At 35.6% G+C, this 58,825-nt stretch overlaps 2 protein-coding genes across 2 annotated transcripts; both read right to left on the bottom strand.

Moving 5' to 3' along the window:
* Positions 1-8,297: 8,297 nt before the first annotated feature.
* Positions 8,298-9,735, bottom strand: LOC141483719 (uncharacterized). Its single transcript, XM_074178526.1, has 3 exons — positions 9,530-9,735; positions 8,893-9,080; positions 8,298-8,513 (listed from the first exon to the last, which is right to left on the bottom strand). Exons 1-3 carry the CDS (start codon positions 9,601-9,603, stop codon positions 8,371-8,373), a joined length of 405 nt encoding a protein of 134 aa, XP_074034627.1. The 5' UTR covers positions 9,604-9,735; the 3' UTR covers positions 8,298-8,370.
* A 7,806-nt stretch (positions 9,736-17,541) lies between these two features.
* On the bottom strand, positions 17,542-26,729 carry LOC141483727 (uncharacterized). Its single transcript, XM_074178531.1, has 4 exons — positions 26,590-26,729; positions 25,025-25,269; positions 22,218-23,225; positions 17,542-21,139 (listed from the first exon to the last, which is right to left on the bottom strand). The coding sequence occupies exons 1-3, from the start codon at positions 26,692-26,694 to the stop codon at positions 23,189-23,191; spliced, it is 387 nt and encodes a 128-aa protein (XP_074034632.1). The 5' UTR covers positions 26,695-26,729; the 3' UTR covers positions 17,542-21,139; positions 22,218-23,188.
* Positions 26,730-58,825: the final 32,096 nt, after the last annotated feature.

Here is a 58,825-nt window from a genome sequence, read left to right as displayed (position 1 = left end):
TCCGATAAAATTTCTTTGTTGCCTAGTTTCTACTGAGTATCTCATTAAAAGTAATCCCATATTCAAGACAAAAATCATGATTAGAATAAACAACAATTTCAAATTTATTTTCAATGCTAAACAAGAACATGTGACACTTTGGTCAAACGCTTTTTTATTGCACTAGTTTTTGAAATGTACCTTGAAAGAATGAAATAAACAAATGCAACTAAAAAAAATTTTATCATTAAATTATTTGCTGACAATATTGAGGAGTGTAAAATGTTCTCAAGATTTTCAGAAAGCTCAAGTTATTTTATTTTTTTATTGTTTGTATAATAAGGGTATTTTGTTTTAATTATTTTGATATTTCTACTTTCATATTCATTCACATTCATTTGGATAATAGGTCATAAACCAATTTATTGAAATCCCTGGTACTGTTTTCAAAGTAAATTAACATATCAAGTACCTGAGTTGACGAATTCAGTAGAATTTTACCTAATTCCATATTTGAAATTTCCTCACATTGTTTCAATTTCTCTAAATGTACCTGTAAAAAAATATTAACAAAGAAAGTATCTAAGTTAATCAGGTCAATAGAACAGAAATCGGATTAAAAACGGAAATGCCCAGAATTTGTTCCATTTTCAAAATGAAAATGATTAAAGTTATAATATTTCGGATCAATTTAGTTTTAACATCCAACTTTGAATATGAATATTAGCATTTGCTAAGCATGTTTTCAGAAGTACCTAAGTTCCCAAACATTGTTTCAATCTCTGTAAATGTACCTGCAGAAAAATATTAACAAAGAAAGTATCTAAGTTAATCAGGTCAATAGAACATAAATCGGATTAAAAACCGAAGTGCCCGGAATTTGTTTAGTTTTCGAAATTGAAAATGATTAAAATTATAATAAATATTTTGGATCAATTTAGTCTCAACATCCACCTTTAAACATGAATATGAAATTTGGCATTTGCTAAGCGTGTTTTCAGAAGTATGAAAAAGTTCTACAATTGAGTTCTTCCACCAGGAATAATATTGTGGAGTATTGCATGAAGTACAGAAAAGAATCAAATGTTGGTATTATATATACCAGTTTCCATTTGTATCAAGAAAGTAATCAGTTTTATATTCCGCTATTTGTAATAATTACAATTTTTCTTTCATTGGTAGTTTGAAATTTTGAAATATAAGTTGATAAAATTCAAAATAACTCGTTAGGCAGATCTCCGTCACGCTGAAACCCACTTTGAAAAAATCAACATTTTTTTAGTCCACTTTACATACGAACGTTTTTTGTAGTCTTATCGGTTACTGAGAAAGCATTATTAATATTATTGTAATCAATCAATATAAAAATCCCGACTCGAATATGGTCTCCCATGCTCGATCTTCTGCTTCTGTCATTCGAGCCTAGTTCACCTCATTTCCTTCTTTACCAAACTCGTTCGGACACCACCAGTGGCTTTGACTGGGTGAATCTTCGCATTGTATATTGTTAATGGTATATATACGTTCGATTTTCACTTGCTATCGTCTAACCCGTGTTCGGAATCACACGTTAAAAAGCAAGACCTCGTTAGTCCTCAGCTCGCACAAGTTTCGACTCCTGAGGGTTATCGTTCGTAGGGGTGCGGTAGGTAGTTCATGAAAAAAATATATTTTTAATCACGATTTTCGAAGAAATCGTCCATCCTCGGATCTAGACCTACTCCTAGAGCGACTTCTACTACCTGAAATGCTTTCGCTTTGACTATGGTGCGATGTAATCGCACTCGAACCCCTTGAAGTTTTTTGCCACCTAATTCGTGAACTGCGTTTTTGGTATCTCTGGTGTCGTCAAAATCCACGAAGGTTAATTTTTTTTATGAGAATTTCGTTTATTATGCCATATCACTTGAAAAGGCTTTCCAGGTACAATTTCATCGTATCACGGGAAATACCACCAACATACAGTCTGGATCCTCCAGTTATTTCCATAGAAGACTTCTGAACTTGATGACACGACTAGTTAACTTTTTCAGAGGTCCTATCCATCTACTGAATTACGTACTTTTTTGTTCCCATTTTCTAATATACATCTAAGTATTAGAATTTGGCGACAACAAGTTGGGGGTTGAGTGTCTGTTCTTTCAAGTGGTTTCAGTCGAATATTTCAAATACTATCTATCGCACACTCCCCTAGTACTACGATGATAGCCAAACTTTGATATTCCGATAGGACAATCTACAATATAATGTAATAACTCTTCATCCCACACAAAACTGTAACATCACTATATTGTATAAAACAAAGTCGCTTTCCGTTGTCTGTCCCAATGTATGCTTAGATCTTCAAATCTACGAAACGGATTTCAACGCTGATTTTCCCAATAGATAGTTATTTAAGAGGAAGGTTTGTATGTATATTATGTTTGGGTTTCAAATATAAACTTTTTAAAAACAACTTTATTTTGTTTCACAATAATCTAATATATAAAAATGGATGTTTGTTGGTTGGTTGGTTGGTTGATAAGTGATAAACTTGTACATCGCTCAACCGATCGTGATGAAAGTTGACATGTATACGTAATTTTTCATAGAGAAGGTTTCTAGCCTATCAATTTTTCTGTAACTCACCACTAGATGGCGCTGTAGAACAATTTTTTGAAATCACTGTTCTATAACGCTGCACACGCCTAAATTCGTTGATTTTGATTCTGTCAAAACATTGGAACATCAGCGATACAGCAACATAGTACTAGTTATATACAAAGAAGATAATAACTTTAACTGGGACAAATGTTAAGCCAAATGAACACTGGGGCTTGCTTGATTGCTTTGCTTGATAACATTTATTCATTATTAGGGGTTAGTAATTTACAATGTTTTGAATATTTGTTGGGACCCTGCTATAGGCTTATGCCTCTTCAAGGTTTACAATTTTATCCCATCAGTGTTCCTAAGTATAAACTTAATTATCAAATGAATTATAAATTATGGTTTATGAATAATAAGTATAAATAGTAGATTCGGTTGTCCTGGTTCTTGGCTGCGATCGGTGTTCATGGGAGTGTGGATTGTGTTGAGTCTGAAGTGTTGTTGGTTTCATTTGAGTTCTCAGGGCGTTCCAGGCTATGATTTTCCGCTATCTGATGACTAATGGATATTCTGTATCTGCTCAGTAGGGTCTTCCATTAACTCCAGGAGTCTGGCTGGGGGGAGCGGTAGCTTTTTCCGTGGTATCCTTTTGGCGCCTCCTCGGGGCCTCCATGTTGTGGTAAGGGTGTTGATGACCGCGGTGTTTTGGCTTCTCATAGTTCTCGTAGAGTATCTGCCTTGGAGTTCATGAAATCTCAAATTGATCGGGGTGATATCTATTTGGTTGTATAAATTGTGTCAGGAATATCTGAAGGGGAGGTTATGGATGTTTCTTAGGATTTTTCTCTCGGTTCTTACTATTCGATGGACTTGTCTTTGGGAGAGGGTGCTGTAGACCGTGGCTTTGTGGTCCACGATCGGTCTTATGAAGGTTTTGTATGTGTGTAAGAGAGTCTTACTGCTGCATCTACCGAGCTTGCCTCTCAGGGTTTTGACGAGATTTATTTTGATTCGCCACTTGTTGCACCATTGTTCAAAGTGGCCAATCATTGTTTGGGGTTTTGTTTGTAGGATGCAGGTACTGGTTGCTGATGCGTATAGGATTGTGTCGTCCGCATATTGTAGAATTTTTTGGGAGGTGGGAGTGTCGTGCACATAAATTAAGAATAAGGTGGGTGCAAGGATAGATCCTTGGGGGACTCCCGCTTTGGGAGTGAATGGTAGGGATAGGGTTTCGCCGACTTTTACGCGGATTTGTCGGTTGGTGATATAGGAAGCGAAAAGTCTGATGAAGTGGGGTGGTAGTTGGATTCGAATTAGTTTCCATATCAGGCCCGCGTGCCAGACCTAGTTGTATATAATTTCGATCTAAGGCCTACATATTCAGTCATCGGAACTGCGTTATTCTCATCTTTCATCATCCCGAAAACCTTTTTATTTACCAAAGGAACATTAAACTGATTGTTGGAAGGGTAATCCGAAGTATCAAAGAATTTATGAAAATCTTGACGTATCATTTCATGAGGATCATCTTTATCGATGTAGAGAATTACACAATTATCTCCGAATCGATGGCGCATATAGCCATAGTGGAAATCGTATATGGTAGTCTTTTCCAAGTCTAAGATAGCTTGTCCTACTTGTATCGGTTTATTTAGATAAACTTGCAGTTTCCTCAGTTCGACTGCCACCAAATTCTCATTGAAGATCTGAAGAATTTTTGAATTCTGGCTTGGAAATATAGGCCTCAGCTCCGTAGCGACCAGGCCATTAGGTGAGAAGTTTAATGTTGACTCTTTTTCTAATATTGGTATCGCACCACTTGGACCCATCATATGGCAAATACTGAGACATCGCCCACCCATACTGGTTGTTTACGTCAAAATACATGAGGTATATGTCAGGATTTGAAGAGTCATGATTGTTCAAATACTTATTGTTCGCATGAGCTTTTCTCTTAGAACAAACTTGGCTAAGTCCACTTCGAATCCCTCGTTCAACAAATAGAAACATATCAGGATCGGTCAATAGTTCCAATTCAACTTTGGTATATTTGAGCATCACATCCCACGTAAGGCCTGCTAGCGTATAGTAATGGGCAGGGTCCAGATTATGAGTCCTGAGGCAGCTTGCACGAAATTGTTCTGTTTTCATATATAAATCCACATATTGACCCAAAGTCTGACAATTGAAACTCTTCCACACATCCTGGGCTTGTTGATATCGTCTGCGGTGCAGGGCTTATCTTCTAATTTGTTGTAGAAGGCATCAATAGGGGAAAAGCAAGCTTCATCAAATCTATCGAAAGAATCAATATGATCATAGGGCATGACCCCTTCTTAGTAAGTAATTTAAAAATATGTCTGTTTTAAAATCTGTTTTTCCGTTAATCAGCTGTCGCCCCCCAACGAACAACAACTCTCAGAAGTTGAGAAACTTTTGCGAGCTAAGGACTAACGAGGTCTTACCTTTTAACGTGTGATTCCTAACACGGTTCAACCAAGTCTTTGGGTAACTCGGAGAACTGAACCTTAACATTAGGAAACTCCGTCAAGTATGATGCTAACATATCCAAAGATGAATTCATAAAGCGGAAAGAATCGATGAATCGAAACTGCAGTGAAGTATCATCCACATGTTCATGTTTCGTGAAGGAGATGTACTTTTCTTTCGTGATGGGGAGCAGGTCAATCGTACCCCTCAGTCTAGATGCAATATCTGTGATGACGAAATGTGCATCATAGCCACTCAAATTGTGGAAGACTACGGTAACTGCATAGCTATCTTTGTATCTTTGTGGTTCGCTGATGAGATGGGTCAACTAGCTGAAGATGTGTCTACAGTGTTTTGCTGTCCATATGACATCCATGTAACTGTAAAGCAAGAAGTTGAATTCTACACACTGCCACATCTGCGAAGAACCCTTCACTCCTGAAGACAAGATAGTACGCGATCATAATCATTTCATTCCATGTGATAACTATCGTGGCTCCGCGCACGAAGGGTGTAATAAAAACTACAAATAGATATTCTGAAGAAAATATAAATATATGGAATCATACAATCCCGAAAAACATTCACAATATCTTCTATAATCAGACGTTAATAATTTATATGGGTGGGGAAATGGCAGAATTTTGACCTTACGACGGTTTTCAGTGGGTTGAAAAATTTGATAGATATATAACTAAAATTTCTACAATGTCTGGGAAGGCTACATATTGGAAGTTGATTTGGAGTATCCAACGAGATTACATGATTTACATAAAGATTTTCCGTTTTGTCCAGAGCAGCAAGCACCACCAAATTCCAAACAACGGAAATTAATGGGCTCCTTGCAATATCGCAACTTGAAACAAGCATTGAAAAACGGTTTGATTCTAACCAAAAATCATCGGGTTGTGAAATTCAAACAATCTGCGTGTCTGCGTCCCTACATTGTAGGATTTTGTTATTTCAGGCAAGACATTCAATCATCTGTAAGTGCAATTCAGACTGAAATATTTGAAAGTCTTTCTTTTAACGTCCTGATGGTGTACGTATTTTAGTGACTCATTTCATGGTTTTTCACCAACGTTTGAAAGTTATTGTTATAAAGTTCTGCCCCTTGATCGGTTTGTGAATTTTTTATGCAACTTTTCGTTTGCCCCGAAATATCTGCAAACGTTTTCGATTTCAGCGGTCGAGTCCACAGAAATTTAGAAAAAAAGTGTATGACAGAATGAGTTTGAAATTGAGGAAATGAGATAACGTATTGTATCTTATAGATTCAGAGTTTAATCTTATGGATGTTTTTTTACCACTCAATTATCTAGGCCGTGACACAATAACGGTAAGTAAATTTTCACTTCCAAATTGAACAGTAATTATTATCTTAATATTCTTTGGGAAAGTACGTAACGTACTCTTGCCATTGACGGATTATTATTCATTCTCTTAGGAGAAAAAATTCCTGTTCCAACAAATGAAGAAGCACATTGATGTTTGTGAAATAGCAACTCTCACTTGGGAATCATTACTAACTCATCTGTTACACTTTTATTCAGCACTGACCAAATAATAATCCCAGGACGAGACTGCCTGTTGACTGACAATAACAAGTTTATAAAAGTAGAAAGAACATGTCTAGCATCGCGACCTCTTCAGTGCTTCTGGACATTTTAAAGTCTTGATTCAGTATCTAATATGAGTCCCAGATTATTTTATTGATTCACTACTGTTGATGCCTTGTAATATCTATTTCATCATGTACTGTATTATCATCAAATATCATTACATTTAATTCACTGTTCTCCTAAAAATGAGACCCCCGTGGGTTGAGCTACCTATCAAGCGTCCCCAGGTGGCGGATAGGGGAACGGCCAGGCGACTGAAGGCCCGATCCGGGAAGTCAATGTGGCCTTACGGACGGCGTCGCCGGACTCCTGGTCAGTGGCAGAAATAAGTAGGGTGAAGGGAACTAAAACTCCCCAAAAGCCTTTGCAAAACATGCCAGCGTGGACCGGACTACCCAAGCTAAGGTGTAAGGAATCGTGCCGACAGCTGAATGGCCGCAGGGTGATATGCGGTTACGAACGATCCCTTTGGGGATCTGCCAGAGGTGACCAACTCTTCCCTTGCCACTCGTGGGAACACACATGAATGAAACAATTACAAAAAACTGAAACAACAAAAACCAAAAAATGTTTATATTTCGGCGTCTTAAATTGGAGCAAAATGTAGAATATTCCAGTTCGAAATACTGAAAAATAGATAGTATGAACTAATACAATTTCTAGAATAACTTTTCTGAGTTATCTATCAAATCTAATTGTGAATCAGTCACACCAAAATCTTAAATCCAATGCGTCAATCAAATTAAAACAAAATCATTAATCCAAATCGTAACCAAAATCGTAATCCAAAATCGTTAGCAAACTTCCAAAATCAAATATCAGTAAAGACGCAAGCGACAACTACTGGGCAAAACAGAGCAATTTACCTTTGACCTACAACCATATTCGATTTAACAGGGGTGAACTGTAAAATTATTCATTCTCACATGACAGAATTTGTCAAAACATATCAACCAGAGACAACCAACGAGACGAGTAACTTAATGATAAAATTTTGATCGGTGAAAACTGCACTGGCGAACTGTAAAGAAAGCCATTTGTAGAGGGCGTGCAGTATAGAACTAACAATCCCAGACTTTAGTTCTATGACACGCAGTCAAGTTGCATAGCTTCGGCATTATTCGTATCTTCTTCGGAAAGTTGAAAGTGTGGCGGGAAAATTCAAATATTATGCCAGGTATTCTAGACCCCCGTTTAAACTTCAGTTAGTTGTTACTTGTTAGCAAAACTCAACAATTCCACAATTAACAGGAATTGAGTGAGAACTCAGTTCTAGTATCAATAATAGAATAACATTGATTGGATATAAGTATTTTAACTTATATCCATTCGATGTTATTCTATTTGCAATATTAGAATAGAGTCCCAACTCAATTTCAGATAATTGAGATTTGTTGTGTTTCGCAGACAAGCTACTGATTTATGTTTCCCATTATAATGAAATATCTTTAGTTATGTGTAGAATTATATCCGTTACTAAGAAATTGAGTATAAATGTTGCTGCTATTTGATACATTTATCTTGATTTTTAGGACTATAATTAATGTTTATTATTTGAATAAAACATACTTTTTTGGTTGAACATAATAAATAATATATAAAAAAGACAACAAATTAGAAGACAACAAAATATTTTATTTACAAAAAATTAATTCATGTTAATATAATAATGTAAATACATGTTCTTTCATTTTATTGTTTTCACAGGAAGCTTTTCTTTTTTAAATGGAATGCCACATATTTCTTTGCTTGGACCAGGAATAGGTTCAGTAATCACAATATTCTTATTTACTGGTGACAATGGTAAAGTAATTTTATAATCCAAAATATCTGTAAAAAAAATAAAACTGTTACAATAATAAAATAATGTGAATTTTACACAGTCATTAACAACATAGTATATGATTTGACTTGTTGAAAAAGTAAGTTTACAAAGATTTTTTCAAACATATTTATAAAGTAGATGAATTACAATACCACGAAAAAAAACAAATTCAAAATATACAGTGAGAGAATTAAAAGATTGATCTTCAACTGTTACATTTTCCTGTATTGCATATTATACTTCACTATATTGATAGTATGTCAAAAAAGATAAGTTTATATAAGAGATAAAAAATAAGATTTTTTTTACCTTTGAAAGTTATTTAAAATATAGGATTATAATTATAAATATAATAAAATATACAGCCTATTTAATACTACTTACTTATCCTTTTCTCCTCATTTATTTTGACATTTTGTTCTTCTCCCATAAATTTAATTGGAAGAGCATTGGATTTTAACTTCCATGACTTCTCTATATAGTCAGCTTTGTTGAAATGAGTGCTACAGATTCTCAAATGTCTCATATTTCCTGGATACTGAATTCCCAGACTATCCTGCCATAACTTACACCTAAAAAATTTGAATTATAGTTACAAACAGAAGAAGTAAAGGCAACTTTTTCAATATCCCACCCTCATGTACTACAGTTTAGGCATATGAGTTATCAGAACACAATTTAATCTTTTAAATAAGCATTAAACGATTACAAGAACTCCAATTGTTGAGATGGAGTCAAACCAATATTTTCATTATCTTTGAGCTATATACCTTGCAAAAGTGTTACATTACATCAGATTTTACACTGATATGGCTTATGACAGTTTGCTTTTGATTGGAGTTTTTCTATGTTATCTACTATAATATATCTGCTATAAAACGTATCAGGCAGTGTTGTATGACAAAACAAGATACAATAATGCGAAAATACATTTCGTCAACTAGTTTTTTTTGCAATGCTCTGGACATGTAGTATATTTCATAACAGACACAAACATATGAAACACATTTTATGTACTTACTTCTCAGCATTCCTTGGAAAGCAATGCATCTTGGGCACCTCATTTTCATCACAACCACACACTAAAGAATACATTGTTTTTAAATATCTCTACTTACACCAGATTGAAAAGACAACAACAATATCACAGCAAATGTAATAAACCACAGCAAACAGGGTCGTTTCGTTTTTGATCTATAGGTTAGGTTAGGTTAGGTAGGTAAATAAAATCACGAACATACACTGTTGCCGTCTTTCATATCGAATTTTATGGAGGTGTTCACAATAATAATTTCCTATTTTCATTTCCTTTATTTTCAAAATTTTTATATATCGTATAATTCAAAGCGCTATACTTCAACTATGTTTACGAGTTAAGTTTTTACTTTCTACGCAATAACTATAAATATTTATTTTTTTAAACAGTTGAATGATGGCATTGGCATTTGTAGAGATAAATAGTGAACTTCGTCAACGTTGCTACACTCCATGTCGCGATAGTAGTGCCATCACCCTGTGGCTTTTAATTATTGAAGGGAAATAGTTTAATTACAAATCTAATGAACAAGAGAAAGAAGAAATATATATTTAAAGAGAGCTACTCTCCTTAAGAGATAACGTGCCAGAAAAGGATCGATGAATAGTTGACCTGATTGAAGCGATCGCTTCACAACAGAACCATTTTTCCTATTAACTTAACAGTCTCGTTGGTTGTCTCTGTATCAACTAATCGGGAAATTAGGCCTCCTCAACAAATGAATATTTTTTTGTTACCTATCCAGGGACCATCACCACAATACAATTTGATGTTGTTTCAGTAAAAGTGTATTTGGAAGGAAGGACGTCTATCAACTGCTCATAATTATTTTCATAAACTACACTTCACGATTTGATCTCCACAAACTTTATTTGAGAAATATATCACGACATGTTTCGCTAACACAGTAGCTTCTTCAACAGTGATCCAAATCACAAATCACAGTGATTCAAATCACTGTTGAAGAAACTACTGTGTTAGCGAAACATATCGTGATTTGAAAGAGTTATATTTTTAGGAGTGATTAATTTTTTGGGAAAGAAAGTTTTTGGCTTTCTACTACTCCATCTGATACAAAAAAATGGATGAGAGAATCTTCCAAAGAAAGGAAGGATTATTCATTTTGAAAATAAGTAACTCTATACATGGATGTGTAGATCATGCAAAGAAGTAACTTTCAGACACAAACTGAAAGAAAGTCCTCCTGAAACAGCTACTTTCATATAAACATTGAATTACACGAAAGAAAAAATTCTTTCGAAACAAATACTTCTATATGAACACTGAATTATACAGAAGATACTTTTCTCTATTCAGTTTGTATATCAAACATTCGTGGAGGAATAAGAATCAGATATCATTCACATGAGTTCTACTTTGAATGAATGGTAATTAATTGTACTCACATGGAACACTGTTACCCTAACTGGTATACACGTGTTTCGCCTTAAGACACTTGCCCTAAGGCTCTTCAGTACCAAATTGGATAACATTATAGAAAATACACACACTTCATTCATGAATTACGATTTTGAATGTCACGGAATAAGCTTGATCTGCTTATGTCATCGATGACATCGTAATGACATTCATTCACCTATTTGATTTAATCCCAGCCATGAGGAATCTTATTTGATTTGAAAGAGTTATATTTTTAGGAGTGATTAATTTTTTGGGAAAGAAAGTTTTTGGCTTTCTACTACTCCATCTGATACAAAAAAATGGATGAGAGAATCTTCCAAAGAAAGGAAGGATTATTCAATTTGAAAATAAGTAACTCTATACATGGATGTGTAGATCATGCAAAGAAGTAACTTTCAGACACAAACTGAAAGAAAGTCCTCCTGAAACAGCTACTTTCATATAAACATTGAATTACACGAAAGAAAAAATTCTTTCGAAACAAATACTTCTATATGAACACTGAATTATACAGAAGATACTTTTCTCTATTCAGTTTGTATATCAAACATTCGTGGAGGAATAAGAATCAGATATCATTCACATGAGTTCTACTTTGAATGAATGGTAATTAATTGTACTCACATGGAACACTGTCACCCTAACTGGTATACACGTGTTTCGCCTTAAGACACTTGCCCTAAGGCTCTTCAGTACCAAATTGGATAACATTATAGAAAATACACACACTTCATTCATGAATTACGATTTTGAATGTTACGGAATAAGCTTGATCTGCTTATGATATATTGTTTTAAATGAAGTTTGTGGAAATCAAATCGTGAGGTGTGGTTTATGAAATTACTAGAAATTTTTCGATGTCAGAATTTTGAAATGGAAACTAATATACGGAGTACTAGTGTTCGATATTCAAAATAATTTTAGTCATTTACGACATATACGATCCAATTTGATAGGTAATATGGAAATCCAGTATAAATCATAACCATGGAATTGAAACAAATAATTTTATCCTAGGATTTTTTGCGGGTTTTTGTTAGTTTTTAAAAAATATAAATTTAATACAATAAATTGGTAATTGTATTGATTCCAATGGGTCATCATGAGGGTTTTCTGGTCAAACTTCGATGCTATGGCTTGACGGATCATTTTTGTGTATGCCTCTTTAGCTTCCTGAAAGAACGGTTCCTGCAAGTAGTCGTTGATGGATATCTCTCGAATACTTTTACCATCAACGCTGGTGTTCCCCAGAGATCCATATTGTTTTCAATCCTCTTTTCATTGTATATCAACGACTTTGGACAAAACGAGGAATCCAATATGTTGCTTTTCCGACGACAGCACAGTTGTCTCATCATTCCATTTCAATTCCAAGACATCAGCTGCTGATGCAAATCTTCATCGGTAGCAGGAGGTTGCATATCTCACTGAAGATCTAGAAGTGATTTCTTATTGGGGTGAAAGTAACCAGGTTTACAAAAACCCAGGCTTCCGTTTTCTCCAAATAGATAAATGTCTCCGAACCGGATATGAAAATATCAGGACAGACAATTCCGCTTTCTGCTTCTATAAGTTCGTTGAGGGTTGAAATGGACACCAATATGTTTAGGCACAATCATGTCGCTAGAATTGTAAAGAGTGCTTCTCAAAAGCTTGAAACACTGTTCCAAACCAGAAAACTGTACACACCTCAGCAACTTTTGATGCTTCATAAACAGGTTCTTCTTCTTGAAAAAAATGAGGGCGAGACCACTCTCTTATTAATCAATATGTATGGTATTTTTTTCATGATATTGGTGTTGTTTCCTATATGTCCTTTCAGTCTATTAACTATTATAAATCTCCATGTACATTCTATACATATCTATACTGCATCTGATGTTTATATTTTTTATGTTGAAGATCAGATCATATTGAGTTTCAATTTCTGTTTATGTACAATTAAAGTGAACACTTGTATAAATAGTCGATGCATTAACATTGTTCAATTGAATTACTTCAAGAATCATCTCTGAGATTAGTGGAATTGAAAATCATCATGTTATAGTTCATTAATCATTTTAATGATATGAAAGGAAAACTCAACAATTCATTTATCTTAGTTATTTCTGACAGTGAGTGATTCAAATACTATATGTAATAACAAAGATTATTATTGAGTTTTGTAGAATCGTTAATTAAGAAAATGGCAAAAGAATAAGTTTGAAACAAACAAAATTCCACTTCAATATTACATATATTTTGAGAAATATCTTTGTCTAATTCCATAGTTGAGAATATGCTCACACATTTACTTTGAATCCACTTTGGCTCATCTATTATTTTTCGTGAAAAACGAAAAATATGTAATTTTTTTCATTACATGAAACAGCTGACTTTGGTCTCAATCCGCAGGGAACTTGGGACATTTGATTGGCATCGCGAATTTTTTCCCTTAAACACTGAGGACAGTGTTTCTAAAATGTACTCTATCATAGATTGAATCATAACGAAACATGTACCGAAATATGCTAAACATAAATCGGAATTCCCCCATTGGTTTAATGCGCATACCATAAAGAGTGTCAGGGAAAAGAAAAGATGTCATAAAAATTGGAACTGTACCGTAATAATTTTGACTACTTAACACTTAAACTATATAAACCAAATAGAATGCAGAATAACTTTCGATCCCAATCAAATCTGGCAGTTTGTAAAGACGAAAAATGGCGGTCACACTACAATCAATGCTATAAAGAATCCAGACAAAATACTTCTAACAGACGGACAGAAGATATGTGACATTTTTTTAGAGTTTTTCGCTTCTTCATTTAACCCGACTATAGGTATGAATCAACTAGATACTAATAGATAAACTGATAGCTTTACATTCATTCCTTATCACATCCTTCAAAATACCATTCTGAGAAAGATACTGGATCTTCCTCAGAAATCACCTGGCGTGGACCGTATACCCACTTGCTTTTTAAAACAATGCGCTCAAGAAATGTCCTATACATTATTTATTTTATTCAATAAGTCTATCAAAGAAGTCTCTTTTCCAAAAATATGGAAAACTGCACTTGTAGTTCCCATCTTCAAAAGTGGTAATGATTTATTGTAAGAAAACTATCTCCCTATATCGAAACTCTGCTTCATTTCGAAACTTTTCGAATCAATCATTTGTGACTTATATATACTCATATATACTTATATATACCTAATATCAGCTATTTGGCGTCTATCCGTCAAAGATATCAGATTGAGTTATATTTTAATTTGTAATGGATCTTTGGGATTATTAAAGAATTTTATATTGATATAGGTGACAAATTTACTTTGTATAGATTCATGTCTTTCAACATCTGAGATATAGGGGGGTTTCCAAATAACTGAGCTGGTCATTTACATAAGCCATGTAAAGTGTACGAACAGAGTTAGTATTACGGAAGTCGTGATAAGTCCTGATCAGAAATCCAAAAGCTTTGTTGGCTTTTTTTGCAATATAGTTAATATGCGAGTCAAATAATAGCTTAGAGTCATATAATACTCCTAAGTCCTTGACTTCAGATGTTTTCTTTAGTTGCTGTTCGTTTATGTGATATTGGTGCTGGTAAATATTTTTGTTACTTGTAAATGTAATAGAGTGGCATTTTTTGAGACTAGGGAATAATTTTTCTCGCAGAATTTCACTACATTATTGATGTCGTTCTAAATGAGGAGTGAATCTTATAAATGTTGAAAAGGAGAGGCCCCAGATGGGAGCCTTGAGGGACTCCGGAAGTAATATTAATGAATCTAGAACTGAATTTTCGCAGAGTTACTGCCTGAGACCTATTTGTAATATACGACTGAAACCATCTTAGCAGATCACCGTGTATATCGATTTCCGCCATCTTGTCAAGTAAAGTCGCATGAGCTATTTCGTCGAATGCCTTGCTGAAATCGGTATAGATGGCATCAACCTGGTAGCCTTTATACATGCTCTTTAAGAGATATTCAGTATAAATAAATGAATTGGTTTCAATCGAGCGATGTTTTACATGAACCATGCTGTTCATTATTGATTGAGGATCCAACATCAAAGTATATATAAGTCACAAATCATTGATTCGAAAAGTTTCGAATCAATACAATAACTTATTACCACTTTTGAAGATGGGAACTACAAGTGCAGTTTTCCATATTTTTGGAAAAGAGACTTCTTTGATAGACTTATTGAATAAAATAAATAATGTATAAGACATTTCTTGAGCGCATTGTTTTAAAAAGCAAGTAGGTATATGGTCCACGCCAGGTGATTTCTGAGGAAGATCCAGTATCTTTCTCAGAATGGTATTTTGAAGGATGTGATAAGGAATGAATGTAAAGTTTATCTATTAGTATCTAGTTGATTCATACCTATAGTCGGGTTAAAGGAAGAAGCGAAAAATTCTGAAAAAACGTCACATATCTTATGTCCGTCTGTTAGAAGTATTTTGTCTGAATTCTTTATAGCATTGATTGTAGTGTGACCGCCCTTTTTAGACTTTAAAAACTGCTAGATTTGTTTGTGATCGAAAGTTATTCTGATTTCTATTTGGTTTATATAGTTTAAATGTTAAGTAGTCAAAATTATTACGGTACAGTTCCATTTTTTATGACATCTTTTCTTTTCCCTGACACTCTTTATGGTATGCGCACTAAAACAATGGGGAATTCAGATTTATCTATAGCATATTTCGGTACATATTTCGTTATGATTATATCTATGATAGAGTATATTTTAGAAACACTATCCTCAGTGTTTAAGGGAAAACATTCGCGATCCCAATCAAATGCCCCAAGTTCCCTGCGGATTGAGTCAAAGTCAGCTGTTTCATGTAATGAAGAAAATTAACAGATTTTTCGTTTTTTAAGAAAAAGAATAGATGAGCCAAAGTGGATTCAAAGTAAATGTGTGAACATATTCTCAACTATGGAATTAGACAAAGGTATTTCTAAAAATATATGTAATATTGACGTGAAATTTTGTTTGTTTCAAACTTATCCTTTTGCCATTTTCTGAATTAACAATTCTACAAAATTCAGAAATAATTTTTCTTATTACATATATCATTCGAATCATCCATTGTCAGAAATAACTAAGATAAATGAATGAATTGTTGAGTTTTCCTTTCATATCATTAAAATGATTAATGAACTATAACATGATGATTTTCAATTCCACTAACCTCAGAGATGATTCTTGAAGTAATTCAATTCAATTAATGCATCGACTATTTATACAAGTGTTCACTTTAATTCTACATAAACAGAAATTGAAACTCAATATGATCTGATCTATCTGATCTTCAATATAAAAAATATAAAAATCAGATGTTGTATAATTATTTGTTCACGGAATATTATTTCACCGTGTTGAAATGAAAAAAATAATAATTATATTTATCATATTTATCATACTAGATATAAAAACAAAATATGTTCAAAGAATTTCATTATTATTAAACAATGTGAATGAAGTTCCTGCTGACGTTCATATTTTTTAATCACATTTCTATCTTAAATCTCATTCTGGTAGAAGTAGGAATTAATTTCTTCAGTTGATGGACATTCAATTAAAGTTATGAGAAATTTTTTTGGGTTCAGGGGACCTTCAGCAGGGTGAAATAACATATGAAACTAGAACTTACTTCCGAAATTCAAACATTTACAGTGTACTTTTACGAAACTGGAGCCCTATAATGAAATTTTCATGCAGTGAAATTCACACATCATTGAAATTTCAATATGATAAATCCATAAAAACTCTCGTAATTTTACGACATGTATTACGAATTTAATGAGTATTTTCACATAAATTATCATGTAATGAAATTTACATCAAGTGTGCATTATATAGAATCGAACGTTAAAGTGTTAAAAGGTAAGAAACAGATTTAAACAGATTTTTCAAACTGACAATATAACGTTGGGAACTAATTGTCAACGTTTTTTTTTATGTAATTTTACATTTTTCTTTCTACTGTGTAGTTTTAAAAGTTGTTCTTACATCAAACACAATTCCGGTCAAATTATAATTTGATTATAAAAACATTTTTTTGAAATATCTCTTCAACAACAGAAACTCTTACATCAGTTTTTCAGGGGATGAGTGGTAGATCAGCTTTTTTACACTATTTTTTTATATGGTTGGTATGAGTCTTGATTTGCTCATAGTATACCTATTCTCTTTTCATAAATATTACTTTACGATTTGATCTTCACAAACTTTATTTTCAATAAAAATATCACAGGTTTCGCTATCACAGTATTGAATAACATACTACTGTAATAGCGAAACATGTCGTGATATTTATGAAAATTGAGTGCGAGACGATCAAATTGTCAGGTGAAGTTTATGAAATTACCATGGAGCTTCATCAAGTAACGGCTGAATCAACCAAGAAAAATATCTATTCCCATTTTTCAAAATAAATTTTCTGGCGGAATCTGCATATGGATAACAATTTATGTAAATTTCTTCAAAAATAGGAAACTTACATACGCCACCTTTTTTTTCACTGGATCCCCAGGATATTGGATAATATTTCAAGAAAAGCCAAAAGCAATAGTGATCTAAATGTTTTAATGAAAATAATTGTTATAGCCTTATTTATTATTCTAAAATGTTTATTGAAAACTTTACATACGAGTACACATACTGATTTGTTTCCATATTTTCCCAGTTTCTGTGAAAATGTATATCACTGAAACTCGCCTATGAAAAAAATATTTTATTCGACAATTGAAACATATTATACTAACAGACTTTCAGTAAAAAACAGACTGAAATTATATACTCAAAAACAATAAATTTTCAGTAGATTACAGGTACCAAAATGAATACTTTAAATAAATTAAATGAATTATGAAAATAAATTGAAACAACAGAAGAATAAATGAACAAACGAGTGAATTCCCAAATAAATAATCTTGACAACTTCTCAGAACCAATGGAAAAACGTCAATAAAGTTAATATTTTGGCAGTAAATAGAGCAATATTTACTTAAAAATGTATTCATAGTTGTCAAAAATTAATAAATTTTACAGATATCAAACGCTCTATTTTCAACAACCCAACATTAGATTATTTCTTGGTCATGAATGAATGAGGTTACATTCTGAAGAAAATATTCTTGAATATACATTACATTATTTACTGTTGAAATATAGATTATGGCAAAATGACCTAGGCCTGGTGGCAATGATCTTGGATTATCTTTGACTATAAGATATATTAAAAGGTACACTCCAAAAGATGTGATAACATTGCCACGTATATAGAGAAAAAGAGCAAATACAGTCGATATGAAGTTTACATTTACGTTGATAGTTAGAAAACTCTTCCTCCTCAGCAGGTTTCAAGCCTTACTCACATTTCTGCAGATACCTCCCTAACAAATTGGAAATATCCTTCGAGAGCTCCTCCGTATGATTCAGGTCGACTAACTCGTGAAACATTTTCAATCCCCAAATAGTCAGAGCGAATCTAACGGCATTCACCCTGAGCTGCTGTAATCCAGTCTCCAGAGACCACTGATAAAGGTCGATCACATTGTGTGGCTTAATTACATACAATTTGGATTTTCAAAGTGGCAAAGTGGGCAGGACATTTGAGAATATCATTTAAAACATCGACGATTTTCATCTAGTGCTGATCCCTGTATGGAAAATAAGGATACCCTGCTTCATAAGGTGGACAAATTCTTTTGAACCGAGCTGTGGATTCCCGAGATTGATTCTGTGGTAGGTCTTGATCAAGTTCATTGTAGTTTCGATGAGATTTTCCCTCAGTCTTGCTGAGCTGCTGTAGTTCTGTCCCCAGAGACCACTGACAGAGGTCGGTTACATTGTGTGGCTTCATCACATAACAACTGGTCCATCCACAAATGGACATATCCGTCAACAGAAAGCGATCTGAAAGTTGGAGAACGTCCAATAGGTCCTCGATTCCGTGCTCTTAGAATTTTGGGCGCTCAAGCAAGTTCAGGACCCGTTTAAATTGTAGTCAAACTGTAGTCCTGTCTCCAGAGACCTCTGATAGAGGTCGGTCACATTGTGTGGCTTCTTCACATAACAACTGGTCCATCCACAAAGGCAGCTGTACATATCCGTCAACAGAAAGCGATCTGAAAGTTGGAGAACGTCCAATAGATCCTCGATTCCGTGCTCTTAGAAATTTGGGCGCTCAAGCAAGTTCAGGACCCGTTTAAATTGTAGTCAAACTGTAGTCCTGTCTCCAGAGACCTCTGATAGAGGTCGGTCACATTGTGTGGCTTCATCACATAACAACTGGTCCATCCACAAAGGCAGCTGTACATATCCGTCAACAGAAAGCGATCTGAAAGTTGGAGAACGTCCAATAGATCCTCGATTCCGTACTCTTAGAATTTTGGGCGCTCAAGAAAGTTCAGGACCCGTTTAAATTGTAGTCAAACTGTAGTCCTGTCTCCAGAGACCTCTGATAGAGGTCGGTCACATTGTGTGGCTTCATCACATAACAACTGGTCCATCCACAAAGGCAGCTGTATATATCCGTCAACAGAAAGCGATCTGAAAGTTGGAGAACGTCCAATAGATCCTCGATTCCGTGCTCTCAGAATTTTGGGCGCTCAAGCAAGTTCAGGACCCGTTTAAATTGTAGTCAAACTGTAGTCCTGTCTCCAGAGACCTCTGATAGAGGTCGGTCACATTGTGTGGCTTCATCACATAACAACTGGTCCATCCACAAAGGCAGCTGTACATATCCGTCAACAGAAAGCGATCTGAAAGTTGGAGAACGTCCAATAGATCCTCGATTCCGTGTTCTTAGAATTTTGGGCGCTCAAGCAAGTTCAGGGCCCGTTTAAATTGTAGTCAAACTGTAGTCCTGTCTCCAGAGACCTCTGATAGAGGTCGGTCACATTGTGTGGCTTCATCACATAACAACTGGTCCATCCACAAAGGCAGCTGTACATATCCGTCAACAGAAAGCGATCTGAAAGTTGGAGAACGTCCAATAGATCCTCGATTCCGTACTCTTAGAATTTTGGGCGCTCAAGAAAGTTCAGGACCCGTTTAAATTGTAGTCAAACTGTAGTCCTGTCTCCAGAGACCTCTGATAGAGGTCGGTCACATTGTGTGGCTTCATCACATAACAACTGGTCCATCCACAAAGGCAGCTGTACATATCCGTCAACAGAAAGCGATCTGAAAGTTGGAGAACGTCCAATAGATCCTCGATTCCGTACTCTTAGAATTTTGGGCGCTCAAGAAAGTTCAGGACCCGTTTAAATTGTAGTCAAACTGTAGTCCTGTCTCCAGAGACCACTGATAGAGGTCGGTCTAAGGTTAGTGCTCCATATGTATATCGATAGTTCATGAATTTGCCCAATGATATTAGCCTGAATCAAAGTGGCACGGTGGGCAGGACATTTGAGAATTTCGTTCATAACATCGACGATTTTCATTTAGTGCTGATTCCTGTAGGGAAAATAAGGATACCCTGCATCATAAGGTGGACCAATTCTTTTGAGTCGAACTGTGGATCCCCGAGATTGATACTGCGGTAGGTCTTAATCAGGTTCGTTGTAGCCTTGATGAGATTTCCCTCAGTCTTGCTGAGCTGCTGTAGTTCTGTCCCCAGAGACCACTGACAGAGGTCGGTCACATTGTGTGGCTTCATCACATAACAACTAATCCACCCACAGAGGCAGCTGCACAGATCCGTCGACAGAAAACGATCTGACTAATGGAGAACGTCCAATGAGTCCTTGATTTCGTGCCCTTCGAATTTTGGGCGCTCAAGTAAATTCAGGACCCGTTTAAATGTTTAAGAGTCAACGTCGGCAAGCTTTACATCATCCTTTACGCTTTCCCTGAAGCGTCCACTGAACAGGGTGTGAAAATAATCTGATTTTTTCATTAGAAGTCATGACTGGTATAAATCAATGAGCCGTCGTCCAGCCTGAAGGTTGCCACTCCCGGTTCTCTTGCCTCTTGAATGGTTGCTGACAACTGGTCAGTCAGCATATTTACCTTCTGTACCTTGAGTTTTGGAACAAGAGTTTTTTTTTCTGGCTAGGAAGCAAATGGATGAGACAGCTGCCTCCCTATATTCGTTATCTTGCTCTATGAGTTCCAGAATGATGAGTCCTCCACATGTGACCATCAAATGAACGTCTTCCTTTCTGGAAAATTAAAGTACAAGTTAATTTGTTTGGCTGACTCTAGTAATCGCACAACAAATCAACGTTCTATCAGAATAGAGATCAAGTAGCCCAACAATTTGTGTTAATATTCGGATATACGCCAAGATGAATGTTTGATGATTAGGGAAAAATTAATCTTTGTGGAAAAATGACAGAAAATATTGAGTTTCCCATTTGAATATTTCAAATTTCTCAATAACACAATCTTGCTGTTATATACTCGATACTTTATTATACATAGTTTTTGATACGTATACTGTACAAGCTTTCTGCCTGTGTATCACGCCACGTTTACATGAAGTGTGATATTTTTCAAGTAAAATATTACCTCTTCATCGGAATCACACCACCCCCCATAAAATTTCCAGAAACAACAAGAATGAATCTAATAACTATTTTGAAAGAATGTTCATTCATCTATTGATATTTTTAAAAAAATGTAGACGTATTTGAACATTTAAAATAAAGTTATTGATTATTACGACCAAATTTTTTGAAATCTCGTACTGTTTGACATTTCAGCAAAATTTTCTAGTTCCTTGGTAAATAACAATTTTCCCAGATTAGGACAACCCTAACTCAATTGATAAAACCAGTCATCATTTCATTTAGGCTTATGTACGAAATATTCAGAGTTTGATCTCCGCCAAGATTTTCTCTAAATAATGCCTCCATTTGCTGAACGATTATGATGGTATAGCCGTTAATACCAACAGTTACAGACCCACTGTAGTAGATTTAATTCATATTTTTCATTTACGAATCTAAGATAAGAAAATTTTTAAATTCAAAAACTTTCCATAAATTCACAGAACATCATCACGCCGTTGCAACAAAAGCAAATCCCTCTTGTTTTCAATGTCCAAAAAGTGATAAAACATTCATATTAATGATGGTTCTCATCTGAAGTGGAGCACCGCAGTATGACTGGATGTTTATAGTTATTTCTACAATTCACAATCACTTTTCGAAATTTATATTTCGAAACATATATTTTCGAAAAGTTCAAGACATAAGACACTTATTTTTCTCCGGAATGAATGGCGAAAATACTTACTTAACTATATATGGAATGAGCAAAGCCGCCTGGGTTCTCATATTTTTGTCCCCTTTCATCAAAGCGTGTTCGAAACTTCCATGGGCGGGCTCTGAATTTACCATGTAAATGAAATACTGTAGGAGTTTTTCAGCCCAATTTTCATGAAAGTAGCAGAACAGCAATTCGTACGAGGTTAGTGCTCCAATTATCGATAATTCATATTCGCCCAGTGTTATTGGCCTAGATCAAAGTCGCAAGGTGGGCAGGACAGTTGAGAATTTCGTTCAAAAGATCGACGATTTTCATCTAGTGCTGATCCCCGAATGGAAAATAAGGATACCCTGCATCATCACGAGGACCAATTCTTTTGAGCCGAGCTGTGGATTCCCGAGATTGATTCTGCAGTAGGTCTTAATCAGGTTCATTGCAGCCTTGATGAGATTCTCCCTCAGTCTTGCTGAGCTGCTGTAGTCCTGTCTCCAGAGACGACTGATAGAGGTCGGTCACATTGAGTAGCTTCATCACATAACAACTGGTTCATCCACAAAGGCAGCTGTATATATCCGTCAACAGAAAGCGACCTTAAAGTTGGAGAACGTCCAATAGGTCCTTGATTTCTTGCTCTTCGAATTTTGGGCGCTCAAGCGAGTTCAGGACCCGTTTTAATGTTTCAGGGTTAACGTCTGGAAGTTTTACCTCATCCTTGACGCTTTCACTGAAGCGTCTACTGAACAGGGTGAGAAAATAATCTGATTTTTTCCTTAAAAGCTCATGACTGCCATAAATCAATGGGCCGTCGTCCAGCCTGAAGGTGGCCACTCCCGGTTCTCTTGTCTCTTGTGTGGTTGCTGACAATTGGTCAGTCAGCATATCTACCTTCTGTATCTTCAATTTTGGAACACGAATTCTCTTCCTGGCTAGGAAGCAAATGGATGAGACAGCTGCCTCCCTATATTCGTATCTTGTTCTATGAGGTCCTGAATGATGAGTCATCCACGTGTGACCATCAAATGAAGGTCTTCCTCTCTGGAAAATTCAAGTAAGAGTTAATTAGTTTGGTTGACTCTACTAATCGCATAAAAAATCAGAGTTCTATCAGTATAGAGATCAAGTATCCTGACACCTTGTGTTGAATATTGGGATATATACAAAAACACATAAAATATAAAAAATATAACCCTTCCAATTCAAACATAAAATACTAGTATGATTAAAGAAAAATCAATATTTTTGGAAAATATTGAGTTTCTCATTTGGATTTTTCAAATTTCTCAATAACACAATCCTGCAGTTATATACCTGATACTGTATTATACATATTTTTTGATATCCTTACACAAGTTCCCTTCCTGTCTGTGTATCACGCTACGCTTTCATATTTTTCTAGTTAAATATTACCTCTTCAACTTCTTCGGAATTATACCACCCCTCATGAAATTTTCAAAAACAACAGAATGAATGTAATAACTCTTCTGATATTGATTTTGTAAAAAACATTGTAGGTGTATTTGAACGTTCAAAATGAAGTTATTGATTATTAGGACCAAATGTTTTGAAAGTTCGTGCTATTTAACATTTCAACAAAATTTTCCAGTTCCTTGGTAAGTAACAATTCTCCCAGATTACGACAACCCTAACTATGGTAACGGCTTATCTAAATCAAGTTTTGTCTATTCCATCCTTCTATGATAGGTATACAGACGGGATCAAATTGAATGGCCTGCCCGTCTTACCGATTCAACTCAGCTAGACTACTTTCGGATGTTTACTTGAAATCTGAAGTTACTAGTTTGAATAACAATGATGATGTTTGATATATACATAAACAATAAATATATGATTATACCCAATCTATGTTTGTTGATATAATTTTGTGCATACAATCTTCTACAAAAATAGGAAATTCATGTATTTATATCTATGACATTGTAATGTACTCCGCTAATAATCCCCTGTGGTTGATGTGGTTTTGCTTGGATGAAACAAAAACCAATAAAACAAATGTAATGATATTTGATGAAACATATGTTAAGAGGCAATAAGTAACAGAACAGACATGTATTCTCCCATTCCGCTTAAACGTCTCTGAACAGAGAGGAAACCGTGAAGTAGGTATTTGGAATTAATGAAATTAACCTTCAAAATGTAGAAATGAAAGCATCGAATTGGAACAAAGAATCAAACATACAAGGAGGGGTATATTTTTTCAGGAGAAGATAGATATTGGAAAATGAAAAGAGAAAAAAAAAAAGAAAAAACCTAATTAAATATAATGAATCAAATCAATAGAACGATGAAGATATGAATTGGAGATTTCAAGAAGAACAATATATCTTCTCAGAGTCTTAAACTTCTTCAATTTCAAAACCGTGGAATCCTTTTTTTCAAAACTATGTCATTAACCGTTTCAGCATTAACAAGAGATCATAAAAGCCGAAGATTATTTTGAGACATATTAGAAATCTGGTTTGACGGCAGAAAAAAGAACCCTTCATTATATTTGATCTGAGTTGGTAGAAAAAATATCGTAAAAACACCGTTCAGTTGATTTGGCTGAAACTTTGCTCAACTAAATTCACAGTTTTCTAAATAATTTTCTCATAAATCAAAGATGGGGGAATATAGGAGAATATCTGGGAAAATCCAAAACTGAAGTACACCTGAGCGATGTCTCTGATAATATATTATCTGACATTAATATTTTTATCTATGTTCAGGATGAAGCCAATCAATCAGACCAGAGAACTGTACTTGAAGACATTTTTTTTTATTGTATAGCTCAAAATATACAATTTATATTCTTCTCGACTTTCTATAATTCTTACCTGAAAAGCAGTAACATCGGGTTAGGAGCATTTTTTGATAAAATTTCCCTCGCAGCCACTTCCAAATACACCAAAGAAAGTTTCACAAATTCTGGATATCTAATGGTGATTATGTAGTAAGCATATTGCTCTTTTCCTCCACACATATTTGCTAGGAGGTGGAATATTCTCTCATTGATTTCAGTTTTTTCGGGATATCGCTCCATCAAACTGGGTAATGATACCAAACTGTTTTTGTAATCTTCCTGAAACGTGAAGAATCAAATTAATCATCGTGTATGCATGAAACACAGTTTTCTATATTCCAGTTCATTTAAAAATACGATTCTGAAATATTTACTTTCAAGTAAAGTAAAAATTTGAATAAATTCAGGTAGTCAATATATTGAATGATGTATAGAAAATACTCAATATCATAGAATGGAATGTCATATACTTGATGTATTACTATCAAAATTTGCCAATATAAGTTATGAAAACCACGCGACACGTGCTTCATTCCTCGAGCAGGAGTGCTGAATTATTCTCTGTTTGAAGAAAAATTATATTTTTTTTTAATTTCAACATTTTGTGGGAAAAGGGCAAATGTAAGCATTTTTACAAAAGATACAGTTAAACATAGAAAATGAATGTATCTTTTTTTCAAACCATTCATTTATGAAACACAATCGCAACACTGTTGTATGCCCTTCTATATAGAAAAACACAGTATATAATGCGGTGTAGCGAATAATTGTTATATTTATTCATTTATGAAGCAAAATTTGAGAGGAACACATGAGGTTCAGAGTCGACTTCTTCACAGTTATTATCAGAACAGTAAAAGAAATAACTACCCTTATCAAAGTCGCATATTGACTTACCATCCTTAAGTGAATCGTGAATGTATTTGATTGTGTCTGAGAATATTAATTATTTTGAATTGAAGGGGTTATATTTTTAGGAGTGATTAATTTTTGGGAAAGAAAGTTTTTGGCTTTCTACTAGTCCATCTGTATAGAGTTACTTATTTTCAAATTGATTACTTCCTTCCTTCCTTTGGAAGATTCTCTCATCCCTTTTTTTTGTATCAGATGGAGAAGTAGAAAGCCAAAAACTTTCTTTCCCAAAAATTTATTATTTTCTTTTGTTTTCTATGTAATACCATACTCAAATAAAATGATATACAAATAAAACATAACATCGAATCAAAGTGTAGAATCGAAATAAGGCAAGAGATTTTTTCTGGGACTGAACTGAATTTTCTGATAAGTAATAACTAGAAAACTACATCAACAATTTTCGGTAATTTATCATCAGAATTCCAATACTTGATAAAAATTCATAATGTTAGTTTCATACCGAGATTTTCACCAAACAATTATGTGTTATTTGGATAAATTACACATTTTTTTAAAATGTACTACTATAAGGATATATTTCAATTCCGCACTTGACAGATATTATGTTAAACTGTTTTTTTAAGTTGTGTTTTTTATCCGTTCATCTATTTTTAGCACTTTTAGCAGATTTTCATCTTGAAATTTGCTACATAGTTTAAAAAATTAAATAAAACGGGTACTTACATAATAATAATCGATGGCACAATTTTCTATTATGTTTAACGAACCGTAGATTATATTCTTTTGTTTCCTTTCCAACGCCTTCTGTAAATATTTTAAGCAATTCATCGCTTTAAACCTAAAAAGTTCGTATTTGGGCCACATTGTATCATTATGTTTCCTTTTCATTTCATCGAATAGTTGATAATGACACATCATTTCAAATTCCTTTGCCATTTCTTCCTGCAGTAATACCTCAGTCTTGCTGAGCTGCTGTAGTCCTGTGCCCAGAGACCAATGACAGAGGTCGGTCACATTGTATGGCTTAATCACATAACAACTGGTCCATCCACAAAGGCAGCCGTACATATCCGTCAACAGAAAGCGATCTGAAAGTTGGAGAACGTCCAATGGGTCCTTGATTCCTTGCTCTTCGAATTTTGGGTGCCCAAGCAAGTTGAAATGTTTCAGAGTCAACATCGGAAAGTTTTACCTCAGCCTTGACGCCTTTCCTGAAGCGTACATTAAACAGGGTGAGATAATAATCTGATTTTTTCATTAAAAGGTCATGACTGGCATAAATTAATGGGCCGTCGTCCAGCCTGAAGGTGGCCACTCCCGGTTCTCTTGTCACTTGTGAGGTTGCTGACAACTGGTCAATTAGTATATCTTCCTTCTGTGCCTTGAGTTTTGGACAACGAATTCTCTCCCTGGCTAGGAAGCAAATGGATGAGACAGCTGCCCCCTATTATTCGTTATCTTGCTCTGTGAGTTCCTGAATGATGAGTCCTTCACATGTGACCATCAAATGAAGAAGTTCTTTCACTCTGGAAAATTAATGTAAGAGTTAATTTTTTTGGGCGACTCTAGTAATCGTAGAAAAAAAATCAAAGTTCTATCAGCATAGAGATCAAATAACCCAATAATTTGTGTTGATATTAGGACATACGTAAAAACACATAAAATACTACTATCAAGGCGAATGTGAAATTTTTGATGAGTAGAAAAACGAATCTTTCTGGAATAACGCCAGAATATATTGAGTTTCACATTTGGATTTTTTAAATTTCTCAATAACACAATTCTGCAGAAATATACCTGATACTTTTTTATACATAGTTTTTTATATACGTATATAAGCTTTCCGCCTGTATATTAAGCCACGGTTGCATGGAGCGTGATATTTTTGAAGCAAAATATTACCTCTAAAACTTCTTCGGAATTGTACCACTTCACATAAAACTTTCAAAAACAACAATAATGGATGTGATAACTCCTTTGAAAGAGTTTTCATTCATCTATTGGTTTTGAAAAAAAAATGTAGGCGTATTTGATCCAAATGAAATTATTGATTATTACGAACAAATTTTTTGAATGATCGTGCTATTTGACATTTCAACAAAACTTTCCAGTTTCTTGGTAGATAATAATTTTCCCAGATTACAACAACTCAATTGTCAAAACCAGTTGGTGTCAAAGTGGTAGAACTAGACCAATTATGGTAACGGCCTATCTCAATCAAGTTTTGTCTATTCGATCCACTTAGGATAGGTATACAGACGGGGTGAAATTGCATAACCTGCCCGTCTTACCGATTCGACTCCGCCACACTACTTTCAGGGGGTTACTTGAAATCTGAAGTTACTACAACAGAGCAATCTATATAAACTGTTTGAAAGATAGAAGGCAAAAAATCAATGAAATGATCTTGGAAACGATACAAAATGTTTCAAAAGGTTTCTATCAACGCCTTTTCGCTATTGTCAAGAAGCAAGGAGCGCCCAGTTTGAAAATTTGATTCGAAATGTTCCATGTTCTTGGAAAATATCATAAAGTTTTGATCATGTCATTTGGGCTTATGTATGAAATATTCACAAACGCTTTTTGAATATTTTGGCGTAACTTATATTTTAGAAAAGTTCAAGACATAAAACATTTATTTTTCTACGGAATGAATGGCAAAAATACTTACTTCACTATATGCGGCATGACCAAAACCGCCTGGGTTCTCATATTTTTGTCCCCCTTCATCAAAGCGTGTTTGAAATTTCCATGGGCTGGCTCTGAATTTATCACGTAAAAGAAACACTAAGATATTTTCAGCCCAATTTTCATGAAAGTAGAACCGCAATTCAAAGGTTAGTGCTCCATATATCGATAGTTCATAAATTTCTCCAATGATATTGGCCTGGATCAAAGTGGCAAGGTACACAGGTCATTTGAGAATTTCGTTCAAAAGATCGACGATTTTCTTCTGGTGCTGATCCCCGTATGGAAAATACAGGATACCCTGCATCATAAGGAGGACCAATTCTTTTGTGCCGAGCTGTGGATTCCCGGGATTGATTCAGCGGTAGGTTGAAATTAGGTTCGTTGTAGCCTTGATGAGATTTTCCCTCGGTCTTGCTGAGCTGCTGTAGTCCTGTCTCCAGAGACCATTGATAGTGGTCGGTCACATTGTCTGGCTTCATCACATAACAACTGATCCATCCACAGAGTCGGCTGTACATATCCGTCAACAGAAAGCGATCTGACAATTGGAGAAAGTCCAATAGGTCCTCGATTCCGTGGTCTTCGAATGTTGAGCGCTCAAGCATGTTCAGAACCTGTTTAAATGTTTCAGGGTTAACGTCGAGAAGTTTTACCTTCTTTCTTTGACGCTTTCTCTGAAGCGTCCACTGAACAGGGTAAGAAAATAATCTGAATTTTTCATTGAAAGGTCATGACTGGCATAAATCAATGAGCCGTCGTCCAGCCTGAAGATGGCCACTCACGGTTCTCTTGTCTCTTGTGTGGTTGCTGACAACTGGCCAGTCAGCATATCTACCGTATGTACCTTCAATTTTGGAACACGAATTCTCTCCCTGGCTAGGAAGCAAATGGATGAGATAGCTGCCTCCTATTATTCGTTATCTTGTTCTATGAGTTCCTGAATGATGAGTCCTCCACATGTGACCATCAAATGAAGAAGTTATTTCACTCTGGAAAATTGAAGTACGTGTTAATTTGTTTGGTTGACTCTACTAATCGCAGAAAAAATCAAAGTTCTATCAGTATAGAGATCAAGTATCCTAACATATGGGATATATAGAAAAACACATAAAATACTTCTTTGATTGACGACTTGTTTATTTTGTGGAAATTCATGTTCACTGAGGATACACTAAAAACACACTTTTGTAATAAAAGTTTTGAAAATAGTGTAATAGCCGAAACCGGTCAACAATAAAGAAATATACTTAGTGGAAAATAGACAAATGTGTGTTTTTAGTGTATCCTCAGTGAACATAAAATACTACTATGATTAAAGAAAAATCAATCTTTTTGGAAAATATTGAATTTCTCATTTAGATTTTTCAAATTTCTTGATAACACAATCCTGCATGTGAATAAACGTATCCAAAGACCATACCTAGCACTGAAGACTTTACACAGTGCCAGGCATTTTCTTTCTCCTTATATTTAGTTATTATGTCAGTTAACAGACAATCCCGTGCTGAAATTACTTCTTGTTTAGTGCTACGTTGGAGTGCAACAGATGAGTTAGTAATTGAATCAAGTATCACAAAACTGACACCTATGTATCATCCACATAGAAATGGTATTTAGATTTTATGAGGTTCATGAAACGAGGCGAATTTGCTGGCTCTAAATTAAAATAAACACTGTAGGAGATTTTCAGCCCAATTTCGATAAGAGTAGAACTGCGAATCAAAGGTTAGTGCTCCATATATCGATAGTTCATAAATTTGCCCAGTGATATTGGCCTAAATCAGAATGGTAGGCAGGACATTTGAAAATTTCATTCGAAAGATCGACGATTTCCATCTGGTGCTGATCCTCATATGGAAAATACAGAATACCCCGCATCATAAGGAGGGCCAATTCTTTCGAGCCGATCTGAGGATTCCCGGGATTGATTCTGCGGTAGGTCGAAATCAGGTTAGTTGTAGCCTTGATGAGATTTTCCCTCAGTCTTGCTATCCCATGATCAAAATCAATGAAGAGAGTCTCTTCTAAAATGGTATATAATTGAAAGGCATATTCTTCACATTTCTCATTCATTTTTGTCTTAATAGCGGTAGGTGTTTGAAATTTTTTTTGTAAATAAACCCAAAATATCTTTCTCCGGTAATAATTATTATTGAAACACTCTATCACTTGAAAAAGCTACTGTGCTAGCGAAACATGTGATATATTTTTCAAATAAAGTTTGTGGGGATCAAATCGTGAGGTGTAATTTTTGAAAAAAATCTTATTTGGAAGAAATCATCAAACTTGACAGTTGAAATCAACTGTGAAAAAAAATCAATGCCGAAATCGATCAATGTCTCCCAAGTGGAGCCCTCAATAGATAGAAAGAATATTAAATCGATCTTTGAAAAAGAGGAGTATGATTTGATGGAGTTCACTGATCGAGAAGCAAATGAAACACGTTTTGAGTGTAAGGTACCACTGGAACATCTGACATTGAATAAATCCAGAACACCTCACTCGGACTCCAGGTGTTTGAGATTAAATTTGAGCAGTACCACAGTTTCGTGTTTTCATTTAGTAATGAAAGTATATTTTTTGAAGGGTTTGTTTTCCTTCGTAGTTTGAATACTTTTAGTTGAAGAATAGATTTTATAGTCAATGGAATTTTATTAAAAATCCTTTGGCCAATTATGAATGGAGAACTGAAAAGGCCTTTTTTGCAAAAATGGACTGAATGTACTTGAGCATTAGTTTGAAAATGTTTTAAATTGCGATATACAAATATACAGACTTCAAACATAAACAGACGTGTATTTCATAAGTTCGGACTTCCACTGTCTACTGTAATATAAATTGATTTGAAATTCCTGAAAAAATGTTAAAACAGATTAAACGAAAATAACAATTTTATTTGAACGAAAAAACTGAAATTACAAAGAAATAACATAAAACCAATTTTTTGTAATTTCACTTTTTTGGTCAAATAAAATTTTTATTTTCGTCTAATCTTTTCTAATATTTTCTCAGGAATTTCAAATCAGTTTATATTATATTAGACAATGGAAGCCTGAACTGATGAAATACACCACGAAACATCGTCAATCACCTTTAAACAAACAATAAACAGAGGGGCATATTGAAATTTCAAATTATATAAAATAATTTTTACAACTGGTTGTACTCGATACACCACCAATACAACGAATAATGTTTTTCTGGGAGAGGAAAACATTAAATTTTGATGACATTGCCCAAAAGACAATGACATATCTCAAGCGAGATTCTGTCTGAGCAAAGTACAGCATAGTCAATTAGTCATGAATAAAAAGAATCCAAGATTACGAAACATATAATTGAATGAATTTGTATTTGAAACATCTGCCTCATAATGTCTCCCCCAGTCAAGATACTTATCGACATATAGACCCAAAAATTTCACATATGATACCTTGTCAGTTTGATGATGATGATGACCTGTTTTTGTTTATTATGAAAATGTACTGTATTTGTTTTTTCTGCTTTGTAATAATAATAATAATAATCATCTTTATTGGGTGAAATAGGATATAACAACCAAAAGGCGAAGTTGAAAACAAGTTTGTTCTACCAAAAGAGAATCCCTGCAGAACCACTCATAAAAATTCGAAAACATATCATTGAATTGTGTTTCTTAACCTGCATTTGCTTTGTTAGATAACAGAATAGAGGTGCCATCTGCATAAATTGTGAAGTGTACTGATGAACTTATAGATGTTATGTCATTTATATATAGTAAAATTAAAACGGGTTCCAAAACAGACCCGTGTGGTACACCCACAGTGAAAGATATAATCAGATTCCCTAACGTTTACAGATTTTTTCGTAATATCCGTAACACTAACATATTGCTGACGTCCAGATAAATTCAAGGACTGACCTCGAATACCAATTGCTATTAGCTTACTATATAATAAAGTGTGATTGACATAGTCGAATGTCCGACTGTGATCGCAAAAGATCCCAACCGGGCACTCTACCGAGTCCATGAAATTGGTCAATATATCATAAAATGAATGGATTGCAGTACTTGTAGATTTTGATGCCTGGATTCCATGCTGTTGTTTGATGATTATATCATTTTGGCACAGATATGAATAGAGTCTGTTAAGATAGCTGCATTCAAAAACATTTGAGAAAATAGAAGGAAGAGTTCAATATTTTTATGGACATCACGTTTGAAAATGGAAAACACTTTACCAGTTTTCAGATCATCTGGAAAGTTGCCATGAAAAACGATAAATTAATCAGATATGGCAGCAAGTGACACGTATGTTTTGCGCTCCTTGTTTTAAGTGGCCAAAAGTGTTTAGTTCGAGCAGAAAACAATCTAAACTCTCTCTGCATATCAATTACATCCAGGGTCGGATTTCAGGGAGGGCAGGCGGGGTTACCCCCGGGGCCCCCCACAGAAGAAGGGCCCCCATAATAAAGATAATTCTGACGAGTCAGCAGCTTGTGCGTTTTTCCTTCCAAACATCTGTTTTGCATTTTTACTATTTTTACAATTTTGTAAGTGCCTACAATCTACTTCTATAAAAATATGAAATGCATGTATCTATATCTATGACATTGTAATGTACCCGTCTAATAAACCTCTGTTTATTGTGGTCGATACGGTTCTGCTTGGATGAAAAATAACCTGAATCATAATTTGAAATGCATGTGGATGAACCTATCCAAAGATCATACCTAGCACTGAAGACTATACTATACAGAGTGCTAGGCATTTTCTTTCTCCTCATATTTAATTATTGTGTCAGTTAATAGACAATCCCGTGTTGAGATTACTGACAACAAAACTGACAACCATGTATCATCCGCATAGAAATGGTATTTACATTTTATGGGGTGCATGAAAAGGGGAAGTACTAACGTAGATGGTGATTAGTAGCGCTTCCAGAATACTTTATGGAGGGACAACCTGACTATTCCAAAGCATTGGTTGAAAACCCTATAAAATTTAAGATACGGGGTATTACGGTATCATCAAGTGACTTCAATATGTTATCAGAAATGGTATGAAATGCTGATAAGCAACTTTAGACTGATTTGTTCCCAGACTGATATATTGTCAGTATATTATTGACATCAATGTGCGTTCTTATATATTGGGACAGGAATTTTTCTAAAAAGTGATATAAAATACATAAATTCCAACAGTAAATAATGTACTTTCCCAAAGCATATTCACATAATAGTTTCTATTATATTTGGAAGTGAAAACTTACCGTTATTCTGTAACGGCCTAGAAGATGAAGTGCTAAATAAACATCCATAAATTTAAACTCAAGACGATTCGGAATTCCCAGGGCACGACGCACCCTATTCGTCAGAGATTTGATAATATTACAGTCCAATTGATCTTTCATGGACTCGTCATCAGAATTCCAACGGTCAAAAGTCATGACAATCAACATGAGGCACTTGCATTTCCCTCTTGCAAGAATAGGTAAAAGTTTCTATGGCTTTGAGCAACACCTTAATACACTGCCTCCGTTTCGGATAATGTTTGAGAGGGAGATCCATAATCACACAGAGACTCTCGATTTAAGTTTGAGATTCACATGTTAATTCTGTAATAATAAAAAAATCGTTAAAGGAACAGCAATATATTCAGGCGGGGTTCTGCGAAATATTAATTTCTGGAAACCATCATACATATAATAGAAGCGGAACTGATCGCTATTTGTCTTTAGAAGACTGTATATTCACACATGCAATACATATTCACACATTCAGGCATACAATTCAAAAGTTTGATGGAATATATGAATGAGCTATTATTGATTCATGCAATGTTTAGAGATAAACATTCATTCACTTACCTCTCAAGTCTGAATTCAACAATTTATCGTTGAGAATATCGAATATCTCCTGAATCAGCAGTTCACGCTCATTTGTAGCATTCAAAAACTATTTAACAATGTTCACTGTATGTTTTGGCGACAGGAGCAAAACTCAGGAAAGTTGAGCTGTTTTCTCCTTCGATGTTCTTCATATTGGAAAAAATATAGTAACTATTGTAACTGGAAGAATGTTGCAACAATTTGATGATTTCCTTCAAAAATCCTCCTTCGCGCCGGTCTTCAACCACTCTGCGGTGACGTTCATGAATACGGAGCACAGAACATTCATCGTTTTGAAGTATCTGAAGAAGCTATCTGGAATTAATTAAATTGATCTTCAAAATGTAGAAATGAAAGCATCGAATGATAAACATTGAAACAACGAATTAAACCTATATGGAAGGGGTATATTTTTTCAGGTGAGGAAACATATTGGGAAATGAAATGAGAAACAGAAAATAGAAAAGAGAAAACGAATTAAATATAATGAATCAAATCAATAGAACAATGATGATAATAATTGGAGATTTCAAGGTGAACAATCTGTCCTCTCAGAGTTTTGAACTCATTCAATTCCAAAACTGTGGAATCCTTTCTTTCGAAACGGTCATTAACCGTTTCAGCATTAGCAGAAGATCATAAAAGCTGATGATTATTTTCAGACATATTAGCAATCTGGTCTAATGTTTGACGGCAGAAAAAAAAATCTTCATTATATTTGATCTGAGTTGATAGAAAAATATCATAAAAACACCGTTCAGTTGATTTGGCTGAAATTTTGCTGGGATTTTCCCAGGTATTCTCCTCCGAGAGAAGGACGAAATCAATCAATTCGACCAAGAACTGGAAAAAAAGTAGATTTCATCCAAAACAATTAAGGTATTTTCAGAGAAAATGAAATCAATTTCATAGCCCAAAATAAAGAATACATATTCTTCTCGTCTTTCTATATTCTTACCTAAAAAGCAGTAAGGTTGAGTTGGGACCATTTTTTGGGAAATTTTTACTCGCAGTCATTTCCAGAAACACCAAAGAACGTTTCACATATTCTGGATATCTAATGGTGATTATGTAGTAAGCATACTCCTCTTTTGCTCTACACATATTTGCTAGGATGTGAAGTATTCTCTCATTGATTTCAGTTTCTTCGGGATATCGCCTCATCGAACTGGGTAATGATATCGAAATGATCTTGTAATCCTCCTGAAACGTAAAGAATCAAATTAATCATTGAGAATGCTCTTGAAACTCAGTTTTCTATATTCTAATTCATTCAAAAATACGATTACGAAATATTTACTTTCCAATTACTACCCTAATCAAATAAAGAAAAAATTGAATAAATTCAAGTGGCCAATACGTTGAATGATCTTGGATTATCTTTCATTAAAAGCTTTATTTAAAGGTACACTCTAAAAGACGTGATAATATTGCCACGTATATATAGGAAAGGAGCAGATACAGTCGCTATGAAGTTTACATTTACGTTGAGAGTCGAAAAACCCTTCCTGCTCAGCAGGTTCCAAATCTTACTTACATATCTGCAGATATTTCCCCAACAAATTTGAAATATCCTTCGAGAGCTCCTCCATATAATTCAGGTCGAATAACTCCTGAAACATTTTCAATCGCTGATTGTCATCGGCCCCGACAGTCAGGGGCGAATCTGGCAGCATTCACCCTGAGCTGCAGTAGTCTTGTCTCCAGAGACCCGTGATAGAGGTCGGTCACATTGTGTGGCTTCATCACATAACAACTGATCCACCCACAGATGCAGCTGTACAGATCCGTCAACAGAAAGCTACCTAACAATTGGAGAACGACCAGTAGGTCCTCGATTCCATGCTCTTGGAATTTTGGGCGCTCAAGCCAGTTCAGGACCCGTTTAAATTTTTCAGGGTCAACGTCGGGAAGTTTTACCTCATTCTTGATGCTTTCCCTGAAGCGTCCACTGAACAGGGTGAGGAAATGATCTGATTTTTTTATTAAGAAGTCATGGCTGGCGTAAATCAATGAGCCGCCATCCAGCCTGACGGTGGCCACTTCCGGTTCTCTTGCCTCTAATGTGGTTGCCGACGACTGATCAATCAGCATATCTACCTTCTGTAAGTTGAGTTTTGGAACACAAATCCTTCCCCTGGCTGGGAAGCAAATGGATGAGACAGCTGCCTTCCTATATTCGTTATCTTGCTTTATGAATTCCTGAATAATGAGTCCTCCACATGTGACCATCAAATAAAAAAGGTTTTCTTCTCTGCAAAAATTAAAGTTCTATCAGTATAAAGATCAAGTGGCCTAACAACGTGTGCTAATATTGGGATATATGCAAAAACACATAAAATACTATCAAGGTGTCCCTCAATGGTGAGGTGATTTCATTTGAAACGAAGGTGAAATATCTTGGCAATGTCCTTGATTAAAATCTCACCTGGAACGCTCACTTTGAACAAGTTTTACACAAAACCAGTCACAGCATTTCCAACTGTCAACTACGAACTGCCTTATAAAGTACTGTTCCCGAGCAGAGAGAACTGGATCCTCCGGGAAAAGGAAGTATTAAGAGCAAATCGTTGTTGGTTCACAGATGGATCAAAAACACTTTTCGGTTCTGGTGCAGATGTTTTCAGTCGTAGACCCAGGATAGAGATATCAACCTGCCTAGGAACCGGAACCTAATGCGATTGTATTTCAAGCGGAAATTTACGCTATTGAATTGTCTACGGAGAGATTAGAATCCAACCTCATATACAACTCAGATTTCCGATACTTGAAGTTAGTTTCATTCTAAGATTTTCACCAAACAATTAGCTGAAATTCGGATAAATCACACATTTTTAAATTATACTGAAATAATATATTTCAATTACGCACTCGATAATATGTGTAACTGTTTTTTAAATATTGAATACTTTTTTCATCCCTTTATCTATGTTTAGCTCTTTCAGCCTATTTTTATCTTGAAATTTGCTTCATAGTTCAAAAATAAACGGGTACTTACATGATAATAATCGATGGCACAATTTTCTATGATGCTTAACGAAATGTAGATTATATTCTTCTGTTTCCTTTCCAACGCCTTCTGTACGTATTTCAACCACTTTAATGTATATGAGCCACATTATATGGATTAGAATTGTCGTTAATAATTTGAAAAGGTTTGAATCATTGTGTCCTTTTTATTTCTTCAAGAAGTTCATAATAACACATCGTTTCAAATTCTCTTGTCATTTCTTCCTACCGTAATACTTATTTCAACTTCAAATATGGTGAAGACACTGATCACTGTTTTTCAGCAATAACTTTAGATTTTTTTTTCTGACTGATCCGGCCGTTACTTGATGAAGATCCATAGTAATTTCATGAACTACACCTCACGATTTGATCTCCACAAATTTTATTTGAGAAATATATCACGACATGACACACATGTCATAATATATTACTCGGATAAAGTTTGTGGATATCAAATCGTAAGGTGTAGTTTATTAAATAACTTTAGAAATAATCGAACTGAAAAATATGTGCGCTAAGTCTTAAATACATTCCGAGGTATTGAGAAGAAGAAATCTTGTGTGCTCCATTCTATTTAGACAATGTTTGAGCGTGTTATGTGAAATTGCCTAGAATTCGTGCGTAACAAACTCGTATTCGACCTACTGTCTTCAAAGTTTTCGAATACCCAATTGAAAAATGTAAATGTAAGAAGAATATCAATTTGGGGTTATACCATTGCAATAGAGTTGCTACAAAGTTCTCTATTGCAATTTTATCGCAATAGAGAACTTTGTAGAAAAAGTTAACTTTTCAGTTCATCCCAATAAGTTATTGCGTAAATATTTTTTTTTCACAAAAAATATTTATTCATCAGTAACTTGTCGTATTCATTAATTGTGCCTATTGAAGGAAACTTAGAAATTATACAAATACTTATTTTACGTTTCGGCGGCCAAAATCTTCCTCCCTCGTAGGAAATGAAAAAATATAACTATATTGGCAGTTTTAAATAGATCGTACTTGGCAACCTTAAAAAAATGGGTAATGAAAATGACACAGGCTAATGTCAGACAAAATTTTGTACTACATCAAATGTTTCGAAATCAACAACAATCAACAAAAATGGAAAGGAGTAGTTTTTAGGAGAGATCAATTTTTGGGAAAGAAAGGTTTTGACTTTATACTTCTTCATCTTCATCCAAGGAAATAATGTGTGAATTTTTACGTGAGTGGCATCTGATAAAATTCAATAACGAATGTTCGGAATACAAACTGAATAGGGAAAGAGTGTTTTTGTATGGTTCAATGTACAAAAATTGTTGTTTGGAAAGTACTTTTTCTTTCGTATGATTCAATCTTTTTATGAAAGTAGTTGTTTCGAGAAGGCTTTTCATTTCTGAAAGTTACTTCATTGCATAATCTAGACAACTCTGCAAAGACTTTATTTTTTTCCTTTGGATGAAGCTAGGAAATTGCATCTAGAATGAAAAACTGAATGTTGTGAAAATTGTTTATTTATTATCATGAATGACCGGAGTTTGTTTCGATATAAGGTGCATACGAGTACTTTACTACTTGTTCATTTTTAGATCAGATTTGTTTGGATTTGTTAAAAATTTAACTACCTTCTACAGATTGGAATTGTTTATTTTAATATCAATATTGGCGTATTGCCATCTCGATGTCGATAGATATAGAATCATATGTTTTCAATATGGATATCAATCAATAATTAAAGAAAAATAATATATACTAGTCTTCGAAATGTATAATGTACCTTGAAAGAATAAAATAAATAAATGAGGTCGTTTTGCAACTAACAAAAATATTGTCATTGAAGTATTTGCTGACAAGATTTCCCGAAAGCTTATTTGTATGATGAGGGTATTTTGTTTCAATTATTTTGATATTTCTACTTTCATATTCATTCACAATCCTTCTGCTAATAGATCATAAACCCATATATTGAAATCCCTTGATCAAACTTAATATTTTCTTCAGCTGTGATATTTCCAAGTATTATTCGATTTGAAAGGACGAAATTATCAAATCAAGTACCTAAGTTTACGAATTCAGTAGAACTTTACCTCTTTCCATCTTTAAAATTCCCAAACATTGTTTCAATGTACATGTAAATGTACCTGCAGAAAAATATTAACAAAGAAAGTATCTAAGTTGATCAGGTCAATATAATAGAAATCGGATTAAAAATGGAAGTACCTGGAATTTGTTTCATTTTCGAAATTGAAAATAATTAAAGTTATAATAAATACTTCGAATCAACTTAACTTCAACATCCATCTCTGAATATGAATGTGAGATTTGGCATTTGCTAAGCATGTTTTCAGAAGTATGAAAAAACTCTATGAGGTTTTACAATTTAATTGTTCCACCAGGCATGAATAATATCGCGGAATATTGCATGAAGTACAGAAAAGAGTCCAATGTTGGTATTATAGATCAAGAAAGTAATCAGTTTTATATTCCGCTATTTATGATAATTACTATTTTTCTTTCATTGATAATTTGAAATTTGAAATGTAAGTTGAGAACATTCAAAATAACTCGGTAGGCAGCCAATTGGTTAGCGTGAATCGTACTTTAAACCGTACCATTAAGGGATTTTGAAAACCTAACCTTTTCTTGAATTTTTCAACCTATTTGTTACGAATTGGTACTTTTGTCACATATATTGCACATACATGGATTGAAAACAAAACACACATTTCAACATTTTCAGGCACTATAAGCTATATGATTCAATATTGTTCGACAACAATAAAAATAATTAACTCTTTCAAAACGAATTCCCGTTTAAATTGTTCTGAAAAACTTGTATGTTGAAATATTCTGTGACAAGTTTTAATTTCCAAAAATATAAAAACATATGCCGTCATGCTGACGTCATCCATACACTCTAAATTTAATCTATGCATCTTTCAATTTTCATAAAAAAAGATATATTCAATTAAAAGTTACAATGCGATCTTATAAACCCTCCAATTGGTTTACTGTGTTAGAGGCCAATATATGATGAAAATCCATAACTAACGTATTGAATACGATAATTTCACATTGTAATATTACACTCCACCATAATTTCACACTGAAATTTTACAATCCGACAAAATTTTACCCTGCAATTTTTCAATCAAGGGTTATATTACCTACCTTCGCTGTAAGATTTCCGTGTTCAGAATAATTTTGGAGAAAACGATATTTCAATCGGATAGTGATTCTTGAATTCAATCAGACACCTTAAATATTTTATATACCATTTTGTTTATATCTTTTTTTGACAATATATTGTACGAAATAATACATGAAAATAAAAAGTTGAATGAATGAATATTTCAATTCAACATATCTTCTTCAACGTCTCATCTTTTTCTTTCTCCATCATACGTTAGTGGTGATATCCTAAGAGAAAAATCTGAAAAAGAATTTTTTGACAGACTTAGCAATTCTAAATTGTCAACACTCAAAAAAAAAACAATTAACCTGATCACCGTACCTACATATGAGAAATCTTTCTCATTCATGAAAATGTCAATATATATTTTATATATAAAGAGGCTATTCCAAGTTGAAAAATCATATATTTCGAAAACTATACGATATAATTCCCTGCAATTAAGATCAGTCATAATAATATTTCTATGCAATAAAAACTGAACTGGCTGATCTCGTACAATACATTGAAATAGATGGCTATTTAAAATATATCTTTCGAATAAGACATGAATATATTTTACTAGCTTCTCTCTCGGTGCATGTCAAATAACTGTCTTTCATTTGCAAATAAGTAAAATACTTTTTAAAATCCTTTGAATACTTTTTGAGTTTACTCTCTATAGGTAAATAAACGTGTTCTCTTCAGATTATAAGTTGAGACAGATTAAATTTTTCTTCTCCATACGTACTTGAGCTGCATTTCCATGTTCATGAAAATACATTTTTTAAATATATTTACATTACATTAATGCTCGTAACAGAAATCAATTTCACATGTTTTTCGTTACAAGCTGCATTGAATATCAGTTTCTTAAAGTCAATAAAAAAATTGAAAGATTTTCTTCATGAATTTACTACAAAATTTTTTCAATCCTTGAGTCCGTAGATATGATAATTGAAATATCATGCATCTTCATAAATATGCAAGGTTCATGAGTTACAATATAATACTGAAAGTTTAAGGCCTCGTTTTATCAAAACGAAGCTTTTGTTATTATTATTATTATCTAATCATTAGTTACGGATGAATAGAAAAGTTTTTCTTTATGAAAAATATTTTGTGTTTACCCATTAACTTATCGGGTTGAAATAAAAAATTAGCTCTTTCTACACGTGTATGAAGTTCGCCATGACAATTTTCATCTTTTTCAGATTTTGAAAGGTAAAAATACTCAAAGAATATCAATAAAGACTCTGGTTTCCTTGAAAACAAAAAGGATTTATAGTACAATTCCATAGTAGTAAGCACTAAATTATCAAAAATATTATTGCATTTAAACGAAAACATTGTTGTCAAGGTTGGGATTCTATATATTTTATTATAATTTTTCCTCGTATGTTTAGTAGAATTTCCATACGGCGCCACTGTAAGAGACAAATTGAGGTACAACATCAGTCATTTCTGAGAATTCAGTGCCTACTATTCTGCCGTGCTAAAATCTTGTGACCTAGTATCGAGACATCCAGCGTCAAAGTATTTTTGATATTCCTTTGTATAGAACGATATATTTGATTGATAAAAGATGACTTCTGATGTAGAATGATATTGAAAATCTATTGAACAGGAAATTTTCTCAAAAAAAATCATTTTTCATACTGAAAAGTCAGATACGGCTTTCATTGTTACAAATATTTGATGACTTCTTAAGCCATAATGCCGTATCTGCGTAATTTTAGTATTCTGTGTAGATACGGCATCCTCATTTGGCAATCGCAGAGAAATAATCAATAAGGAATGTCGTATTATTATTATTAAGAAATAAAGGGTACCGTTGATCAGTTCCATAATTTCAAAGAAACTGACTAAATAACAACTGGTAGTATGAACTAGTCAAATGAAATTATATATTGGCAAGTTACCTGATTCAAGTGATCATCTACCAGAAGATGTCAGAATTAATGTATATAAATGCCGTGGAACTAAAATGACTCAATTTCTTAAGTTAAGTTGTTGCCCTCGGGCAAGTATGAATTTAATTGAAAACAATTATTGTTCTCAATAACGCACAGATATATTGTCAAATTTCATTATAAAATTAAACTAAATAATACCTGAGTTAATCACAAAACATAGAAGAATTTCGATTTCACAAAAAAAAAGAAGAAAATAAAATAACTTCAAATTGAGAATTCGTCCTTTCATCGCTTTCTGGTAAGTTTCTCCAGAGAAAGCCTTTCTGTTTTCTGATAGAAGTCCTCCAAGATTCTTCAATAGCGCTTCTTTTTTGGATTTTTGGAATCCAAGAGCTGTCAATCGGTTAATAAAACCCCTGTTCTTTTCGCAGCTTTCTTAGAGAGAAAATCTAGCTTGATGAATTCTTTGTTGTATGATGTTTTGTAGAATAAAACAAAGTTGCCACGACTGGCTTTGATTTGGACCATATCGGAAAGATGTGGTCTGCTCGCATATTTCTGCAATGCAACACTGGCTTTGATTTGGACCATATCGGAAAGATGTGGTCTGCTCGCATATTTCTGCAATGCAACTTCAGATTTGAAGTCTTTCCACTGATAAAAATCGTGGCAGTTCATTTTGATGATTTCAATTTTTCCTTTTGGCGCTTGCATCGGCAAAGTCATTAGAATCATAAGTTTTGCCCTGTTTTTTCAACGATAGTTCTACCTGGTGGTGAAAACTGTCGGATGACATCAATGTATGTCCTGGTTCGAAATAATTGAGAAAAATGTCAGTAGCGGATATATCAGAATAAATCATTCTGACTAGAAACGTTAGCAAACACCAATTCTTGTTCTGGCTAGAACAGTTGTCCAACCATATAGTTATTTTCTTGGCATATCTATGTCTTTTCAAGAACGAATAAAAAGAGCTCACTATGTCTTCTTTATCCCTTCCTGAAATAGCCTCGTGCCACAAAACAGCATATGGTTTTATCCGCGATTTTGAACCAAGTGGTATGAAACTTTCATTATACGCAAAGAGTATTTTGATAAAAATTACTTTCTTGAAGCTATCAACTCTTGGCAACATTATCAGTTTCTGTAAATCTGCAGAAACGCAGATCTCTCCTTCTTCAATAGCGGTTCCAGATTGTGTTTGATAGAATTCTCTAGATTCTCTAGCACAAATTTTATGACTTTGCTAAGAAGAACATATTTTGCAAGTTTTATTGAAATTTTCTCCATTGTGCTCATGTAATTTGAATTATTCACAATGCTCGCATTCCTCGTGTCCCAGTAGTGCGAATGAAATATTTTTCGCCTTCACGCGCAAACGATATGATTCATAGGAAACATTGGAATAAATTTGTTTGGATTTGAAATCTTCGAACATTGTAAAAATTGATATACCGCTCGGCAGATATCTTCGATTTGGTGCTTGAGCACGTCTGAAAAATCAAAATTTATTTAAATACACATGAGTGGAATTGAATTCAGGAACTTACCTGTAATGTAATATCGATGGATGAAATATCTTAATGTGCTCATCAATAAGAGAATGATCCATTCTCTTCCTAGCAGAATCACAATGTCAATTTTTTGAGGGAATGATTTTATGCTTAGGAGTTTTCGACAACGTATTATGCAGAACTCTGTCGTTTGATTTTTTTATACTCCACGGTCGTAAAAAAAAGGTTTTGCATACTTATACTACTTTATCGCTTTCATTTTTGAAATAATACCTAAAAGTATTTGGCTTTCTATTACTTTCAGTTGTTCGACGTTTTGGAACATGACGGGTGCATGTACTGAGCATGAAAGCTTTTCTCTGTTCATCAGTCGAATTCCAGAATGTTGAGTTTATCACGAATGTACGATTCTCATCAATTTTACTCGAATATGCTTCAATGCAACTTTTAATATCGCAGCCTTGCAACATTTTATGTTTCTCAATCATTTTTTTTTCTTTTTTAATCCTCTTTTTTTCGATTTTTGCCTTCGGATCTCCCTGTTTTCTCTTTCTTGGGTTACCTGCCTTCGTATAACCTTTGTCATCTGGGGTTCTCGTTTGATTTTCTGTAGAATTTCCATTTGTTTCATCGGGTATCATAAATCACGTCTTATCGGCAATATGATCGACTACGTTCTCTTCAGATGCAACTTTCTGAATACCTACATCGGATATTATATTGATCAATGATGTATTCTCTTGCATTAATTCGTCATTGATAATTGTACACGATTGGTTTATTTTCAAAAATTTATTTTCTCTCATGTCATTTTGATGGCATTCTGCTTCATTGAATATCACATTTGACAAATCTGTGAATACACGCACATCTTCATCAATCTTACAATTTTCATCAGAAATTGGATTAGCTGTGGAATTGAAACTTGCATTAAATGTCCATTCACAAATCTTATGTTGGATTTCCCCTCTACTAGCCAAATATAACAAATTATCAGTTCTACTGATTGACATTGCGCTAAAGTGAACATATACTTATAATTGAGAGATATATTATCAGAATTTTACTTTACTCACCTCTCAATGATTACCAAAAACCATCAATCCCTAGTGAATCAAGACAGATGTGGATCCTCGAAGTAACGTACAACACATGAATTGAGAATTATGCGCCAAACTACGAAGCTTTCCCAGATAAAAAAGCGGTAACTTCAACGTACTGAACAAATGCGGTATATGCATACGCGCCTAGATAGATATGGCGTTTTTTGACTAGTAGACGGCAGATACCATATTAATGCTTAGAATTCATGGATAATTTATGAAGATGCGACATAATGTGTATTGAGTTTCTATATAACTAATAGATACTGCATTTTTGTCTGGTAAACAGATAGATAATGATGTTAGAATGCCGGTAACCGAAAAAACAAGAAATTGAATTTTTTGTAGATACCGCTTTTGATTTTAGCACGGCAGTATTTTGGAATGTTTATATTATAGTAAGCTTCACATAATATTATGTTTGATTTATATTTCAGTCGTTTCATAAATTAAAAAAAGGATGTTGATTCTCAGAATCACGTCAAATATTTGTTGCAAAAACATATGAAAACACTGTTCAGGTGCTTGATTTAGCTGAAAATAAGATAATCTATATAGTTTGTGAAATTTGGCATCTCGCGAGTTTATGAATAACAATACCGTGAGATCTCACAATATCTCAAATCTTGTGAGATTGGCAGTTTTTTGCAAATGGTAAATTAGAAAAAAAAAAGAGTTATAAGATTTATGAAATAAACATTTATTTTTACGAATTAACTTTTTATTTAAGATTGTTTGACATATCTATCTAATAAACTTTCAAGTAGCTAACTTTGACGTATCTAATCAAATAAGAAATGAAATAACAATCAGTCTTCTCTTCTAATAACAAAACAGTTTTCATAACAAAACATAAACTAAAATAGAACTCATTTACCAAGTGGTTAACAATCAAATTAAGATATTATTATCTATTGAAAAAAAAAAAACTATACCTCCTCAGATATCTATTAGAAATTGTTCAATTGTTCAATTCACATACACGCCTTCATTACGAATTATTTTGAAAGTAGAAAGTAGCAGTTTGAGAAGGAAAACATTTAACATCTAATGTGGAAGGGTTGTTTTTTTGTTGGTTCCCGGTATTTTGGAGAGCTGAAAATTCAGATTTCAGTATGTCATCTCTTCATTAACATTTTTCATTCAATCGTATTTGGGGCCACAAACCAGTTTGAGAAGGAAAAAATTAAACATCTGATGTGGAAGGGGTGGTTTTTGTGTATTTTCCTGGTATTTAAGACGGCTGAAAATTCAGAGTTCAGTATATCATATCTTAATTAATATTTTCCATTCAGTCGTATTTAGGGACACAAACCAGTTTGAGAAGGAAAAAATTGAACATCTAATGTGGAAGGGTTGTTTTTTTGTTGGTTCCTGGTATTTTGGTGGGCTGAAAATTCAGAGTTCAGTATATCATATCTTCATCAACATTTGAATTTCACTAGTTCGGACTTCCATTGTCTACTATATAAAATGATTTGAAATCCCTGAAACAAGTAAGAAAGAATAATTAAAAATGAATAGCTGAAAATAACAATTATATTAAGCAACAATAAACCTGAAATGAAATGATAGTGAAATAACCTACAAGTAAAAATATAATAATTGAATAAATAAAATTAAAGGAATGAAAAAAATAAATAATAAAAAAAAGTGTAGAGATTCCAAGTCACGTTAGTTCACGACGTTTCGATTGTTGGTATCTACAATCGTCTTCGGGTGATGACTGGACTGATTCCTCCGAGAGATGACTATTTATAGGTCGTTGAAATACTTTCACTTTCTCTGCTTTCCATTTTCCGCTTCACTGATTTCGTGAGAGATGACCGTTTTGGCGGGAGTTGGCCATTTTTCGTTTGCTGATGGGTTTCCATATGTTTCGTATTTCTACGCTGGCTTGGCTGAATACGTTGTTGGACAACATGTATGCGGCTTCCTTGAATTTTCTCCTAAACCAATGTTTCTCTCTGTGCAAGATCTCAGCTTGGGACCACTCGATGTTGTGTTGATGGGTCCAAACATGGTCTGCTATTCCTGATCATCATCAACATTTTCCAGTCAGTCGTATTCGGGGACACCAGCCAGTTCGGGAAGGAAGCTGCTATAACTTCTGGTGCTAAGCGCGCTTGTCTCGTCCTAGTGAGCTCTCTCCTACATCGATTACTGGCTGTTCTTGAATCTAGTATGGTTTCGCTCCACCAGACTGCCTAGGCGTCCCATCGTCCCCTTATCGCCGGTTCATTTTCTGGGCGCTTTGCGTTGAAACTGTCAGCTCTGTCACCCCTGCAATATTATGGCTGAGCAGTTCAAACGTGTATCTAAATACTCTAGCATACATGTATTTTTTTGGTGCCTCTCGACTTTTATGGCCTTTCGGTCCATTACCACTCTGTACAGCAAATACTTATGAAGGCTGCCACTTTCAGTCCGCGACACATACCAGTCTAATATTTGGCTTGACATTTTCCCAGTGGACAGGTTGATATTAATGATGGAGGATTGCTCAGCTCTGCTAAACGTTGGCTCTCTACCGGTGTTGTGTACCGTTATGTTCGCTCCGCTGATCCAGTTCTCCACGTATATTTCCCTGTGGTCAGTCCTAGCTGAGTTCCACATACTAGATTTTGCATTGAGGTCTCGCGAAATAACTACATCTTTCCTCTATCTCGTATATGCTGCGCCAGTCCGTCAATGTATTCTCTGAAGTCAATACAACGTTGGGAGAGACGTAGCAGTTAGTTAGGTTCCACGTGTCAAAAGCTAGGCATGTAAATCCATGCTCAGATTTGAGGCCCACGACGCCGCATCTTCGTTTTCTGCACCAAATTGCGGTGTCTTCTCCTGGATCCATGATCAATTTTGAGTCCTTTCGAGCAATGGCCCTATTTGGTTCCTGTATGACCACCACGTCTGCATTTGTCTCCTCCGCCATGCGTTGCATCAAGTACTGCGCGTTCCGTCTCCTGTCGATGTTAATTTGCAGGATTTGTAGGAGCATTTTCAGGATGTCTGGGGCTCACCGAAGCCACTCTCATCGTCTGGAGAACCTTCTTTCATGTACTCCTGTGAATTTTCTTGTGCCAGATGTTCTTCCCCATGGATAATTTCTACATTTTCTGGGATTATTGTTTTTTCCGGTGACCTGGCTGTGATTTTGACGTCTTCAAGGAGTGCGGTCAGTCTCCTTCTCTGCCTACTGTTTTTGCTGGCACCCCTCACTACTACTTTGAACTCGGGGCTTCGCATGTTGTCTGTTTTATGGTCCCGTTTTTCACACACAGAGCAGTATTCTGTATTATTGCACTCTTGTGCCTTATGGCCTGCCTCTCCACACCTGAAGCAGTTCATAGTTCTGTCCGGATCGGTGCAATTATCTTTTTTATGATCCAGACTCCAACACCTTGTACATTTGGATACCGGGACCCTCTTTTCCGGGCGGCATCTCACCATGCCGACTCTCAACTCTTTCCGTTGGCGGAAGTTTTCGGACAGGATTTTTGGAACAGTGACCGTTACCGCTGCCGTGTCGTCCCGGAGCAGCCTGATATCACTCAGCCTGTAGTCCTCTGTCCATCGCCCGATTTTTCGAGTGATGGCTTCCCTCACTTCGGCCTCGCTTACATCCCCTTCCATGCTCCTGTGTTGGTACGTCTCTGTATTACCTCTACCCAGCTGCTTTGCCTTAATGTCTCCTTTGCTTTCTATGGCCTTCCTTGTTTCCGTAAGCTTTAGCTGCCTCTTTACTTCCTACGACATTCTTAACTGTTCCCAGGATGTCTCTGTAGGACTTCCCGCTTTCGCTCACCACAATACCGTAGTTGTTTGGCTCTTTTGTGCCGTCGTATAAATATATATATTGAGGTGGATGATGCGTGGAAGATGGTCTCGACCATCTTCCTCAGCCGCTCTATGGGAATGCTTCTCAGATGGTGTCCACTTTTAATGCGTTCAGCTTCCTCCATAGATCGGGTTGCGTACCATCGAGCAGAACCTTGATGACCCTCCAGCTGGTCGTGGCGCCCGTTCCTTTAATCCTGGTAATCTGCTCGATTTGATCGAGTTCTCCCTCAAGCAGAGGGTGTTCAGGGATCTTCTCATTGAATATTTTCTGGATGCTCAGGTTCATCTCGGGATCATCCGGCTCTACTAAGACTACCTTCACCACTCCGTCTTCGGTGGTCAATGGATTGCCAGTAATGATACCTGCGGTTCTCAAGAGTCTTGTACCTCGCGAACTCCCCTATACTGTCCAAGTCTTCTGGCCGCGTGAGTCTAGAGGCGGAACATGTGCAGGTGCGCGTGCAGGTTCTCTGCCTTAGAGCGACCGCTTCATCTGTAATGGTATTAGTTCCTAGGCCGGTTATTTGTGCTCTAAGCTCCCTTACTATTATCTCTCGTTCATCCACTCTACTCTCCTCCGCGTCCAGTTTATCTTTGAGTATACTCTGCAGGCGTATATTGTACTCCTGCCTTCTCTCGATCGTCATGTTTGCTGCCTTCAGATTACCCTGAACCAGAGACAGAAAATTCTTTCTCTTCTTGAGGGCATCCGTCTCGACGCTGATGCGTTTGGATATCCTCTTAATTTCAACCTTGATGTTGGTATTCGCCTTCACCAACTCCATCAACTGCAAAGCCAGCTTCGACATGTATTTGACTGTCTCCCGCAATTTACCGAATTCTTGGACTTGTTCATTGATCTTCTTGTTCGGGGACTTCTCGTGAGTTCCTTTACGCCTTCGCTTCCTTGGGTTCCCCTGTTCATCCAGGTCCTGTTCATCCTCCGTGACCATAAGGACATAGATGGGGCTATTCTTCAGCTCCTCACCAAAGAAGCCATCATGCGATGTCGCAATACTCTGGCGAGGTGTGCTAAAGATATCACCATCCGTTCTAGGTTCCATGTCATCCTGTTCAGTCGTTGACGTAGATGTCTTAGGGGATCTCGATAGCCTGTTCTTCGCAACGCTTTCTAGAAGTTCCCTCTCATAATCCTCTCCTCTTCTGTTCCTTCCTTGTTTCCATCTTTTGTATTGGTTTCAAAAGTATTATCCATTTTCCGTCCCACAAGTAGCTAGGGAAGTCCCCTCTGGGTCTCCACTTCCAGAAGGCATCGCTAGAGACACACTTAGTCACCTCTGTGCCACGCATTTCTTCGGCACGATGGTGCTACACCTTGGGATTGAGGGACGCGGTAGTCTCCACCGCGCTTCGCCCCCGGTTTGGGAGGGAGCAGGAGGAAGACTGGAAGAGAAGAGGTTGCAGTCGCCTCCCCTGCATCTTGTAGAGAGATATTGAGTGAGCCCTTGTCCTCGGATACCCTAATAGCGCTGGGATCAGAAAAGAATAAGAGTAGGCCAAGGAGGGCCGATAGGATAGAAGAGAAGTTATCTTGCCCAGGCAAGTTGAAGAGTGGTAAGATAGGCCGGAAAACTCCCAGGGTCCGCCGTCCCTGTACACCAGATGTGTGTTTCCAGGAGGTTTTTTTATCGAGGATTCCCCCTCTAGATCCATTGAATTCTGTAAGAAACAGGCCCGCCGGCTTCACATCGGCTAGAGAAAGGTTGAGGTTGCTCCGTACCCCGATACAAACACCTTTGAAAAAAACCCAACCTAACCTAACCTAAAACAACTTCTTTTTGTGGGAGGGAAATCGCTTGACACCCGGGCCTCTATTTCAATTAGCCAGGGAAGTGTCGGGCGCTACTCCGACTAAAACCCCCCCCCTTCCCGACAGGATAGCCTGGATCTATCCAGATGATATTCATCAGGCTACCTGAGTACCAGTGAGTTAAACCTGTTTAGCTTCTATTTCGTTCTGGTGCCTCCGTTCTGCGTCCTCTTTTTTCTTCATTATTTCTCTAACGAATGTCTCACCTTTTTTCCAGTTTCATGTCTTAGCATTAAACCCATCAGATTTTCAGGAGTTACGTCCAAGCCAATGTCATTTGTTAATGCAGTTCTTATTCCATCCCACCTGCTACAGTGGAAAATGGTGTGCTCCAGGTCGTCCCTCTCTCCGCAGTATATGCAATTGTCATCAGTTGTTTTTCCTATTTTCCGCGTAAAAGCCCTGAAGGATCCGTGCCCTGTCAATGCCTGTGTCAAAAAGTAATTTGTGGTTTTGAACTTGCAGTGTATCCATGGCATTACATTGGAGATGAGTCTCTTCGTCCACTGTGCTTTCACTTGTAACGCATTCCTGCCACAGGAATATCTTCACCTCCCTTCAGGCTTGTCTTGATTCCTTTGTAACATTTTCGAGAGCGGTGATTCTCGCCCGTTCTTCAACCAGCAGGTTCATGGGAGGGATCCCTGCGACAACCGCTGCCGCATCAGCTGATACGGTCCGATACGCAGCGATTACCCTCAAGAGTATCCGCATTTGAAGCGAAATTATCGTCCCTTTGTATCTGCCCACCCTTATTGCAGTCCGCCATATGGACTGTGGATTACACTACCATGTACATCAGGCGATTCTTGTAGTATCCGGGTCCTCTGATGTTCGGCAACAGTTTCGCTAGCGCCGCACATTGTCATTCCGCCTTTTGACATATTTTTCGCACGTGCTCTTTGTAGATAATTTTGTCGTCCACCCTTATTAGACCCCACCTGGCAGTGTTGAAGGCGTTTGTTATATCAATGAGGAAATCCACACCCCATGTTTTTCTGGTTCCCGTCGTTAGTTGCAGCACCCTTTGTATTGCTTGTGAGACAGACATCTTAGAACGGAAGCCGTATTGGCCATCAGATATGCCTCCTTTTTCCTCAAGTTCTATCTCAAGTCTAACTTTGACCATTTTCTCGAATAGTTTCCCTAAGGAGTCGAGAAGGCAGATATGTCTGTATTCGGTTTCAGGTCCCTCCGTGTTCCCTTTCAGGATGAGCACTGCCTTGGCCATTTTCCATGACCGTGGAAACGCTTCGGTGGTGAGTAACGTATTCATAAGGCTGAGGATGTTCATGGGCATTTTCCGGGCCGCTACCTTCACTGTTTCCGGTAGTATTACGTCTGGTCCGGGGAACTTTTTGTTTTTCATTTCGTCCGCGGCAATCTGTAGTTCTTCAATCGTGAAATGTACCTATTAACCGATTCCTTTCATTATCCCATGTGTTCCGCGTCCCAGTTTGGAAAAAGCTCTCTCAGCATGTCTGCCTCCCTTTGCGGGTCGATTTCGTAGGGATGTTTTGTTATACCCAGTTGCTTAACCGCTGACTGATATCCCTGTCCCCACGGACCATCTTCCAGGGCATCGCAGAGCTCTTTTCAGCTTTCCCTTCGTGAGCGGTTCATTTCCCGCCTAAGTTCCCTTCTTGCGCTTTTATACATCCCCTCTCTATTCCTTATATCCTCCAGGTCCCCATTCTTTCCTCTCGCTCTTATTAAGCCCCTCCTGATACGATTGCATTCGACTCTGGCTTTTTGGATGTCGTCATTCCACCAACAGGTTGTTCCTTTCTCCTCCCACTCTGGTCTTGATCTATTGAGGCATTTTGACCATCCCGTAGTGCTTTACTCACGTCTTCCATCTGGTTTAGGTTACCCTCCACCAGCTGAAATATAATTGTTAATATTTCCTTGTTTATATTTCGTGATTTGAATCCTTTCCACCTTATAGTATCACCTGTTGCCTCCACTGTGTAATATATATGTCTATGCAGGCTCATAGTTTTTTCCGTGGATACCTCCCAGTTGCTTACTCTGTCTGCCAGCCTCTGGGTTGTTAAAGTGATGTCTATTATCGAGTTCTGTGGCCCTCTTGCAAATGTTGGCGTGTGTTCAGAGTTTAGTAGAGCGACTGCACCCATTCTGCTAGGTATTCCCCTCTTCTGTCAGTGGTGTCTGAGTTCCAGAGCGCCAACTTTGAGTTGAAGTCCCCAGCAATTATGGCCTCCTTTCCTGCATTCATAATGTAGTCCATGACGGAGTCCACGTATATTTCAAAATCCCTTTGTCCGGTGGTTGGGGAGACATAACAATTATATATGGACCAATTGCGAAAGTTCGGACACACAAACCCGTTCATACATTCGTGTCCAGTTACTCTGCATGCGCGATTTCGGCACCAGATTGCAGTATTCATATCCTTGTCTATGATCCACTTTTAGTCTTTGCCGACCAGTGATTTGTTCGGCTCCTGAACCAGTATAATATCAATATCTCTCTCCTCAGCAACTGTTGTACTAGATAGTGAGCGTTTCTTCTTATGTCTACGTTTATCTGTAGAATTTTGAGAAGTATTTTGTAGAGAGAAAAAACTTCTTTATGCGGTGCCCTCTGAGATACTCCTAAGGAGTTCTATAGAGTCCAGCTCCTCCTGCTTTACCACTGTGGTGTTTGTACAAGATTATGAATTATGTCTGACGATTCTCTTTCTGGTATCAAATGGCTTAATACATTCCTTCCCTCTCTATTTCCATCCCCGCGTAAGGTCCTTCTACGCTTATGTTCCAGAGGAACAAGACCTGGAAGGCCTTGCACTTCAGTGTGTCTGGTTTATGATTTCTGTTACACAATGGGCAGAATTCTTCACTGATGCACGTGGCAGAACCATGATCCTGCTTACCACATCTGTAGCAGTCCTTCGTCCTGTCAGGCCCGGTGCACTTATCGGTTGCGTGGTCGAAAACCCAGCACCTCCCGCATCTGGGCACCTTGACCCGTTTCTCTACTCTACACCTGACAATCCCAACTCTGATAAACTCTTTGTTGAGAAATTTTTCCGCAATTTCCCTCGTCATTGAATTCGGCGTTCATATCCGCTGTGGCTACCCGAACCGCATTAATAAGGAAATGAAGCCCCTTTAGGGCTTCATTGAGATTATTCAGAGCTCCTGCGTCTCTATCTATGTTCAGTAATAGTTTTCCGTCTTTTGTGCTCCTTATGTTTTGGATTGAGGAGACTGTTTCATTATTTTTGACGACTCCCGTGACCTTGCTTAGGATCTCTTTGTAGTTTCTAGCGTCTCCGCTGACACTCATCCCGTAGGTGTTTTTTATCTTATGATCTTTCCACCATATTTGGCTGTGGTTATATATTTCAACCTAGGTTTCTGCCTGGTGGAAGGTAGCCTCCGTCAATTTTTGGAGTTGCTCATTGGAGATTATCTCTATATGGTGGATGCAGATCTTGCTATCTCCTATTGTTTTCTCTCTGAGCCTATGGAGTTTCCTCCATATATCTTCGGGGGTTCCTTCATGGGTTATTTTAATGACCTTCCTGCAGGTAAAAGTATCTGTGCCTCTTATCTTGGTAGACTCCAAGACCATAAATTTCTCTTTTAACTCTCTCTCTTCCTTATAGATTTTCTGTATATTCATGGTCATCCCCTTGTGCTTTGGTTCGACCATGACCACTTTGACTTTACTATCCGCTGTCAGCAGAGGATTTCAGAGGATTTTCAGAGGATTTCAGTTTGTATTTCCACATCGATGGTCATTTTTTCAATAGGTTCAAATCTGTTCCTTTCAAGCCACTCTTTAACGGATTTTCTTTGGAACAGCTCTGTGGTCTTCTCCATTTTTTGGGCTAGTTCCTGTAACGATTATAATTACTGCAGATTTACCAGGCTAGTGCAGTGGAGATTGGAGTGGTATTCTTTGGACTGACTTACCAGTTTCAGATTGTATTAGGTGAAATTGAATTTTGGCTGGACGCCAGAATTTTTTATTTTTAGAAAAAGGATAAAAATTCAAACTTTCTTTAAATATCTATAACGATAAATTTGTAAAATATATATAACGGTAATTTCCTTCTATTTTGTACAAAACAATGAAACACCAATCAAATGTATATGGAATATAAAAAAAATAATGTGCAACTCAATAACAATAATTGATTGTATACAAATATAATTGAGTTTATACAGAGGTACCTGTTGGGGTAGTTCGTATAATGCACCATTAGGGGTGCACCAATCCCATTAGGGGTGTAGGATGTAGGATGTCTTGGATATCTGTCGAAGTTCAATGATTAGGACTTCTCTATATTCACCCTTGTATGCCTTGGATTTGAAGACTTATTGATTGGTTGGGGATCACAATAGGGCTTCTATATCCATATATATTCTATATCCTATATATATATATATATATATATATATATATATATATATATATATATATATATATATATATATATAGAATACAGAGAAGTAAAATTATAGAAATTATACAAAATTCTTGAACAATGTTTTAACAAGCATTGAGACTAAGGTTCATTACTGAATGTTTACTGAATGTATATGTATATATATATATATATATATATATATATATATATATATATATATATATATATATATATATATATATATATATACATATACATTGAATATATATATATATATATATATATATATATATTCAATGTATATGTATATATATATATATATATATATATATATATATATATATATAATGAAAACACCTCCTTAAAATTTGAAGTTGTAAATCGATTTTAATATTTTTTTTTAATGTCAAGTACTAAAAGGTCTACCTTGGGACAAAATTTGAAATGTTTATTAAAGTTTCAGTCGAAAATCGGGATTTTTTTATTAGCAATTTTTTTATTGAAAAAATCACTACGCCACTGGATTCAGAGTCGTCTAAATAGGTGTGACTAAAATTTCATGAAAAAATATTCCATGTTAACAAAGTTATGACAACTCAAACAGTCACAATATATCATTCTTTTTATGATTTCAACAATAAAGTGCCGCCAGATAAAAAAAACAAATAGTGTTAATATTTTTAATGAAAATAACGGAATCACATTCACACAATTCAACTAACAATGAAGCAAAAAATTTTAATAAACGTAACTAATAACTAATTATTGAAATGTTTCGATTCAGTGCAACAATAAATTCTATCTCATATTCTAGTAGCCTCTACTAATCCACCACGTATTTCGATACATGTGTCGTAGCGCTTACGAATGTTTCTGATTACGTTCCTTAGTTCTTGAGGGCTAATATCTGCACATACCTGTCGAATTCTTGCACAAAGTTCATTTCTATCTCTCAAGCGGTTTCTGTAAACCTTTTGTGTGAGAAGTGCCCAGAGAAAAAAGTCCAAAACTATGAGGTCTGGAGACCTGGGTGGCCACTCTATAAACGGACTACCACGGCCTATCCATTGGTTTGGAAAATGTTCGTTAATCCATTGCCTCACAGCTCTGGCATAATGAACTGAACACCCATCTAACTGGACAATTAAATTTGATCGTTCATTGATTGGCAGCTCGTGAATAGCATTCCAAAACTCTGTGTTTAAAAATTCTAGAAACCTCTGCGCATTAATGTTTTCCTCAAAAAAGAAAGGACCAATAATTCGTTCAATATCCCACACCAGACGTTGAATTTTTGGGAATACTGGCTTTTACAGTTTATTAACCAGTTAGGATTATCCGCTGCCCAATAGCGACAATTCTCTGACGACACTACTCCATTTGTAGTGAAAGTGGCTTCGTCGGTATATAAAATATTTTTAGGAAATTTCTATTGTTTAAATATTCCCCTTGGGCCCATAAACAATATTCCAGGCGTCTTGCTTCGTCGCCTTCTTGAAGTGTGTGTGAAAATGTTGGCTTGAGAGGTTTAATATTCTTTGCCTTGAGACATCTCCGAATAGTTTCTCGTGAAATATTCAAATCTAAAGTGGCATTCCTTATACTGGCATTAGGATTATTTCCGAAATAATCTAAAATGATGTGATCATTCCTGTCATTCCTGTTTCGTCTTTGTACAGGATTACTTTTTAACATCATTTTTGATACTGCACCAGTTTCATTGAATATTTTATTTATTTTATTTACCGTGCCGCAGCTAATACGAGGACGATCTGGATGTCTCTCATTTAATACTCTACAAACCTCTCTAGCACTACTAACGTCATCTCCCGAAAGGCGTACAATTTCAATTTTCTCTCTTACGCTCAATCTTGCAGTCATGACACAAAATAATTCAAAGAACTATAAGGTGAATATTGTTGACAATAGTACACTTGAATCTTTCACAAGTGTCAAACTGTAATATCATTTTCATGGCAACTAAGATTTAAATTGAAATATTAGGTCTTAGTTTTAGTTGATTTGCGTGAAAACTTTAATGTAATTCCGTTATTTTCATTAAAAATATTTACGCTATTTGTTTTTTTTCATCTGTCGGCACTTCATTGTTGAAATCATAAAAAAAATATTCTCATGGCTATATCTGTTGATATAGGATGTTTTTTGTGACTGTTAGCAGTGTGAGTTTTCGAATTTTTGAGTTGTCATAACTTTGTTAATAATGAATATTTTTTCATGAAATTTTGGTCACACCTGTTTAGAGGCACTCTGAACGCAGTGGCGTAGTGATTTTTTCAATAAAAAAATGCTAATAAAAAATCATGATTTTCGACTGAGAAAAAATATCGTAGTATGCCCTGAAACTTTAATATACATTTCAAATTTTGTCCCAAGGGGGACCTTTTAGTACTTAACATTAAAAAAAAAAATATTAAAATCGATTTACAACTTCAAATTTTAGGAAGGGTGTTTCCATTATTAAAAATGGGCCACACTGTATATATACAAAATATTACCAATACAAGTAAATTATAGCGAAAGAATATTAAACAAAGAAAATTTTGCTCATTGAATTAGAACGTTTACTAACATGATAGAAGGTTCCAAGTGAGAGATAACCAAATATTTCTTTGAAAATTCTTATGTAATCCAAGTTTCAAGTTGATGAATCTTGAGTTCCAGGAATTTCCTCCAAATTAATTAAATATTTTTTTAAAGGTAAAGATAATACGGGGGACTTGAGAAAGATAAGATAAGATAAGTGTTGTAGATTTGATTGATGCTCTGGCATATACGAAATCATTATTATTGATTTATTGAACAAATTCAATGTTTTACTCTTGGTCACTAGATAGTGGGCTCATATTAATGATGAATTCAGTTATTATAAATAATGTAACGTTTAACCGTTACATTCCTTCGTCCTTTTACTTGCTAAAGCTGTCTACACCAGGAGATCGCCATCTTCCCGGTGGCTTCGTTCGAGACCACTTACGCCTAGCCATTCACCCATCGGCACGGTCCGCATGACACCTTGGGTTGCGGATTTTTGGAAGGGTTTGCCCCCTTGATGTGATATCTCTCTCAATCTGGCTTTTCCGCTTCGACTCGTCCGGCAAGGGAGACCCTACCAGTAGCGATGATTCAGCCGGCATGGCCCTCAGGGTCATGAAAGCACGCAAGCCCCATCACCACGCCAAGGTGGAGATACCGCCGATGGGCCTTTATTTTAGGGGGGGTGGAAATTCTCATGGACACTGACCGCTTGCTGTCCATTGCGAGTCAGTAGTGCCAGACTCTAACTGTCTAAAACCACCCCTATACCACGAGAATGCCTGGAACCGTCGTTAGACATCCTTCAGACATCCCTGGTGTACTTCATCATTCGGTATCTTCTTTTCCTTCCTTACCGGAGCTTCTGTCTTATCTTGGATTATTTGCCTGATTTCTTCTTCCCTCCAGCTCCTTCTGCTTCATAATACTCCTTGTGAAGTTCGTTCCCCGTTTCCAAGACTCTTTCGTTTTCAGCATGTTCTGTTGTCTGTCTCGTATTGTATCCTTTCCCTGTCATCATCCCTGTCATCTGGGCTTTTGCCGATTTTTTGAGTGTAGGTCCTAAAGGACCC

This window comes from Leptinotarsa decemlineata, unplaced genomic scaffold (genome assembly GCF_025532065.1).
Source record: "Leptinotarsa decemlineata unplaced genomic scaffold, Ldec_3_MD MMD2_P_RNA_scaffold_14, whole genome shotgun sequence".
NCBI lineage: Eukaryota > Metazoa > Arthropoda > Insecta > Coleoptera > Chrysomelidae > Leptinotarsa > Leptinotarsa decemlineata.
The sequence above is the reverse complement of the archived record's forward strand: the minus strand, read 5'-3'. Positions and strand labels throughout refer to the sequence as shown.

Bases quoted from the DNA above. Each gene is read 5' to 3' on its own strand.
- LOC141483719 (XM_074178526.1), bottom strand. From the start codon at position 9,603: ATGTATTCTTTAGTGTGTGGTTGTGATGAAAATGAGGTGCCCAAGATG. The intron at 9,081-9,529 runs GTAAGTACATAA...CAAATTTTTTAG, and splicing joins TTTCCAAGGAATGCTGAGAA to GTGTAAGTTATGGCAGGATA. The intron at 8,514-8,892 runs GTAAGTAGTATT...TTTTTTTTACAG, and splicing joins AAATGAGGAGAAAAGGATAA to ATATTTTGGATTATAAAATT.
- LOC141483727 (XM_074178531.1), bottom strand. From the start codon at position 26,694: ATGAATTGCTTAAAATATTTACAGAAGGCGTTGGAAAGGAAACAAAAG. The intron at 25,270-26,589 runs GTAAGTACCCGT...TTCACGTTTCAG, and splicing joins GTGCCATCGATTATTATTAT to GAAGATTACAAAAACAGTTT. The intron at 23,226-25,024 runs GTAAGAATTATA...TGAATTTTCCAG, and splicing joins CCGATGTTACTGCTTTTCAG to AGAGGAAGACCTTCATTTGA.